Consider the following 72,089-nt stretch of genomic DNA (forward strand, 5'->3'; position numbering starts at 1 on the left):
CCCTCTCCCTTGGCCCTATATATAGTGGGGGGAAGGGAGGGAAACCATACCTAAGCCCTGGCGCCTCCCTCTCCCTCCCATGACACATCTCCCTCCTCCCGCAGCGCTTGGCGAAGCCCTGTTGGAATCCCGCTACTTCCACCACCACGCCGTCGTGCTGCTGGATCTCCATCAACCTCTCCTCCCCCCTTGCTGGATCAAGAAGGAGGAGACGTCGCTGCTCCGTACGTGTGTTGAACGCGGAGGTGCCATCCGTTCGACGCTAGGATCATCGGTGATTTGGATCACGACGAGTACGACTCCATCAACCCCGTTCTCTTGAACGCTTCCGCGCGCGATCTACGAGGGTATGTAGATCCACTCCTCCCTCGTTGCTAGATGACTCCATAGATAGATCTTGGTGACACGTAGGAAAATTTTGAATTTATGCTACGTTCCCCAACAGTGGCATCATGAGCTAGGTTTATGCGTAGTTTCTATGCACGAGTAGAACACAAAGTAGTTGTGGGCGTTGATTTTGTTCAATATGCTTACCGTTACTAGTACAATCTTGATTCGGTGGCATTGTGGGATGAAGCGGCCCGGACCGACCTTACACGTACTCTTACGTGAAACTGGTTCCACCGACTGACATGCACTAGTTGCATAAGGTGGCTAGCAGGTGTCTGTCTCTCCCACTTTAGTCGGATCGGATTCGATGAAAAGGGTCCTTATGAAGGGTAAATAGCAATTGGCATATCACGTTGTGGTTTTTGCGTAGGTAAGAAACATTCTTGCTAGAAACCCATAGCAGCCACGTAAAACATGCAAACAACAATTAGAGGACGTCTAACTTGTTTTTGCAGGGTATGCTATGTGATGTGATATGGCCAAAAGGATGTGATGAATGATATATGTGATGTATGAGATTGATCATGTTCTTGTAATAGGAATCACGACTTGCATGTCGATGAGTATGACAACCGGCAGGAGCCATAGGAGTTGTCTTAATTTATTTATGACCTACGTGTCAACATAAACGTCATGTAATTACTTTACTTTATTGCTAACCGTTAGCTGTAGTAGTAGAAGTAATAGTTGACGAGACAACTTCATGAAGACACGGTGATAGAGATCATGATGATGGAGATCATGGTGTCATGCCGGTGACGATGATGATCATGGAGCCCCGAAGATGGAGATCAAGAGGATCAAAGTGATGATGGCCATATCATGTCACTATTTGATTGCATGTGATGTTTATCATGTTTATGCATCTTGTTTACTTAGAACGATGGTAGTAAATAAGATGATCCCTCATAATAATTTCAAGAAAGTGTTCCCCCTAACTGTGCACCATTGCGACAGTTCGTTGTTTCGAAGCACCATGTGATGATCGGGTGTTAGATTCTAACGTTCACATACAACGGGTGTAAGACAGATTTACACACGCGAAACACTTAGGTTGACTTGACGAGCCTAGCATGTACAGACATGGCCTCGGAACACAAGAGACCGAAAGGTCGAGCATGAGTCGTATGATAGATACGATCAACATGAAGATGTTCACCGATGTTTACTAGTCCGTCTCACGTGATGATCGGACACGGCCTAGTTGACTCGGATCATGTAATCACTTAGATGACTGGAGGGATGTCTATCTGAGTGGGAGTTCATAAAATGAACTTAATTATCCTGAACATAGTCAAAAGGATTTTGCAAATTATGTCGTAGCTCGCGCTTTAGTTCTACTGTTTAGATATGTTCCTAGAGAAAATTTAGTTGAAAGTTGATAGTAGCAATTATGCGGACTAGGTCCGTATACTGAGGATTGTCCTCATTGCTTCATAGAAGGCTTATGTCCTTAATGCACCGCTCAGTATGCTGAACCTCGAACGTTGTCTGTAGATGTTGGGAACATCTGACATACAAATTTTGATAACTACGTGATAGTTCAGTTAAACGGTTTAGAGTTGAGGCACCGAAGACGTTTTGAAACATCGTGAAACATATGAGATGTTTCGAGGGCCGAAATTGGGATTTCAGGCTCGTGCCCATGTCAAGAGGTATAAGACCTCCGACGATTCTCTTAGCCTGCAAACTAAGGGAGAAAAGCTCAATTGTTGAACTTGTGCTCAGATTGTCTGAGTACAACAATCGCTTGAATCGAGTGGGAGTTGATCTTCCAGATGAAATAAGTGATGGTTCTCCGAAGTCATTACCACCAAGCTGCTTGAGCTTCGTGATGAACTATAATATATCAGGGACATATATGATGATCCTTGAGATATTCGCGATGTTTGACACCACAAAAGTAGAGATCAAGAAGGAGCATCAATTGTTGATGGTTGGTGAAACCACTAGTTTCAAGAAGGGCAAGGGCAAAAAGGGATGCTTCATGAAACGGCAAATCAGCTGCTGCTCTAGTGAAGAAACCCAAGGTTGAACCCAAACCCGAGACTAAGTGCTTCTATAATAAGGGGAACAGCCACTGGAGCAGAATTACCCTAGATACTTGGTAGATGAGAAGGCTGGCAAGGTCGATAGAAGTATATTGGATATACATTGTGTTGATGTGTACTTTACTAGTACTCCTAGTAGCACCAGTGTATTAGATACCGGTTCGGTTGCTAAGTGTTAGTAACTCGAAATAAAAGCTACGGAATAAACGGAGACTAGCTAAAGGTGAGCTGACGATATGTGTTGGAAGTGTTTCCAATGTTGAGATGATCAAGCATCGCACGCTCCCTCTACCATCGAGATTGGTGTTTGCGTTGAGCATAGACATGATTGGATTATGTCTATCGCAATACGGTTATTCATTTAAAGAGAATAATGGTTACTCTGTTTATTTGAATAATACCTTCAATGGTCTTACACCTGAAATGAATGGTTTATTGAATCTCGATCGTAGTGATACACATGTTCATGCCAAAAGATAGTAATGATAGTACCACCTACTTGTGGCACTGCCACGTAAGTCATATCGGTATAAAACGCATGAAGAAGCTCCATGTTGATGGATCTTTGGGCTCACTTGTTTTGAAAGGTTTGAGACATGCGAACCATGTCTATTGGTGTATATGCATGAAGAAACTCCATGCAAATGGACCGTTTGGACTCACTTGATTTTGAATCACTTGAGACATGCAAATCATACCACATGGGCAAGATGACTGAAAGCCTCGTTTTTCAGTAAAATGGAACTAGAAAGCAACTTGTTGGAAGTAATACATTTTGATGTGTGCAGTCCAATGAGTGCTGAGGCATGTAGTGGATATCGTTATGTTCTTGCTTCACAGATGATTTGAGTAGATGTTGAGTATATTTACTTGATGAATCATGAGTCTGAATTATTGAAAGGTTCAAGTAATTTCAGGGTGAAGTTGAAAGATCGTCGTGCCAAGAGGATAATATATCTATGATATGATCATAGAGATGAATATCTGAATTACGAGTTTGGCACAGAATTAAGACATTGTGGAAATTGTTTCACAACTAATACATCCTGGAACACCATAGTGTGATGGTGTGTCCGAACATCATAACTGCACCCTATTGGATATGATGCATACCATGATGTCTCTTATCGAATTACCACGATAGTTTATGGGTTAGGCATTAGAGACAACCACATTCACTTTAAATAGGGCACCACGTAATTCTGATGAGATGACACCGTGGTTTAAAGAAACCTAAGCTGTCATTTCTTAAAAGTTTGGGGCTGCGACGCTTTTGTGAAAAAGTTTCAGGCTGATAAGCTCGAACCCAAAGCAGATAAATGCATCTTCATAGGACACCCAAAACAGTTGGGTATACCTCCTGTCTCAGATCCGAAAGCAATAAGGGATTGTTTCTAAAATCGGGTCCTTTCTTGAGGAAAAGTTTCTCTCGAAAGAATTGAGTGGGAGGATGGTGGAGACTTGATGAGGTTATTGAACCGTCTCTTCAACTAGTGTGTGGCAGGGCACAAGAGTTGTTCCTGTGGCACCTACACCAATTGAAGTGGTAGCTTATGATAGTGATCATGAAACTTCAGATCAAGTCACTACCAAACCTCGTGGGATGACAAGGATGCGTACTACTTTAGAGTGGTACGTAATCCTGTCTTGGAAGTCATGTTGCTAGACAACAATGAACCTAGGAGCTATGGAGAAGCGATGGTGGGCCCGGATTCCGATAAATGGCTCGAGGCCATAAAATCCGAGAGAGGATCCATGTATGAAAACAAAGTGTAGACTTTGGCGGAACGGCTCGATGGTCGTAAGGCTGTTGAGTACGGATGGATTTTTTTTAAAAAGGAAGACGGACAATGATGGTAGGTATCACCATTAAGAAAGCTCGACTTGTCGTTAAGAAGTTTCCGACAAGTTCAAGGAGTTGACTACGGTGAGACTTTCTCACTCGTAGCGATGCTAAGAGTCTATTGGAATTATATTAGCGATTACTGCATTATTTATGAAATCTTGTAGATAGGATGTCAAAACATTGTTTCCTCGACGACTTTTGAGGAAAGGTTGTATGTGATACAACCGGAAGGTTTTGTTAATCCTGAAAGATGCTGATAAGTATGCAAAGCTCCAGCAATCCTTCTAAGGACTGGAGTAAGCATCTCGGAGTTGGAATGTATGCTTTGATAAGATGATCAAAGATTTTGGGTTTATACAAAGTTTATGAGAAACTTGTATTTCCAAAGAAGTGAGTGGGAGCACTATAGAATTTCTGATGAATATATGATTGTTGATCGGAAATGATGTAGAATTTCTGGAAAGCATGCAGAGTTATTTGAAAAGTGTTTTTCAATGGAAAACCTGGATTAGGCTACTTGAGTATTGAGCATTAATATCTATAAGGATAGATCAAAACGCTTAATAGTACTTTCAAATGAATACAAACCGTGACAAAATTTTGAAGGAGTTCAAAATTGATCGGCAAAGAAGGAGTTCTTGGCTGTGTTATAAGGTGTGAACATTGAGTAAGACTCGAAACCTGACCGCGGCAGAATAGAGAGAAAGGACGAAGGTCGTCCCCTATGCTTAAGACGTAGGCTCTACAGTATGCCATGCTGAGTACCGCACCTGATGTGTGCCTTGCCACATATCTGGCAAGAGGGTACAAAGGTAATCTAGGAGTAGATCACCAGATAGCGGTCTAAATTATCCTTAGAGGAATAAGGATATGTTTCTCGGTTATGGAGGTGATAAAGAGTTCGACGTAAAGAGTTACGTCGATGCAAGCTTAACACCTATCCGGATAGCTCTGAGTAGAGATACCGGATACGTATAATGGAGCAACAATTTAGAATAGCTCCAAGTAGAACAGTTATTTGAAATGGCTCCAAATATAGCGTAGTAGCTGCATCTACAAGATGACATAGAGATTTGCGAAGTACATACGGATCTGAAAGATTCAGACCCGTTGACTATAACATCTCTCACAAGCATAACATGTTCAAACCCAGAACTCATCGAGTGTTAATCACATGGTAATATGAACTAGATTATTGACTCTAGTAAACTCTTTGGGTGTTAGTCACATGGGGATGTGACCTTGAGTGTTAATCACATATCGATGTGAACTGGATTATTGACTCTAGTGCAAGTGGGAGACTGTTGGAAATATGCCCTAGAGGCAATAATAAATTAGTTATTATTATATTTCCTTGTTCATGATAATCGTTTATTATCCATGCTAGAATTGTATTGATAGGAAACTCAGATACATGTGTGGATACATAGACAACACCAAGTCCCTGGTAAGCCTCTAGTTGACTAGCTCGTTGATCAATAGATGGTTACGGTTTCCTGACCATGGACATTGGATGTCATTGATAACGGGATCACATCATTAGGAGAATGATGTGATGGACAAAGACCCAATCCTAAGCCTAGCACAAGATCATGTAGTTCGTATGCTAAAGCTTTTCTAATGTCAAGTATCATTTCCTTAGACCATGAGATTGTGCAACTCCCGGATGCCGTAGGAGTGCTTTGGGTGCGCCAAACGTCACAACGTAACTGGGTGGCTATAAAGGTACATTACAGGTATCTCCGAAAGTGTCTGTTGGGTTGGCACGAATCGAGACTGGGATTTGTCACTCCGTGTAAACGGAGAGGTATCTCTGGGCCCACTCGGTAGGACATCATCATAATGTGCACAATGTGATCAAGGAGTTGATCACGGGATGATGTGTTACGAAACGAGTAAAGAGACTTGCCGGTAACGAGATTGAACAAGGTATCGGGATACCGACGATCGAATCTCGGGGAAGTATCGTACCGCTAGACAAAGGGAATTGTATACGGGATTGATTAAGTCCTCGACATCGTGGTTCATCCGATGAGATCATCGTGGAACATGTGGGAGCCAACATGGGTATCCAGATCCCGCTGTTGGTTATTGACCGGAGAACGTCTCGGTCATGTCTGCATGTCTCCCGAACCCGTAGGGTCTACACACTTAAGGTTCGGTGACGCTAGGGTTATAGAGATATTAGTATGCGGTAACCCGAAAGTTGTTCGGAGTCCCGGATGAGATCCCGGACGTCACGAGGAGTTCCGGAATGGTCCAGAGGTAAAGAATTATATATAGGAAGTGCTATTTCGGCCATCAGGACAAGTTTCGGGGTCACCGGTATTGTACCGGGACCACCGGAAGGGTCCCGGGGGTCCACCGGGTGGGGCCACCTGCCCCGGGGGGGCACATGGGCTGTAGGGGTGTGAGCCTTGGCCTGTATGGGCCAAGGGCACCAGCCCCAAGAGGCCCATGCGCCAAGAGATAAGGAAAGGAAGAGTCCTAAAGGGGGAAGGCACCTCCGAGGTGCCTTGGGGAGGATGGACTCCTCCCTGGCCGCACCCTTCCTTGGAGGAAGGGCCAAGGCTGCGCCCCCCCCCCTCTCCCTTGGCCCTATATATAGTGGGGGGAAGGGAGGGAAACCATACCTAAGCCCTGGCGCCTCCCTCTCCCTCCCATGACACATCTCCCTCCTCCCGCAGCGCTTGGCGAAGCCCTGTTGGAATCCCGCTACTTCCACCACCACGCCGTCGTGCTGCTGAATCTCCATCAACCTCTCCTCCCCCCTTGCTGGATCAAGAAGGAGGAGACGTCGCTGCTCCGTACGTGTGTTGAACGCGGAGGTGCCGTCCGTTCGGCGCTAGGATCATCGGTGATTTGGATCACGACGAGTACGACTCCATCAACCCCGTTCTCTTGAACGCTTCCGCGCGCGATCTACAAGGGTATGTAGACCCACTCCTCCCTCGTTGCTAGATGACTCCATAGATAGATCTTGGTGACACGTAGGAAAATTTTGAATTTATGCTACGTTCCCCAACACCTACCTCATCAACTACTTCCCAATACCCACATGTTATTAATCCTACTCATGCAATGTTTAAGGGTGAAACTAATGCATAAAAACTGGGTATGAAAGGGATATGATCAAAATGTGAACTTGCCTGCAATGTTGATGAAGATGATTCGCACTCAAAACTCCTGATAGTTCTACTCGTCACACTCCGGTCAATCTATCGTAAGCAAGCAATAGTAACCACAAATAAGCAATCACTCAAAGATCGAAGAGAACAAAGAAAACAATTCAGAAAACATTAAAACCAAGCAAATAACTCTTGCATCATAAAACAATTTCTGACAGTACAAAATTAAGTGAATTTGGCCTTATCGGAAAGTTTAGGTCAAGGGCTTCGATTTGCAAAAAGAATCAACTAAATCGGAGTTACGAAACTCAAGTTATGTTCAAAAAAAGTTTGAATATGAATCTGAACAAAATTCGAAATTTGAAAATTTCAAAAAGTTGATGTGACAGGTTCACTGGATAGGTGAAAACAAGACGAAGCTATAGGCGCTGGTTTTATCTAATTTGGATAAACGAGTGAAAAGTTATGGCTATTTGAAAAATCAGAGCCAAGCTGTTTTACGAAAGAAAAATAGCTACGGTTAAGGTCTAACGTATAAATACGTAGAGTAATTTATAATCTAATTATTCTATTTTCAGAAGTCGCGCCGAAGAGGAGAAATATATTTTCTTTAAATGAATCTAGTCAAACCAAAATATTGATTTAACCCGAATCGGATGATTTTTTTGGAGGAGTCTATATTTTTGGTGGAAAAGAGTCTTAAAGGTCAAAGGCTAGGCAATGTGGGACTAAACGTAGACGAAAATATACGAAATAGAGATGAAAAGAGGTGAGGGGCTCGCATGGGCTAGGCCTTCGGCCGGCCGAGTTCACGCTGCGGCCGCAGTTTTTTTTTACAAAATTCGGCCTAAGAAAAAAATAAAAAAAATGAAAACGCTGGCTGGGCCTGGCCTATTTAAGAGAGAAAAAAACAATGGGCCGCCAGAAGCTACTATACTGCGCATGTAGGCGGTAAATAAATATAGGTCGCACATACAGTTTTTTTAGTAGAAACAGAAGGAAAACCGTATAACAAAAATAAAATAAAATTTTATATAGGAATATCATATATCAACATTTTCAGAAAAAGATTTTCTACGACATGAACATTTTTCTAGCATTAAATAAAATACACACAAATTCTAATAATTCCAACAGTGCTCCTGCTCTAATAAGATCCAACAAAATCATTTTAAAATACCAAAATGAAGTCAAATTTATTTCTCTCCAATTTTCTGTTGTAGGGAATCATGTTACCCTATTTTCCATGTATTTTATTTTTGAAGAAAAATAATTTGAATAAAATCCAAATAACTCCAAATTGAAAAAATAGTTTCAAAAATACTTTGAATTTGATCCTTTGAAACTCCCAACTCATATTTCATATAATTTGAAGAAGTCATTTTATCTCCTCTCGTGAAAATCATTGAGTTGCATAAAGTTTCAGAATTGGAAATATTTTCCAAATGAAATTCAAATATTTTCAACACCCCTTGTCATTTAAATAAATGGAAGAAGTTATATCATCTTCTCTCCAGGGTTTCGTGGTGAAAAGAATTTGAATTCAGGGAGATCATGAATGCAAAATGAAAGTTTGGGAAAGTCCTTTTATTCCCTCTCATTTAACTTTCAAAAAGGTTTCAAATTCCACTCAATTTCACACAATCAATCAATCAAATCTATCTATTTATTATAACATTCCAAAATTTAGAATTTTGGGATGTTACATTACGCCAAGTAAAATGCCCCCAGATCGACCTCTAGGTGGTCGTGAAACCCAAGTAAAGTCCATCCCGCCTGAAAGACGGTTAAGTAGACTCACTGAGAAATCACGTCTTCCCGTTTTAGAGATAGCCAAAAAGTCTAAATTGTGTTCCCTATTACATTCCGCAATGAATAGATGTTTAGCCAAGTCACGAAGACATCTACTATTAAAAAACATTCCATTCATGAGGAAATAATGGGAGATTTAGAACACTTTGCCCTCTTATGGGTCTTACTATCTTTTTTCGAATGTGCGATCTTTGATTTACGTCCAGATGCTGTAAGTTCAATCAATGAACTAAGCTCGGGTTCATCTAGACCCACGTCTGAAACCGCTCCTACTAAATGAGAGAGTAGCTGACCATCTGATGTGGCATGCAGCTCCTCCTCATCGGTATGAGAGGTATATGACTTGCTAGAAAGACGTGGAGTAACTTTTAATCGGTCATATTCCAAATGTTTCAAAGCGTCGTCAAAATTGAAATATCCTTCTCGTTCTTTCCAAGACTAACACCCACATTATTTAACTTAGAAAATATGGCAGTATTGGGAAAGGCTAAAAAGGATTTGGGAGACGATGTAATACCTTGATTGTCGAGGTTCTGCACTGCCTTACGCCGCATAGCCTTGGCCATGGAGTCCTCATCTGTGTCCATAGAACTGTCGCCGGCAATCGTATGCCGACTACTCCGTCGTGTAGGTGTCATCCCCAGCAAAGGTCGTGGCGCCCGCTCTACTGCCGGTGGAGGGGGTGATGATGGAGTAGCAACCCCCTCCCCTACAGTCTCAACCGCAGGCTCGAGCGATGAGGTCGCTGTCTGAAGGGTGTCAGGGACCGCACCAGTCATACCAGCGAAAGCGGTAGTGATGGACGTGGACGGCTCCACGAGGGACTGAAGGGTGTCCAACATCATAGACCCATCCGCCGTTGGAGACGTGACAGCAGGTGTTTGCATGGCTGGGACGGACAAGTCCGTCATCACCTGGGGCCTAAAATCAGCCACTGGTGTATGCATGCATGGCCGCACACCCGAGGATGGCCGTTTAGCACCATGCCCATCCTGTGCATGCATGCATGCTTGTACTCCCGAGGCCGGCCTTTGAGTTTCACGCCCAGCCAATGTATGCTTGCAAGGCTGTGAAGCCGGTCCTTCAGTGCCACGCCCAGCCGGGGCCAGCTTACTCGTCCCGAGCAGCTGGAGGTTGTAGCTTCGAAGCCCGTTCCGTCGCTCATCCGTGACCTCGCTGTCCTGCACCACGATGGAAGCAACCGGCTGCGTCGCTACTGTCAGTGTTGGCGACGATGGTTGCAACGCCACCTTACCCGTCGGCTGTCGGTGCACCAATGAAGAGTCCGGGTGCGCCCTCCCCCCCCCCCCCCCCCCCCCCCCCCCGAGCTGTCAGTGGCATGCACGGACTTGAGAACCACGGGATGCGACACTGCCGAATGAGTTGGCGACACCGGCTGCGGTCCAGGCACGCCCTGCGGCGGGGAACATGATGATGACACCTGCCGGTGTAACCGCGGGGATCCACCTCCCGGTGCATCACCAAGACCAAGGCTCACGAGTTCCCGTCGTTGCACCTGAGGCACCTGATTGACATTCGCTGGAGCAGAACTAGAGGATGAATTAATGGATGGGTTGCCAATGTGCTCCGAGGTGTCCATATGGTCGCCCTTCTCCTTCGCACCACTATTATCACCCGCATCATCATGCTTGCGTCTCCAAATGAACGAAACAAAGTCAGGATCCGGACTATATCCCTCTGGCTCCCTCCTGAACGTGAATGCATAGCCCTTGAGCTTGACCACCACATCCGTCGCGACAAAAGTTCCAGCATCATCCTTGTCCTTTGCCAAAATCCGAGTGTTGGTCACAGCGACGAGAATACGGACAATTCCACAGCGTCGGAGAGTAAAAAGATCCACATCCAATGTCTTACCCATAAGAGTACCAACGGCCCATAATCCCAAAAAATGGCGAACCGTATGAGGAACGCCCTCGACATGAAGCCAAATCTGCTGAAGTTCAATCTTATGTGGAACCTCCTGTGATCTCCATGCGGTAATAGTCATCTGGGCATTAGCTGATGGCACGTTCATCTGGATTCCATCCACCCTGTCCAAATCCTCAAAAGACGGAAAGCTAACAAGGTAAGCATCGGACCCATGTTGAATAGCCTCCGACTTCCATTTTATCATGGACCCATGCTAACAGGGTAAGCATCTGGATTTCATCCAGCCTGTCGAAATCCTCAAAAGACGGAAAGCTAGCAAGGTAAGTCTCCTCAGCACCAATTCCAGAGACAGAAGCGTTGGGCTTAGCGAGTTTAAGAACCAGGCACTGCAACGTCGGATGAGCTATATTGTCACAAATATAACAGTAATGTTGCACGGTGCAATCTTTCGCGGCATGCGTATCAACCGCGCACTTCCAGCATCGTACCCCCTTCTTAGCCTTGGTCTTGGGCACTGAAACAACCTACACATCAGACCCTGGAGCCGTCAAAGGCGAGGCATCGACATGCGTAGGCATCATTGGTTGAGGTTGCACAACCTGCTGATAATGTCCTTGCTGATACGTCTGAACGAGCTATTGTGTGGGTTGTTGCGGAAAGTGTTGCTGAACCGGCACTTGCTGTGGAGTAGTGTGAACACCATGCTGCAAAGCTTCACCAGCGAACTGTTGATGTTGCAGCTTCTTCTTCTTTTTACGTTTCTGAACCGGTTGTGCCACAACCCCCCCCCCCCCTGGATGGATCTGCGGAGGGGTGGACACCCCGGTTAGTGGAACCCCATACATGGGAGGTTGTCCTCCGGCGGCGGCCATACCGTACGGCGAGATGAATTGCCCACCATGGCCATAACCAAAGGGTTGCTGCTGTGGAAGACCGTAGTTGTATACCGGCGCCGGTACCCATTGCCGATGCGTTGGACCGGAGTATCCCGACGCCAAAGCCGGAGGACGCGAAGGAGAAGGGGTCGCCCCTGCGACCGGAGGGGCGCGAGGGCTTGGCCCTCCCGTGGCTGCAGCGCCATGAGCTGTCGGAGGAACGCCGGCCATGGGGTGTGGAAACGTCGTCGCGACTGCCGCGTAGGAGCGAGCAACCCCGGCGAATGAAGGTACCGCCGGAGTTGTAGACGGCGTCCGCGAGGTGTGCAGAGGTTGGGCGGCGATCAGGTGTTGTGTTGTAGCATATGAGGACGGCGGCGAATTGATCGATGGAATCGTTGCGATCATGGTCTGCTGTTTAGGAAAACCTGCCCAGATCGATCACATCCGCGTCTTGAGAAAGGCCCACAAAAACACAGATTGGTCCGTCTCCATATTTGCATGCATGGGCCCAAAGCCTGAGGTCGCCGGATTTTGAACTCCCCGTGATCTCGACACTAAAACCTCCCGACCGAGGTCAGATCCCGGCGAGGCAGCCGTCGCCGGCGGCCATTGACGACCAGCTAAGGAAGGGCTCTGCCTAGCCGTGTCAAAGAACTGCCCCAGCACCGGTGGGGGTGTCACCCGGCGCGGCGGCAGGGGTCCGCGCCAAGCCCCCATGTGCGGCGGCCTGGCCACCCTCAATCCGGCCAGCGACGACAGCGGCTTGCGCCAGGAAGGTTCCGCGGTCACCGGCACCGGTGGCGACTCCAAACCAATGGGCTTCGAGCTCTCCGAAACGGCGGTCCCCGCCAGCTCCCTTCAAGACAGCATACCCGATCCATCGGGATTCAGAGACTCCGCAGGTGATGCCGGCGATCGGTGCTCCCAGAAACGAGATGCTGGCGTCGGGAAGCCCGCATCATTCCAGAACTCCTGGACTATTTCGGCCTTCGTCTTCTTCCTCCGGCGATCCATCGTGCTCCACTCTCCGCCTCCAACATCATCCCCAAGCACCTCTAGTGCTAGCCGCACGCCGACAGTCGGCGCATCCTCCTCGTCGGAGGACCCAGATTCCGATCCCAGGCATGAGAACCTCGAACCAGACGATCCGGCCGCCGTCGGCGACTTGGCCGGCCCTGCAGAGGCCGGCAAGGGCGCCAGGGTCAGCCGCCTGCCCCGGTACATGCCTAAGCATTTCTTAAAATGGGGGAGAATTTCGCTTGCCCGGCCTCTGCACCAACTAGGGATGCATACGTCCATTTTTAGTATGAGTACCAAGATAAACATGGTCCTCATATTTTTTTTAATGAGTATCAAGATATTTTTTGATGAGTGGTTCCACCATCCACCAAACTTGATCCTCAATAAATGGGAGAAAACCCATGTGCATCACCTGTCAATTCTAGGAATTGAACTCGTGTCGTTAGGCTGCACAACCGCATGCCCAACCACTGAGCCAAGGCTCTCTTTGCTTAAAAATGGGGGAGAATTTCACTTCCCCGGCCTCTGCACCAACTAGGGATACATACAGCCATTTTAGTATGAGTACCAAGATAAACATGGTGCTCATAATTTTCATCTACTGCTAACCAAAGTAGAATAGCAACGAGGAGATTTAGGTATTTTACTAACCTATGACCAGGTCGGGGCAATGGAGGCCGCCCTAAGACAAATGACGGATTGACGGTAATCGGTGCCCGCCTGAAGAGATTTAGGTCTTTTACTAACTTGCGACCAGGCCAGGGCAATGGAGGCCGGCGGCCGATCAAGAGCGCTGACTGGAGGCGGCGTTGGTGCCTAGCTGTGAGCGCGTTGGGGGGGGGGGGGGGGGGGGGATGGCGAAGTGACATGGAGGCGAGACATGTCGCTGGGCTACTGGCCTGTCGGGGTGGGACAAGGAGAAGGTCCCGACTCCCGGCCTGTGTAGACGGCAACTCTCAATGCGAACGCTATACCTCGCCTTCAGCGAGTGTAACACCCAACTCACCGAAGGGGGCGAGCAAGATAGGCTGGCCCATGCGCGCGAGAGGCCCCAACATGGGTTTCTGTTTCTTTTTTACGTTTTCTGTTTTCGTTTTTTGGTTTATTTTCATGATTTTTTAGTCTTTCAGTTTTTTAACTTTTGTTTATACTTTCAAATATGCTAAAGATATGCCAATGCAAACACCGAAAGAAATGCTAACTTTTGTTTATATTTTAAACCGAAAGAAATGAAAAACCAAATAAATCAATGCAAAAATAACATATCATTTTCTTTTTTACTTTTGTTTATACTATGCTCGCGTTGCCCCTTCGGGTCGTGCATTATTGCAAGTAAAGCCTCAACATATCTGCAAAGCCAACCTATTCCCCGCACCCTAAAAAAACAAAGGCAATGCGCACATTGGCCTGTGAGTGCTGTCAGCTCAGCCACGATGAGGTTGGGTGCTACCTTGGAGATTTGGTCCATGTCCTCCACAAGGTATTTCTGGCTCAAATAAGCCTTGGCGCTAGCGGCTGATTAACTCGCATGAAGATCACCTCCGACTGTCTGGAGGTTGCGAACTATACACACCTACAGCTATAGCACAATTTGTTTCTACCATACCTAGTACAGTAGAAAGACTAGGGAATTTAGTGAACCTCTTCACTTTACAAATTTGCCTTATCTTGTGTATCTGAACCTTGATTACAACGACCTAAACGGATTTGTCCCAACATCCCTAGGTAACTCTACTAAACTAACCTACAGTGATCTCTTACTATAATTTGTTTTCCCCTAAAAAACAATTTGTTTCTACCATGCCTAGTACAGTAGGAAGACTAAGGAATTTGATGAGCCTCTCCACTCTGCAGACTTGCCTCGTCTTGTCTATCTGAACCTCGGTCACAACTCTCTCTCGGACCTAACCCCATCAAGCATTGGAGCTCTTGCCAAGCTCGCATCATTAAATCTATCTACAGTTCAATTTTGTTGATGGACCTATTCCACCGTCCATAAGTAATTGTACTAAACTAACCTCTCTCGGTCTATCACACATTTTTTTTTCCAAATCCATTGGAAGCATAGGAAATTTGATGAGTTTATGATACTTAGATCTTTTCAACAATTAAATAAATGGTTCCTTCCCTTCAACCATTTTGAAATTAGCCTCTCTAACATTGCCAGAACTTGGATCCAATCAGCTTAACGGCATGTTACCACCACAATTTTGATCTCTTATAAATCTATCACATCTGGATCTTTCCAACAATCAGATCACAAGTTCCATTGTTACCACCAGCTTCTTCTTGGGAGCCATGCTCGGACTTGGCGATGACGGAGTCGATGAAGACGAAGGCAGAGATGAGCTTGAAGCAGATCGAACCGCTCGTGCCCCCATACCAGGCGTGCCAGATGTCGTGTTCTAGATTCACGAACAGCGGGAGTTGGGAACCCCCTTTGTAGATTCGGTGATTAACATAAAATTAACGGATATAAAGCGGTGACGTATGGAGAACTATGAAAACTTCCTCCCTTTATTTTTAGGTAAAGATAAAGATAAAGATGTGGGGTATAGCCGACTTACGGATAGATAATGATCAAATAGACTACGAGTACTTTTTATTCTTGCTAATGACATTTAGGTCATCTCTGCTTGTACGTAGTTTGTTGTTAATATTCTATGCATTGTCGGCCATCTTCACGCCGAACATGAGGTCGGCGTAGGGAAGAAAGTGGCACACGGGCGAACCGCCGGGGTGGGTGCCCAGGATCTTGAAGGCTGGGTGAGCTGGGATCCAATTAGAGGTGTCGAAGTGGCACACCGCCGCCATGTCCACGGTAGGGAGGCCGCTGCCGCCGCGGATGGAGACGACGTACGCCTCCTCGGACGAGCCCTCCATCATGTGGCACTCGTACACAGCGTACGGGTAAGCCCTGCTGTGGCATGCCACGTAGCCGCCGCCTCCTCCGCCTAGTGGCTTGATAGCCTGCACAGTGTACGTGCGGCGCGGCAGGCCGGAGTTGGGAAGTGCGGACGCCGCCGCGACCAAGGGCCGGCTCGTCGCCAGCATACGCGTGGCGCTCAGCACGACCCCCTCCAGCGACGTGGCGCACGCCTTCCGTTCGCCGGCGAGAGGCGCCTCGCGGCAGGCGCTCAGTGTCTCGCCTACCCGGGCCGCCTCTTGGGAGCCCGGCGTGATGCCGAACCTATCGAGGGCATCCGCGAGGTTGCCGAAGGGAATCCTCTCGGCAGCTTTGCGCGGGAGGAACGGCGCCGGGTCGAACGCCGGCAGGGCAACCGTCATGGTGCGCCCCACACGCATGTCGGACTCGCGGAAGAAGAGGCCTTCCACAGACGACGCCTGTTGGGCAGGACTATTGCATATGATCCTGTAGGAGTAGCCGAGGCACGCGTTGGGCAGGATCATGGCGGCAGAATGGTGCTGCTGGAGCGGCGAGTGATCGGTGCCCTTCTGCACGAGGTGGGCGATGGACTCGGGCATCGGCGAGTCCGGGAGGGCCGCCTCCCAGAACAGTGCCGCCGGAGTGCCTCCAGGGGTATGGGTGTGGCCATGCACCGTCGCGGCCACAACCATCAGAATAAGTAGCAGGACGGCTGAAGAAGCCATGGCTTGCTTTTCTTTCTTACTTCAAACTGAGCTTAGCTTGGAGTGGTAGATGGGTGAGCTACCCAATAGGTGCACTATAAATAGCGTTCGACCTGCATGTTCGACCCTACCCAACGACTACGTGGCTCCACACACGCGGCGCATGCAAAGGGCAACTCGATGCAGACATCGTTGAATTTCCAACGACCATATATCATACTTAGACAGGGGTGCAAGCAACTTGTAATCAAATTCAGTGAACATAGACTAGAGTCATCGTGAAGCCAAACAACTTGATCTCGCTCTCGACAAAAAACAAAAAAGAGAGCTTGATCACGGGTTCACCCTTCACTCCGGCTGTTTTCGGCAAGTTGACGAGCACCACGTGGAGTGAGCCAGAAAGGAGTCATCGTGAGCAAGTTGACGAGCACGGGTTTTTGGTGGCCGCGGTCTGGGGGAGGTCCGGTGCATTCACTAGCTAGCTATTATCGGCACGTGTGTGTTGTCTGTAGCTATAGCCTACTACCTCCGTCGTGGTTTATTGGTTCCTTTTTATCATGTATTTAACTAATAAAATATTAATGCATGTCACCAAAAATAATATCACTGGATTCTTTTTTTTCTGAGGGTCATTGGATTCATATTTAAACATAGTTGCAATGGTATAATTTTTTATGACATGCATTGACAATTTATTAGTTAAAATCCACAGTCAAAATTTGATATTAAATATAAAGGGGGCCAATAAACCAAGACGAAAGTATATAGTACATGCATGCATGCAGGATTAATGAACCACTTACAATAACCAAAACAACGGCGAATTCAAGAATCCTCAGAGAAGGAAAGCACCGCAAAAAAGCAGCTCAAAAAGAAAAGAAAGAAAAAGGACCCATCAGCAGACAAACCCAAACTCTACCATCAAACGTGAACACCATTGGATCCATCGTCAGGATCTTCAAGGTGACGCCCCAAGGAGGAAAACGATGTTGAGGGTACCGCCATCACCCGATCTGGCACAACCATATCTTAGGTTTTCACCCGTAGATCTCACGCGATTGGATAGGAAGGGAAAGCGGCTCCACAATGATACCTCCAAGGAGGATGACGATATCCGTGGATGCCGTTACCGCCGGCAACGACAAGGTCAATGCATGATTTTCATCCGGAGCCGAGCCTTCCACCAACAATCCCAAGATCCGAGACCACCAGCGCCACGTAGCATCACAACCCCAAGCAGACACTAGCAACAATGAATTTGTCGAAGTCCGCATGGAGGAACTTGGCGAGCACACGCCAACCTGGCCGGTCTGCACCGCCGCTCGCAAGCCCTGGGCGAGCCAAGCCAGATCTGGCCATTCTCTACCTCCGTGCGCAGACCAGGCGATCCTTCGCACCGCAGCGCACAAGAAAGGCCGGGGGGAGCCGGACATAGCCGGCACGCACCGCCACACGCAGAACTGGGCGGGTTCCAAACCAAATAGCGCCGTCCGCACCGCCGCGCCCAAGAGCAAGAGTGTTCGTGTTGGATCTGGTCTGCGCGAGCCTCGTGAAGCACCAGGCAAACTAGACGGCGCCACCACTCGAGGGAGCCGGGCGTGTACGCGCTTGAACGAGAATGACCACCAGCAACCCCGACTCCACTGCTACTGCCTCCACACGCCAAAATGCAGCCGACCCAAGCGTGAAACGCAGCCATCTGATGAGCTGGCCCGCGGCGCCAAACCATTCCCACCATGAGCGGGCTAATGACCAGATCTGCCGGCCGACCCCGCTCCTATGGCGCCAGAGACCTCGTGCAAACGGCGCGCGCGCTGGCACCACCCACCTCACCCTCAAGCCACAAGCCGGCAGAGGTCAGATCTGCCCCGACCGACCGCAGCAACCCCGCACCTATGGGGCCCGCGAACTCCTTGCGCCGGCGCCGCGCGCAGGCTGCCACTCGCCGCCATGGTGCGCCGGGTAGCGCTAGCCCACGCCCAGACACACGCTGCAACGCCCCTTTCCTTCGCTTAGCGCAACAGCCCCACGCATCTCACCTTACATGTAGGGGAAGAGAAAACCCGTCGCCGACGCCACACGGGCTTTGCTTGGGGGCGTTCACCGGCGGCGGCGAGGAGAGGAAGCCTAGAGGTGCGGCGGCGCCCGGCGGCTAGGGTTAGCACCTGGGTTGTTCGCGAGGAGCGACACGGGGCTCTTTGCGTCTTACTTTAAGAGTTGATTCTTCTGATCAATGAATTGGCAGTCCTCCTGCCAACATTAAAAAAATGGTGGCGGATTCTAAGGGAATATCTAACAGTAACCCATAAAAAACCTCCTGCATCCGTCTGCGGATGGGGGGGCCAGTCAGCGGACACGAATGCGGGAGGCAGTCATCTAACCATAGCCGCATATATTTTCACAACAACTCAAACTAACTGGACGAAATTCGATCAAACACAGCCGGATTACATATAAACATGATCGGGTTTTATATAAACATGAGGGATTTCATTACATTTACATTAACTAAACAAAGCACGTCCGGCTAGGTATAATTAATCTAAATAGTCGTCGGCGCCCGTTCCCCGTGTCCGGCCATGAACCAACAGAACTGAAGCTTTCACCGTCTCCAGCTCCGCCTCGGCGCTATCCAGCTCTATCTCCGTGACCTCCTTCTCCAGAGGCCCAGGAAGTGAAGTTGTCCTGCTCCACATCGCTGCCAAGCAACTAATCGGCCGAAGGTGGTGAGCCCACCAAGCTTGGCGTCGACGAGAGGGGAGGAACAGTGGCCATCCTGCGACACAAGCGGCGGCGACCTACCGTGCACTACTCTTCCTCGCTGTCGGCGGTGCCCGCGAACGTGCCGGCTTCTTCTTGGTCGTGCCTCCGGGGCGCGGCCTCCTCGTCGGCGGTGTCGCCGAACAGCACCTCACTCGCCTCATCGTCACACTTGTTGCCGGCGGCCGTCACCCACTGCAGGAACCGCCAGCCAGCGAGGCGGACCTCGCGGGCGGAGCGGTAGTACTCGAGGAGCGCCTCCTGCTCCGCCAGGTCCGCATCTGGCGTGACCGACCTGCCGAGGGCTACCAGCTCCTCCGCATGCAGATATGCTCCTAGAGGAGGTTGTGGTTGTGGTTGGCATCGGCCTACGCCTCCTGGAACTGCTCATCCCGCTCCTTCGGCACCATGTCCATATAATGGGCATGGGCCACCTCAATGGTCATGGTGCACTACACCAGCAAGGCTGCAACGAAGGAAGAGGAGGGTGGCGCTGGCACGTCGAAGGAGGCGTCCTCCATTTGCACGTCCTCCGGCTGCCTGTCGGCCTGCTAGTTGGTAGCAATGGCGGCCATGGCCTTCTTCTGCTCCGACGTAAGCCCGCCCTAGAGAGCTTTGGCCGCGGAGGGATCCATCGCTGGAGTGATGTGGAGAGGGATTACTGTGGCTATATGGCTAGGGCAGTGGTTTATATAGCACCGGTGGGCGCCAGAGGGACGGATGGGTGGCACAAGAGGAGACGCCTCGGCTACCGTGTGCCATCAATGTGGGCGGCAGACGGACGGGCGGCCGTCGTGTCGTTTGAACGAGCGGTGGTCGCCTGCACCAGGAAGCGACGCAGTCGGCGCTCTCTCAGCCGACACACCGCTTCAATGCTGGCGCCAGTGAGCGGACTGAAAACGTGCGGGAGGGGAAGGGGTTTTTGGTTGTCCAGGGCGGTCAGAAACGGGCTTGGGATTGGTCCGGACTCCCATAAACCTCCCCCACTTTTGTCTCTGGTTTGCAGGAAAAATCGCGTCCGGACCGCGTCGTGGACTGATACAGGCCCGCGTCGGATGGCTTCCACGGTCCGGACAACGCTTTCCGGACCGTTGCGGGAGGTTTGTGGGTCAACGTTGGAGATGCCCTAACGGTTATTCTATTCCACTTCTAGATAGAGGAAAAAATTAAAGCAAAATTAATGAAACAAAACATAGTTTGAAAATTAGACCTTTTTATAGGACTCAATTTCAATTTCAAAAAAGAGGACATTTGAAACTTTTAACAGGCAACAAGTGACTCAAACTGTGTGTAAAAATAAGCATTTTTTTCAAAATACTAGAACTAGATAATGAAGTTTTTATAACCTCGAGAAAAAGGATAAAAATGTATAAGGTTGCTAGCCAATTTGGCTCGAGGAGGCTTTCCCGATTTCGTTTCATTTTAGCCGTTGAATGGTGGCCAAACCAGTCTCAAAACTCTTTTGGGACGTTGGATCTGTTTTTACCTCTCTGTAGTTTCAAAACCCAATGACTGGTGGGCTCGCGCTTGTTGCCGATTGGCTGGGTGAGCTGTTCTGGGATGCGCATAGGCCCTATCCTGATGCGCCGCGTGCGCGGAGCACGATTCTCAGCGAGGAGGCGTTGATGCTCTTGTTGCTATTCCCTCGTTTGGTCCTTGTGTGTAATCGCTGCATGTGCGAAAGTACCTTTCTACACCTGAGCTCATATGCTCCTGATGTGAACAGTACACTAAATAAAATATAAAAACATTTCAAAAAATTCTGAATTTTTTTTATGGCATACTTTAAGAAGTGTTTGTTGTGCATGCAAATTTCATCATGAAATCACATTCGGAAGTCGTGGAAAAAAACAAAATCAGAGCTCCAAAATGTGTTTGAAAGTAACATTTACAGAGTATTAATTTTGTTTTTTTACCATGCCTTCCACCAATGTCATTTCATGATGAAATTTTGCATGCACAACAAACATTTCTTAAAGCATGCCACAAATTGTTTTCAGAATTTTTTGAAATGTTTTTCTATTTTATTTATTTTACTGTTCATGGCAGAAGCATATGAGCTCAGGTGTAGAAACTCCACGTCCATGCATGTGGCCCTATTTTCGTTCTAGCCCCATCTGATGATCTTTTGTTCGTCCTTGTACACGGTGTGACGGTTGAATAAAGCTTTGCAAGATTGTCTCAAAAAATTAAATATAGGTATATTTATTATTTTATTACCCCAAGTATGCTTATTTTAAGAGTAAAGTGCACTATAGGTCCTTAAACTATTTAAAGGGTGTCACATAGGTCCTCAAACTATGAAAATCATCATTCAGGTCCTAAAAGTACAGTGAGTGCGTCATGCTAGGCGAAATATAGATCATCAGACTACTTCAGTGTTGGAACTGATTTTGGACCTGAATGACACGCTTATTGCACTTTGAGGACCTGAATGATGGTCATCATAGTTCGAGGACCTTGGTGACACCCCTGAAATAGTTCAGAGACCTACAATGCACTTCCTTCTTATTTTAATTGAAAAATGTAACCGTTCGTGTGTTTTGGGCCGGGCTGAGCCCAGCCTTGGGATTTTTGCTGCGGGCTTTGACAAGCCTAGCCCGGTGAATGATCAGGTTTAGGTGGGATAGGGGGACGGTCCCGACTCCCGGGCGTGTAGACGGGAGCTCTCAATGCGAACGTACGCTCTCGGGTGAGCGAGACATAGGGAACTCTCGCGTGAAGAAGGTAAGCGCAAGATGGGCCAGCCCAGGCGCCCGAGAGCTAATACCTCGTTTTTCTTTTAGCTTTTTTTTACTTTTTTTTATACTTCCAAATATGATAATAAATAGACCACAAAAAAACTTTACATAACATATTTAAGAAAATGTTAACCAAGCGTTCAAAAAAATGTTTAAAATGTTAACCAAGCATTTGAAAAAAAATGTTAAATATGTTAACCAAGCGTTTGAAAAAAATGTTAAATATGTTAACCAAGCGTATAAAAAAATGTATCTCATGCATTCAAAATATATACAATGTGTGTGAAAAAAGATGATCAGGTATTTAAAAAATGGTAATCAAGCATTTGAGAAAATATTGATCATGTATTCAAAAATTATTAATCTTCTATTTCAAAAAAATTAATCAAGCATTTGAAAACTGTTAAATCTGTATAGAAAAATATTAACCATGTATTAAAAATTGTTAATCTTGTACCTGGAAAATGTTAGTCAAGCATTCAAAAAAATGTCAAACTTATATTTGAAAGATTTTAAACATGTATTACATATATACCCAAAATGTATAATGTGTAGGAAAAATAGTTGTAAAAATATAATTTTTCAAATAATGTTAATCATGTATTTCAAAATGCTAAACATCTACATACAAATATTTCTGATGTATACAAGAATTTGAACGTGTACCAAAAAAGTTAACACATGCTGAACAAAAAAGAAACCGGTAAAAATCAACAAAAACACAAAGAGAAAAAAGAAACCCAATAAGAACCAAAAATAAACACAGAAAACAAAACGAAAGAAATGAAAAAACAAAGACACCAAAGAAACCAAGAAACCCGAGAAAGAAACGAAAAAAGCTGATGAAAACCAAGAAAGAGACGAAGAAAGAAAATAAAAACAATGAAGATCAAGAAAGAAACAAAAAAATTAAGAAAAAAATCGGTGAAAACCGAGAAAGAAACGAAAAAAAACTGATGAAAACCAAGAAAGAAAGGAAAAACAATGAAAACCAAGAGAGAAACAGAAAAAATGAAGAAAACAAATCAATGAAAACCGAGAAAGAAATTAAGAAAACCAATTAAAATGCAAAGGAAACAGAAAATTCACATAAAGCAGGGAATACAACCGGTGAAAAAAACAAAGGAAAACAAAAAAGCAGAGAAAAACCGAGAAGAAACAAAAAACTAAAGAGGAGAACAATGGATTTGAACTAGTGAAGCGATCGCTCGCGTGCCAGTGATCGAAAAAAAAGAAAGATAAACAGGCCGGCCCAGTTGCTATGCAAGATAAGAAGTCCTTCGTGCGAGAGAAGCTACCGTCTCGCTATAAGCGATAAATAGCTCTCGCGGACGTTACATAGGCAGCCGGAGAGCGCACGTGATTTTTTATGTTTTATTTATTTTGGTTGGTTTTATCTTTAGTTTTAAAAATAACAAGATATGAAAACAGTAGGCAGAATTGTGAAAGTGGATGCAGGCATCAATTTTTTTTTAAATGGGAATTGATACATTCTGTTTTATTGGAAGCTGATACAGCAGGCCGGATGTTTAACCGACAAAACTTGAAGCAACCGAAGTTTTTCAGCCTATAACTTTCAACTGTGACGAGCCCGTGTACATATGCGCATTATTTGTTTTTTTTTTTACTGATCAAGTATACATTGAGGAGTACAGTACAGTGGAAGTGCGCTTCGTGAACTCAAAATCACTCTGTGTGGCTTCGGTTTGGAGCTGAATTGCGCTATAGCTGCAGGTGTGTATAGTTCACAACCTACATACAGTCAAAGGCGACCTTCATGCGAGTAAATCAGCCGCTAGCACCAAGGCTTCTTTGAGCCAGAAATACATTCTGGAGGACATGGACCAAATCTCCAAGGTAGTAGCACCCAGGTCACTCACAGGCCAATGTGCGCATTGTCTTTGTTGTTTTAGGATGCGGGGAGCAGGTCGGCTTGCTGATATACTGAGGCTTTACTTGCAATAATGTTATCAGTACCAGATAATAGTTCAACCTGTTTTATCCTCCGTCTTTTCTTGTAACTTTTTCTATTTCACATTGGCCAGTTAATGACTTGGACCTGAATCTCTCACACTCCAGACATGACTCCAGGAGCAACATACTGAAACCAAAGTCTGTTTGGTTGAGAAGAAACCTCTTTACGCCAGACCGTGCTGAAGCTGCTGCCTCAACTCTGAACGTAGTTGTCAACATGGAAGGAAGAATATTTGCTTTGCACAAACATGTTCTGCAATCTTTTTTATGGCCTACAATGACAGTTAGGATCTAAAGTCCAAATGGTTTTAAAGTTTTCAGCAACGATGGCTGCATGGTGGGAATGTGGTTGCATGCATTGGGTAAGTGTTTATGCTTGGTTTTTGTTCTACATATTGGATTTGTTCTACATATGTTTATGGCCTACAGAGGATTTGATCGTATGCCCTTGCATCATCATTTCGAATTTCCGAGCCTGATATTGGCATGTGAAATGAAGATCTTACCATTTGGCAAACTTGCAATTTCTCCAAACTCTCCATATAGCTCACAGAACCAGCCAACACAGCCTGTTCGTCCCGTTTGTACAGGAAGATGAACATGAATTTGGACATCAAGTGTAGTGGGACTCTTACGTTGATAAGAGTGACAGGTAAGAAAGTGATTTTGCATTGATTTAGTACTTCAGTCCAACTTCTCCGGAATGCAACACGCATGCCAATAAGCAACATGCTGCATTACTAACATTTGCATTAGGAGGCAACATCCCATTGTAATCGAATGATCGGCTCACGCTTAATTTGTGCTCTCTAAATGAAAATAGTATGCCCAAAGAGAATGGCTACAAACTATATATATGCTGTGACTGCATGGCAGGAGATGGAGTAGCATAAGGTGCTTGGAATTATTATGATATGCATCTGCTGTCGGGAATCATTTTCTTAGAAGATTTAGATAAACAACTGTTTTACGACCTGAGGTTTTATTTTGAGATATTGGAGTCCACCAAATCCAGTGAAATATCTTGTTGGCAGGCACTTCTTATTCCGTAAAGCAATTCCTGGTTATAGTCTAGGTTCCTTGTCCACCTTCTTCACCAGTTGTGACCACATTCTGTACGACTTTATTACTGATTGGTAGGAGCTTCGAAACAGAGTGCATCAGTCTATGACCACACTCCATACCACTTGATTCTGCAGAAGCTTGGGATACTTGGAGTATAGCAAAGGGCGGCATGTGTATAAAATTTAGTTTTGTGTCCTTCAGACACAGAACAGTCGGTTTCCTGACATTGCTCCGAGCTCGCTACTTCTCTTTCCCCATCCCTTGTTCTTCCCAACAAAACAGACTTTGTATTTCCGTTATGCAAGTAATGGAAAGGGGGTAGCCCGGTTCAAAAAAAAATTGTACAAATATAGGAAAGTTTGTAAGTACCAAATTTGGTACCCCGAAATGAATATAAACCTCGGTTTCTTCTAGTCAAATGATTGATCTCAACTAGTACTCCAACATGAGTAAAAAGGTGTACTGCGGCTACCTCAAAAAACTCTGAAGTACCTCAACTTTACCATGCAGTCACTTCCTTTTGAAGAGTTAACAAGGTCAACAGACTATATATGCACGTATGTCATACTGTCGTGCCTCGTACCCGTGGCAATCTTTGCCGCCAAGCTCTTCCACTCGGTGGAAGAATGCATCAATGAGGGAGCATTTCATGCCGAGATTAAAATCCTGACAAAAATCAAGCACCGATGTGTCGTCAAGCTATATGGCTTCTGTTCCGGCTTCCGATGCATATTCCTGGTGTAGGATCTTATCAAGAGGGGGAGCTTACGCGTCCATTCTGTGTGAGCAAGAGCTAGTGAAGGAGCTGGATTGGTCCAGGAGAGTTGTTGTGGTGAGGAATGTAGCTCAAGCTTTGCCGTACTTGCACCGTGATTGTGATGATCCGATCGTGCATTGCGACATAAAAAGCAGCAACATTCTCCTGGACCATAAAGAGTATATGAAGCTGCATAGCTAATCTCCTGTGTTAGCAGTTATATATTTGGCATGTGTTTGTTTGAGATAACTGATCTATCCTGTCATGTTTCAACTTTGAAGTGTCCTGTAACAAGAGATGATATATGAAGGGATTTATGTGGATTTTGTTGATAGATGAAGCAACATTTCGATTTGACAACAAGAGTGGTTTTTCTACACCCAGCTCGATTTTGTTGATACATGAAGCGACATTGTTAAATAGCTTGCTTATGTTTGCCTAAGTTCCTGGCAGTGCTTGGATGATAATTATGTGGTTGCTGTTGTCTATTTTGCCTCTGAGTTTATGTTTGCCCAAAGCCATATGGGAGAAAGACATAACCGCGACAAGTCAGCCTCCAGGAAAATTTGATCATACTATCCATATCAGCCGTTCATCATATGCCCTAATTTGGTTCATACAGGAAGGTGATCACAATTCATTACACAGAAATTCTATTTCACTAGTAGTATCACTGTCAACACTAGAAGAATGATGAAAAGGAAATACGTTAAAAACCGAAACTTTGCAATCTGGGCGGCCACCTCACCAAGTCGTTCATTCAATGCTGCAGACTTGGCATCAAATTCAGCTCTCATGGCATCAAATTCAGCTCTCATGGCATCAAGTCCAGCCGTTATGGCATCAAGTTCAGCTCTCATGTCATCGTGGCGTCGCTGCATTTCTCGCGACATGCTAAGAGCTCCCGCGTTTCTCATCCAAATTTCCGCGACCATGTCCAAGTACCTGTCCAACCACATGAAGAAACGCCAGTCTTTCACCTGTCCAGGTATACATACAAAGTTCAGCAACATGCTTGAACCAAACATCAGGAAAACCATACGATGTACTACTACTTGACACTTGACTCTGAACATCATGGAACAGAGGAATAACCTGCTGCAAGATGTCACTCCTTGGGCATTTCACTGAATTTTTGCCTGGGTTCAGAGAGGTCAACGACAACTGCTGCAAGATCAACTTTTCAGGTCCACATCCTGCCCATTCAGTCGGATGGAGCCTCATCATTCCTTGGTGCACACCGTCCAGGGCCGAGGGCTTGCTTGTGAGACGGGCAGCAGGGCCGATCCTATCCTTCCAGAGGCCCATGGGCAAACTGAAAAAAAAGAGAAGACCCCATCTACTGTTAGTGGAGTTAAAACAATTTGTCTGCTTGCATACATGGGTACTTCAAAACAACTAGTACAGTTCAATTTAATCATGGAACGAAACATGAATAGATTTTTTTTCACAGGCTAATGATATTGTTTCGCGAAAAAAAAAACATCCCCCGGGCAGGGGTATTTCCTAATGCGTAACGGCGATAAAGTAAAATGCGGGGCGTGCTAGTATACATTAGTATACAAATAAATAAAAGAGACAATCACATAGGGAAATACTGCTTTATTAATCCTCATGAGAATTACAAAGTGCGGTTTCTCACATGATTACGTATGTTGCGCCATGGACAAGTACATCTGACTAATATCCAGCGATTGAGGGTTCTGATTTCTGGAGCCTCGTAAGACCATCCGGTTAATTACATCTGCAGGTAAATCCCACAGAACACCTCCGATTAAGCTGCGTTGATGGTCGTCGTCTTGAACCTGAAATGTTCTCATAATATACTGAGGAGTAAAAGTGGCATGTAATGATATCCCAAAGCCTCATCGGCCTTTGTTATGAAACATCCGGCCTTGTCGGCAACGGGTTCATAGTGAAGTCTCAAAAAAGTGTTCAGCCTCATCGGTCACGAACAAAGTGAGTCCGGCTTCGTCGGCTAGGACAAAAGGGCTCCGGCCTTGTCGGTCACGAAAAAGGGGTAATGTCTCCCAGCCTCGTCGGTCAAGGAGATAGTGTGTCCAACCTCACCGGTCAGCACTTCATGAATCCTTCTAATTGTCTCCCCACCTCGTCGGTCAAGGAGAAAATGTCTAGCCTCGTTGGCTTAGACCAATGAGCGGTTCCGGCCTTGTTGGTCACGGAAGAAAAGGATCGTGTCATGAGACTTTGCAACGGGTACCTAGCTGTGCGGTCCGTGAATGAAATATCAGAATTACCATAGGGCATGTCATGATGTCGACTAGCCACGTTGTTCATAAAATACATTCAGATGTAAATGTTTAATGTTATATGCGGGCTAAATTGATTAGCCCGATATACTTCGTTGCATTATTTGGAGGACCTCAAATGAACTGGTCTTTTTGCATGCCATTGAGGAGAGACTCTGCCATGCCTCCATAAAAGATTCATGCATATGCTCCTTTTAGTTTGTCCTAAGAAATTTGATGTGTACAAGTATAGCACTGCCGGATCTCTGATTATCTTTGTATGGACACGGACGCCTGTGACGAATAACACGTGTATGCTATACATCTACAAAAGGACCAAGGGTCCAAGGCACAAAACGTGCATGCGTGAGAGGGCGGCCTACTATGTACGTGGCCAGCCTTACGTGTGTGCACGCCCACTCGGTGCCGACTGTGCCCTGGCGGTCCGGTGGCCCCGCCCGACTCTGCATGTGGGCTGCTGGCTCCATCCTCCTCTAGACCCATGTATATCAACTAAACCTTGGCATCTACTACTAATTTATCGCATTGTCATCTGCTAAACATGTAGGGTTCTAACTCACAACGGTTTGCCAGCGACAAATTTTGACGTGTAGCCCTGCCGGCTCTAAACATCAGGCTAATTGACCTTGATCTCAAATTTTCAGAGGGCTCTCCCGTGCGCCAAACGGGCTAAAAACATTTACAAGTCCTTCCCTGGCATGTCTTCTATCTCTCATAAAATTTGCAGCTGAAAACTACATGCTTGCTGTCCGGAATAAATCTCGGACTGAGCTTCTGTTATTAAAATTATCATGCACAAGAGCTGCCAACCTTCCTGCCTGTATTTTCTGTCTCAAACATCATGCACGTGCATGCGAAATTTCATCTTCTTTAGCATAACAACTATTTCTACTTGCTTGTTCTTTGGGCACAAGCATCAAGCTAAAACCTGAATGGAAACGATCTGCTACGAGAGCGATCCGAATCCCAAGTCATCCGGCCACTTGATTGCCAAATCAGTCTGCAATTCCGGGAAAAAAATTCCATGCATACCGGTTGCAAACCTTATCCTTTACAACCTGGACATCATCTGCTGCCACGTGTACAGCTGGACAATCGCACGGCGTCCTCAATTTTGTCCAAGTGATACGCAGCTTGGCTCCAATCGGCATACCAGCGCCGCCCTCGACTCGCGCGGCTCGGCTCCTTCCCTCTACAGCGGCTCGATTCGCACAGAACAGAGCATTCGATCCCGACTCCTAGACTCTGCGCACATAGCCGATCCGCCGCCGCCGCCGCCGCCGGGATTCGCTTCCGCACCCGCCACTGGGAATCGCATCGCCGCTGCCGGGAGTTGTCTTGACTCCGGGCCACCGCTGGGAGTTGCCCCCGCCGGTCCCTGGAGTCGCATCCGCCAAGGCCGCCCGTGGCCCAAACTCGCGTACGCAAGATGTAATTTTTCCGGCCAGCTCTCCTCCTTCCGTGCAGTGCTTTGGTACATCTTTATGCCAAGCAACCTAGTAGTAGTAGACGTAGATTCCCTTAGATGAACTTTGTTCCAAAAATTATAGCTGATGCTTTGTAGTTTGATTCTAATCCCGATTAATGATCAATAAATCTCTTCAAGTCTGAAAAGAAAAGAGATAGAGTACCTAATTAGCCATTCAATTTAGAATTGTGAACCATTCATAATTTGTAGGCATGATTTTGTCCATCATCCTACACATGTGTCGTATGGATTGTTGATTTACCGGCTGATGCCATATCAATTGATAGTGTAATCATGTGCCTCCTTTTTGACATGATGATTTACATGTACTGAATTGTTTTGTCAGCCTTGTATGGATAATTGCTAATGCAGGGTCTTGGACTTGTGATTAATCCAAGTAGTTGTATCTCTTTGCTACAATCCAAAGAAGTGGAGGGCAAGGAAATTGAATCTTATTTACTGTCTGTACAAGACTAGGGTCAATTGGACTGCTGCTGGGAGAGCTCCAGTCAAGATGGCGTTGCACAACATTGGTGCTTCGAACAAGGATGATGCCTTGTACAGGTGCAAGATGCCCAGAATCTTAACCGAAATGCAAAGTTGTGTTAGGCATCAACATGAGGGAACGAAGAGCGAACAGGAGGCCACCTACTCACGCAACAGCCACACTCCACCGTCGTTCTTCTATCCGAAGACCCTCAAGTATACTGCTAGAACAACACAGCTGCTGAGAAAACTGTTGAAGAAGACGCAATGGTTGCTGATGGAGTATACTTAGACTAGGAATGTCAAATCTTGCAAATTTGATGTTGAATTCATGACAACTATTGTACCAACCTATAGCTGATTGCTCTCCCTAACAATGTACTAATTAGTATACAATGTATCTTTTCCTATCAAATTCACATGGATAATATAAAATCTTTATTTTGCTGGATGTGTTTAAAAAAATCTGAATATTTCTCCATGTTTTTTTGATTTGCTATATACTGTAGCGAAGGTGCTATTTTTTTCTACTGTCCTTGAGTAGGCCTAAACTTCAGTGTGAGATTCATTTTTTAGTATGAAATCTGACAACCATTTAGACAGGCAATTGGAAAGTACTTGTATTCTAATACACCAGTTCATAAATTCTATAACTTCTTTAGAAAATAGGCGTACAAACTCATCAAACCTTGCAACTGGCACAATACTCAAACATTGTAAATGAAGACAAAATCCAGTGTGCTGCAGTACATCAATTAAAATTCATGGTACACCAGATTACATAAAAAAGATCATACTCCTTATATGTTGCGCTAAATACTATTCATCAAAATGTAACTTTTTAGCAGACGAGGACAGTGTGGCATCCTGATGAACTCCAAGCAAAATACTTGTGAATTCGCCTTGGATGAAAGGAGCGTACATAGCTGAAGGTTGCCCGTACGCATCATTTGCAAAGGTTGGAATTGCGGCATTAGTAAATCCACTTTGGATCAACGGAGCAGCCATGGACGAAGACTGCCCATACACATCATTTCGAAAGTTTGGCACTGTACTAGAAACGTCAATGCTACCAGTCCCAACATCCTGTGTCATATAATTTAAAATTGTTCATATAAATATGTAAGGAAAATATGAAAAGTGAATACTGAGTCCAAGTCATATGTTTTACCATCAATTCCTGTGGATGAATGCCATCATCCCTATTTCGTACTGCATTTTTTGGATCTTCTCCTATTTTCAGACAAGAGTTGAAAGATAAATTAAACACTAACTATAAAAGTATATAATAGAAAAGGCTTGCTAGAATGTGTAGGATCAGTACCTTTCTTTTTAGTACTATTCTTTTTCTTCCCTTTCTTCTTCTCAAAGGAGAGTTTTGACCGTTTAGTCTTTGCACCTTTTACCACCGGAGGAATTCTAATTGATATTGTACCTTTTAGTGTGTCGGTAGAAAGGTCAGTCGAAACTAGCGGAACCTTATTTGATTTTTCCTCCATCTTGCTGAGAGAGTTAACTGCTTGTACGTCAAACTTATCTATAACTTTCTCGAAATCAATAAGAAGTTCCTTTGATCGGGTACACTTCAATGCAACGGACGTGGCCTTCCGTGAGACACGTGCAGCATGCGTTTTCAAACTTTCCTCCTCAGTTCCTAGTTTTTCAACATAATATCCTCTCTTTGCATATTTTGTCCATCTTTTTAGTATATATTGTGATGGCAAAATGAAAACATCATTCACACTGAAAACTTTAAAAGCATGCTTGCACAATATACCTGTAAAATACGGATACCATATTTCATCAATTTGTATTAGAAACTAGTATATTGGAAATTAAATAAAGCATACATACCTATGGATTCATACTTTCTGCAACAACATGTAATGGTAGTATCCGCAGTATTGAATATAACTTTTGTTCCATACTCACTATTCATATGTGTAACCATGTATGTCAACACTGACCCATCAGTTTGTAACAATTTACAAGACATCGAAAATTGTCCTGTAAATTCTTCCTCGAACTCTGAATACATCCTCCTTGTATATGATTCGGATGCGGTCTTCAGCAAAGGTAACTTAGATGAGTAAGTAATCGGGTTCTTTCGACGCGAACTAAAATCTGCATCCAACTCATTTTCCCGAAGACTATGAGAAACCTTCTCACATTCTACAAGGAGTTCGGAGAGACCAAGTCTCCTACGAAATCTTTGCTTGAAGACATTATTCATACCTTCACTCCTTTGAGTCGAGTTCATATCAGCTGTAAACGAGTCACGATAGACAGCAGCCCACTTTTCCCTCAACTCATATAACTTTGCCATCCATTCGTTGTCCTGGAGGTTGTACCAATCCAACAATTCATGCCACTTCTTGTTGAACTTATACTCTGATCTATCTTCATAGACACATCTCTTAAAATCAGGTAGAAACTTCTCAGGATGCTCATGAATTACATGTCCAAGATGTTTAGCAGCATTAAGATAAATGTGCCATAGACAAAGTCGATGACTTGTATTTCGAAACACATATGCAACTGCTCCTGCCATGGCCGCATCCTGATCAGTGAAAATTGTGCTTGGATGCTTACCTGACATTGCTGTTAGAAAGGTTTCAAACAACCAAACAAATGACTCAATGGTCTCATTATATAACAACCCTGCCCCAAAAATTATAGTCTGCTTGTGATGGTTGGTTCCCAGGATTGGAGCAAAAGGCATTTCAAACTTATTAGTTTGAAACGTAGTGTCAAATGATATAGCATCTCCGAAACATGCGTAATCCATGATAGACTGTCCGTCTGCCCAAAAGAAATTAGCAATCCGACCATCTTTCTCATCTACTTGAATGGCATAAAAAAATGTTGGATCCTCTCTCTGCTTATTTTTCAAGTATTCTAGAAGTGTTTGTGAATCATTTGATTCTAAGTACTTTTTGCGCTCACGACCAATCTTGTTATTGCAGTCCATCTTTGCGAATGGCACTTTGTCTGGTCCTCCGTAAAACGCTACCATGAAGTCATACACCTGGGATGGCTTCATTCTGGCTTCCCGTATCTGGCCAATTAGATGTCTGTCTGCTTCTATAACACGTCGTTGGGACCTCAGTTTGTGCAGCTTATTGGGACTAGCAAGATAATGATTATGATCGGTTACAACCTTTTGCACCGTCCAAATCCCCTCTCTGCTAACACTGAACTGAATACGGGCATTGCAATCCGTCCTTGTAGTGTCCTTCGACGACTCGGTTTCTCGATGGCCTTGGTTACTTCAAACAATTCTTTTTTGATATATAGTACCATCATGTCGACGCTTTGTCTGGTTCTTTCTAATACTAAATTCAACTTTGCCAGCATATGTGTTATACATGTCATAGGCGTCTTTCTCTGACTCAAACGTTTTCCCAACTTCAGGAACCTGCAGTACACATAGTTCAAAGTTAAATTTTCTATTACCACAATGCGATGTGAAAAGATAAATTTCGCTTGAATTTGAGCCGAGAGACCGCCGTACCTGAATTGTTTGCTCTCCATTTTCTCCACGACCATCCGTAACTGCGTCATCTTGCTGGCCTCCTCCTGGCATGACTTGTGGCGGCGGCAAGTCCATGGTGCATGTCGTGGCTTCTGACATCGTATACAACGGACGGTACAATTTGGAGCAGCGACTGTTGTCATCAACGAGGTTTACATGGTGCAAGCCAGAGGTAGAACCACCATGGTTGTCGTTCCAGGCGACGGTGTGAGATTCCGGCATGGCCACTCCCGACCTTCTCGACGACAGCTCTGCTTCAGATTGCGGCAGCACGGCCAGTGGCGGCCGTGGCTGTCCTTCCAGCCCGATCCCGTCATGCAAGGGAGAGGGCGTGTTTCGACGGCCGGCGGACATGGCTATCGTTCCTCGTGCTGCAGTGAGCGTCGGGCCAGGGAACTGGCGGCTAGTCGCATTACCTGGAGGACACCGTTCCGGTCGCTCAGCCATCAGAAATTCTCGATTGGATTGATGGAGGATTGGAGGCGGACAAGGCTGCAGCTACGCATCTGATCGGGGCTATGATCTGATCGGAAGCAATCACGTAACTATGGGAGCCAATATCGCACATACAGGTTCAGTTTTGGAGCCGAGCCATACGCATGCGTGCAGCGATTGGAGCCGAGCTGCGTATCGCTTGGACAAAATTGAAGACGCCGTGCGATTGTTCAACTGTACACGTGGTAGCAGATGACGTCCGGGTTGCAAAGGATGAGGTTTGCAACCGGTATGTACGGAATTTTTTTTCCCAATTCCGAGGCACAAAATCGATCGGTGTGAACCGATCAATGATCTGGACATCAAGAGAAAAGGACGATGTGAGATCTCACCATCTCTTACCATACGGACGAGTCAACGGGCCACCGGTCGAAACTAACATGCGCATGCTAGGCATCCGGTGGTGGACTGAGGCAAGACCTGATGTGATCTATATTATCTAGCGTGGTAACAGCCTCACGGCTTTCTTGCGGCGGCGGCCGCGTGCGCGTGTATGTGAGCGGCCTGACGGCCGGATCAGTGTGCGTGAGACGTGAGGGCGGCCTGACGGCCAGCCCTTGAGTGTGCGCCCTCCCTCTGCGTGAAGATTGATGGCCTTTATATAGGCAGGCGCTAGGGTAACGGAGGGAGCGACGTGCAGCCCACCGGCGCCGCCAATTTTCTGTTTGCATGACCGTATTGTTGGCGAGAGAATCGGAGCAGTCCATGCTTATCTTATCAATACCAGTGAATTTGAAACAAAGGAAGCTTCGGGTGCATCTTATCCAGCCGCGTACAGCTGATGTACTTTTGACCAAGGCCCTTGTGGCTGTCCCGCCGACTCAAGTGCGTGGCCGGAATATTTAAATGACATTTGTGACATTTGTGAACTATGGCCACCGTACGTGGAGAAAGCTTTTCTTTGTACGTGTGCATATCAAATACTACCAAAATCATTCTTCCTTTGATTCTATGAAAAAAAAACATTATGATATATACTCGTGCTCATAGATACTTCGGCGTGACAAATTCTCGTCAAACAGATATCATGGAAATATCTTAGATGGTAAGAGTTTCAGCTAGAGATTCTTGATTCCAAATCAAGGAAAACAGGAGTTCTAATGACAACAACAAAAAGGGGGAACTAATAACATGCTAACTAAGCCCTAAAAAGACGCATCCTGATTGGTATTATTTTCCACATCTATGATTAACCAGATTGCTGTTTTCCGTTATTGTAAACATCTAATTCCTCAGGATTCTAAGCAGTGAGCACCAAAATTCCTAAACATGAAACTATCTATCTTTTCTGTTTCATCTCTCAGTTTTCTTCACAACCAGAAGATTGAGAGATGCAGAGGCCCGGGGTATTCCTCCTTTTCGAAAAAAAAGGAAGAAGATTCAAAGATACCTATTATGAAAGCTGTGAGAGGGATAGAAATCCAACCATGACAGCATCCGGCTATGATCCTCACTCATGTACCATGGACTCATCGTCTCCTCAAAGCAGCAACTGCACAAGGGCACATCGCACAAGTAGGAAAAATATCAGTGATTCAGTGGAAAGACAAGAATAGACGACAGTACAATTGCCAAAGAGAGAAGGGTTTGAAAATTAGTACACAAATTCTTTGAAACACGGAACCAGCAGCCTAGAATTCGCTTTGGGGTAAATCTGCAGCTCTTGCCCCGCTCATACTCGGGTGGTACGTATTTATAGGAGGAAAGAAATCCATAAGAAAATGAAGAAATTAGCAGAAAAAAATGGTCAACAGAATTATTAGCCATTAATTAGCATGCTGCTTTGGGAGTTGGATCCAGTGCTTTGGGAGTTGGAGTTGAAAAGCCAGCCGCGCCGGCGTGCGTGGTGATTGAAGCAGTGCCCTCACATTTATTTTAATTTTTTGATATATATTGCTCAGGGAAAAGCCCGCTCATTAGGCCAACTCCAACACCGCGATTCATTTCATCTGTCCATGTTTGTTTGGATTCACGCTGACAAAAAAACGCGACCCAACGCACTGAATCAAACAGACAAGTGTCCATTTTCTGTCCGCCGTGACCCATTTTCGGTCCAAATTTAAGTTGGTTTTGCATCCGTGTGGACACGACGCGGACGAGCATGACGCCCTCTTTTGTCCTCCCCCCGGCCAACCCGTCGATGGCACTTCGGCCATTCTTTTCCCATCCTCCTCCATACTCTACACGCCGGCCTCACCACCCTCACCGCCGGTACCCAATCCCAGCCGCGACGACCCCACCCAGGCACCGCCGTCGCTTCCACCAACTTCTCCATTGCGTTCACCAACATCCCCACTGCCACCCCACCCACTGAGGCCAACTCTTCCTAGCGTCTGTGGCCGCTACTCGCCACCATCGGAGCACAAGAAGGCACGCCTTCCAAGGGTTGACGGTACTGCTCTCGCCTCCACGGTCATTGTCGGGGTGCGCGGACTTCACCGGCCGTGACTCAGCCATGGCCTCCTTCGTTGCCACCCGCAAGGTGTTCGCCCTTTTGCCCACGAGATATCTTGGTCGATAGATCAGATGAGTTCTTTTACAATAACATCATATATTCATCGGACGGTGAGGATTTTGTGGTTGCTACTATGGTCGTCAATGAGCACATTTCTAGGATGCAGCTAATGTTTAGGGGGTCGATCCCGGACCATGCTCCGGCGTTGAATCATAACAGAGAGAGCGATCATTGACTACTCTATAGCGATTATTTCCGGTGCACATCCCCACTCTTTCAATGCCAAGCTTTTCTGACGCCGCTTTCGGATGGCGAGACATGTGTTCAGGAGAGAGTGGTGGAGTATGATTATTATTTTGGATGAGAGGATGATTCCCTTGGTAGGGTTGGCTTATCCTTTTATCAGAAATGTACTGCAACTATTCGGATGCTTGCATGCAAATTTTTCGATGACCTTGTTGATGAGTATTTCCACATGAGTGAGTCCACATGCCTTGCATCATTGTACAAGTTATACAAAGCTATGATTGTAGTGTGTTGGTCCGAAGTACTTGAGTGAACCAAATGATGCAGTTACAACCAAGTTGTTGGCGATCATCGAATCAAGAGGCTTTTCGGGAATGCTTGGTAGCATAGATTGTATCGCCCTCTAAGTGAAAGAACTGTCCATTTGTTTGGCAGGTGCAATATAAGGGGCATGTTAAAGGTTGTACGGTCATACTTGGAGTTGTGGCATCACAAGATCTCTGGATTTGACACTTTTTTCGGCATAGCGGGTTCTCACAATGACATCAACGTGCTTCAGCGGTCTCTGGTATTCGCACGGCTTGCAGAAGGCAACTCTCGAAAGTTCAACTTTGAGGTCAATAGCCACCACTACAACAAGGGATACCACCTTTTTTTGAAAGTACAAGCGATACCATCTAGCAGATGGTATCTATCTTCAATGGTCAACTCTTGTGAAGACAATCTCCAAACCAATAGGAGAGAAGAGGGCTAGGTTTGCCCAAGCACAAGAGAGTGCTAGGAAGGATATGGAATGTGCTTTCGGTGTGCTCCAATCTCGATGGGCTATTGTTCGGCACCCTGCTAGAACATGGAGCCAGCGAAAGATGTGGGAGGTGATGGCTGCTTGTGTGCTCATGCACAACATGAACGTAGAGAATGAGCGTGATGACAATATCTTCGACCAAGGGTTTGATTTTTAAGGCAAAAATGTGAACTTGAGCCTGGACCGGCAACGTTTGGAGAGTTCACCTAGCTAATTTTATCAAGAAATGCATGATTGAACAACTCACGTTCAACTTCAAATGATTTGGTTGAGCATATGTGAACTCACCTAGGCAGCCAATAGATGCATCAGCCCTTTTTCTTTCTATGTATTTGTGACAATTACAAATTCATTTGGTTGTAAATGATGAGATTTTTATTTGGTTGCAACCTATTTATTGTGATGTAAAAACTATGCGATTTTGTATTTGTATTCATACGAGTAGAATGTAAAATGTGAAAAATTGAAGAAAGAAAAAACGGCTGGACAGACCTGGCAGAGAAAACACGGAAGAGGGTAGACACTGCCCATACAACCAACCCAAACAAATAAAAAACGAATCAAAACAGGATCCATTTGCGTCGGTCGGTTGGAATTGACCTGCGCATGGAGCCGATCAGGAACCCCAAGACCAATCACTACATCATCATTAGACCTTTGCTAAAGCCGCCAATTCATAGGCCAGAACGTCGCATTTTCTGCTCACTTTCCTAATATGCCGTGCATCAAACTTCCGGAGTGTAGACTTCACATCCGCAATGATAGGGAAAGCCGCTGATCGATTCGAGCTGGCAGGGAGCAATTCATTACATTACTAAAGGCTGAACAGTCAAACTTCAAGAACGACTGGGCCACTGTACCTCTCGGCTCATCACCTCCTTCAACGTAGGTATAGTGACGATCGTATTTGACTCTACTGGTGCTGATGTGTTAACTTCTTATCTTCTTTCAGACTATTTGTGTCTGGCTGTGTGCATCATAACTATGTAGGTGTTGTTTATCATGTTTGTGTTTGACTGTGCATCTTACTCCCCGTTCCGAATTACTTGTCACAGGTATGGATGTATGTAAATGTATTTTAGTTCTAGATACATCCATTTCTGCCACGAGTAATTTGGAACGGAGGGAGTAACTATGTAGGTGTTGTTTATCATGATTTGTATCTACCTGATGCTATATTCTAAATTAATAAAAGCACCGTTTATGGGAAAGAATGGTTCCTAATCGTCGCACTCACCAGCATATTGGTACGCTTTGTTTTGCTTAAGCAACTTGGCAGAACACAGTGACGCTCACACACGCGCATACACTCACCACCCATGCTAAACATCTGAGCTACACTCACCACTCAACTTGACAGAACACAGTGACTTGAACGCAGGTAGACTGTCAGACAGGTTCCAGCACTTCCAGCACAAGAAACCTGACCATCTGAGCTACGCTCAATTCACATCGCTCAAGATTTCTACAACACCATATAATCTGAGAAATTGGAAGTTACATTGACATGGTCAATCAGATTGGACGCCTATGATTTCTTACATGAATCATCCAGGGACATTTGTCTGTTAATGCAAATCTTGCAGCAACATTCTTCTCCTTCACCTTCAAATCTTACAGGAAGAAGTTCTTCGCCTTCGTTTGCGCCATGGCTATTCTGTTCATTGTAAGAACATGCCAGTGACAAAAGGCAAGACCTTGGAAGAGATTCAGGCTTCAATAAACTGCGGCACCTGAGTGGTTTGGAGAAAGTTAGATTACACATTTTTCTTTGCCCGTGCAATTGTATGCAATGTGTATCAAATCTGTAGCGAAGATGTGATCAGGGCAGCTAAGAAGTGCAGAGGATTTCCATGTTGGTGACTTGATGTATCCTTCAAGAAGACTTGCAACTGCCTCCTCTTCTATTAGATTTACCAAAACCGTATGATATAATAATCCAACTAAACCGTATGATATAATAATCCAACTAAAGTGAGTTCATTTGCGTCTGCTGATGCCATCAGCTGAGAGCAAACAATTACAAAGCAGTAAAGCCGCAGTGCTAAGCATCAGATAGGGTAATGTAAAGCAGCAGGCAGAATATGTGGTATTGTGAAGTTGTGACTGATCAGATTAAAAAAAACTGTTTCACAGTGCCAGATATACAAAAAAATATATCAGAAACACCCGAGTTACTTTCAGGTGACACACCTGATAATTTAAACATGAGTGGCTTAGCCATCAGCAGGCCTCTGCTCTTCCTCAAGCTCCATTTTACATATGAAGCACTCCCTCTCAAAAATCAGGAACTCCTGAGTAAGAAATTTAAGACACTTGCTGATATTAGGAAAGCTCTGCGCTGCAGTAATTAGATGAACAAACTAAAGAACGTTAAGTAACCTGTAACTGCTGCTGGCTGAACAAGTGCATCATCCCAGAATCTGATGAAGCAACTAACTCGATGAGTTTATCACAACGATCTAGAGAATCGCCAGCTTCGGAAAGGGAGATGGATGCCTACAAAATATTAGCATCTGATATTAATATACCATATGTACTGAAACAGCAAAACAGCAACCATTTCGCCTATATTCAATGTAGCAGGCAGATACTTGTAGAATCTGTTTACAAGATCACCTGCATGGAGCGTAGAATTGTTTCCGGCAGGCAGCATCTTCGGCAAAGCCCTCGAATGATATAAGCAGCAGTACTTTCAACCGAACCATTACAATCAGAATACCAAGCATCAAGTCGTGAAATTTCCATTGAAACTCCAGGTTGAAACCGATTGAGTTCACCTACAAAAATAAATTATCGATATAACTATTGCACAAAATATTATTTGCATTCAAGAAAAACTGAAGCATACTATTGTTCTAAATTTTAGATACCTTTAAAGCCAGCGGCCATAATTGCAGCAAGAAGACCTCCATCATTGGCTTCATGAAGCCCAAACCCATCACCTTCTGTTGCTAAGCAACGGAGCGCAACTTCAATACAGCAAGGATCTTTAGACGAGACCTTAACTTCCACCTGTCCATGAATTACACAGTCAGAAGTTGCAGAAGCAACCGTGACAAACAATAACTAGAAATTGAAATGTAAGAAATTGAAGTGTAAGCTTTAATAATCCTTAATAAACACCAAGGCATGGTCTGTAATGTACAACACTTCATATTATATCTTGAAGCATAATATCCATATGGCCTTCAGGAGAAGAGAGATGGACTCAACCTTCAGCTGACGATGCAGCATATCCTCTTCGCTGACAGTTGAATAAAGTGCACTAGTCAGAGCCGTGCATGATGTTGCATCTGGTATCATGCATTCCCCAGAAGGTAGACAGAGTATTGCCGTTGCATGCAACTCAAGGAAAACAAGCTCTGATGACTCAAATGAGCTTGTCTCGACAGCATTTAACCATGGTCTCTCTTCCCCTGATTACAGAAAACCAGAAAATATAAAATAATGGCAACAAGTTCACCACCGTATACTTTCACATGTTTGGCGGTTTAAAAAGCATATTTGTAGGCTAAAGGGCCATATTGATATAAACATTTATTTGTTTTCGAGAAAAGAGGTTTGTGTTTCGATGAAAGTTTACTACTTACTTTCTAATAACAAGAATGCTAACTCCAGTGTTTGTGTTGCTGCAGCAACAGCTTGATCCTTTTCTTCTGCCGAAAGCATTTCAGGGGGAACAGAAGAATTCTCCATCTCGCATCTAAGCCAACCCCGGTATGTTGCATCCAGGGAGTAATATTCGTGCTGTCTCACCACAAGAGCAATTACTTTGTCAAGAATACCAAGGTACTGACTAAACTCTAAAGTGGAAATACCAGTACTGGAAGCATCAAGAGAAGAAGCACAATACATTAGGACAGGAAATGAGATCTTACCCAATCTTCAAACTCTTCTAAGTTATCAGACACCTCTTGATCTTCCAGCGAAAATAAATTTTCCTTTTGTTTCAATGGTTCGGCAAGGATGGCAAGCAACTTATGTGGTCCTACTGGTAGTTCAGGGACTCTCCTCATTGATATTAAGGAAAACTCTCTGAATAGTGTGTTGCTGATGAAAAAGAAATTGATGGTAAGTTGCAATGCTACGAAGTATAAAGGAGGATAAATATCTTGTTTCATCAACCAAAAATAAGTTCCACTCTCACAAAGTGAGAAAAATAAATGAGTACTGTTTACAGATATATTTCAGCAACAAACATACAGACGCAATGCAATAAGAGAATAAATGTTTCCAAGACCATGCAGGAGGGCTGCATGTATGACTAGCAAAGTTTTCTCTGGCACAAGAACAAATTAGATATAGTTACCTATGCATCAATGCCCGTATCAGAAGTTTCCCTGTGATCATCTCAAAGCCTGGAATTGAGGATGGTGGTGTGAAGCAAAGCCACTGAATGATCATTGCCTTCTGAAGTGCTTGCAGGTGATGCTGTTCCACAACATCAGAAAAATCTTCACTGTACTGATGGGGTTTTGTTTCTCGAGACCTTGAAAGAACTCTGCACTAAATTAAAATCTTGTCAGAACATGTCCACAAATAAAGATAAGTTAAATATGTGAAATTTGGTATATTCCATTGTTATATGTATCCCCACAATCACCGAACCTCTCAATTATCTCTTCAAAACAAGCCTTGGATGCATCTCCAGATGAGAATGGCAGATACTCCACAGCAGAGAGGAAAAGCTTGTACATGGTATGCAAGCTGTTGCAGGAAAAAAAAAAGGTGTGATGCCAGCCAATTGAAGTCTTGGAAGCAAAATAAACCATCAGCAATAACACATTTGAGAACATTTCAGTGTGAAAGAACAACAACATTCCCAGCACAATTTTTATGGGTAAACATAAGCAGTTGAACATGCAAGTATTGTGCCTATTATACTTTCTATGGAATTGTCATAAATCTAAGGCTAAAGGGAGCTGCACCGAAGACACATAGCTCACAAACTAAAATCTACTGGTAAATATTAGAACAAACATGAACAGCAAATGACAGGTACATCATGCACTAATATGTCACAAAAGATTACAGAATACTAATATATGTAACAATTCCCGGATTGCAAAAACATAAAAAGGTATAATCACATGAAGTAATACCTGCTATTTAACCTTAGTTCCATCATGTCCACAAACAAATCAATGCAAACATCACGTTCAAGCTGAGAGGCATATACTCCAACCAACTCTTCCTGCCCCTCTGAAAACAAGTATCTCACGTACCTGGAATTAATCATTAGTTTTTCCTGCTGTGAAGATTAAGAAACAGGCAATGTACCAACATAATATGGACAAAATAGGAATAAAAGATTCATCTGAAGATCAATGACCAAGCTTAACCTTTAGTTAAGAGAACAGTAGAAATAATGGAGTAAGCCCTTGACCCAACAAAAAGAAAGAAAACTACTTATGCAACTGAATACTATTAATAAAATTATATTAACCGCCACCAGAAAGACCTTTTTTTTAACCAAACAGATGCCATTTTAACATGACATTGCTCCAAAAGGCTAAAAAGGCTCAAAGCCACACAAAGATTAGTAAACAATACGTACATGTTGATGATGAGATCACCAACAGTAACCAGCTTTTCCTCAAACTCGTCTTCCATTTCATTGCTGAGAAGGTATCTTAAAACAAGAACAATATGTGCCCCAAAACGTATCATGTCGGAATCATCACGGGACCTAATTGGACCAAGAAGTTACTCAAAAGTTAAATAATAAAGCAAAATTAAATATTGGGGTTATCTAAACTAAAATCATAAAAGGCAGGTACCTCAAGACGTTTTTACCCTCTTCGATGGAAGACAACCATGACCATAGAAGGTCAAGAAGATGAGCTAAATTTCCACTCATTAGATTCATCTACCAAATAAGTAAACATGAAATGGTTAGGCAAGTGAACGATCATAAATTCAATTGTACAGCTATTGGAGAACTCCATTTACATGGAAAGTGGTTCAAGTATTTGTGTTTATTCCAGTTAATAGCATGAGTCACCAGAATGTTTGATTGAGTCACAATTTTTTTGCAAAATACAGATTTAGTAGAACGTTAACTAAGATAATGTTTAAATACTTGGTTTTCAGATTAATCATCTACAAAATCAGAAAACATGTCTAAACTAGTCATCAAACTGGCAAATTGTACAGCAACTGTAAATTACTGCCAGTTTCCACTTATCTAATGTCAAGTAAACGAGTAAATTGCAGAAAACCACCAGTGTGAGGGCTAGGTTAGCAGAAATCACTACGTTACAGTTTCTTGGCAAAAAACACCAACTCTCTCGTAAACAATTTGCAAATACCACTGATCCGCGGATCGGGCACCGATAAGTGGATTTATGACAGGTGGGGCCCGGTTTTTGCCGACGTGGCGCTGTCAGCTGGTCCGACAGCCGTTAGACGCCGTTAGACGGCGCCGTTCGTTCTGTTTCCTCTTATCCCCCGTTTCCCCCGTCTTCTTCCCCCGTTTCCCCCGTCTTCTTCCCCCGTTTCCCCCTTCTTCTCCCCTGTTCCCGGTCGTGCGGCGCACCGTCCCCGCCCCCCATCGCAGCCATGAGTCCGGCGAAGTCGAGAGATGCTGGCAGCGGCGCCCAGCCGTCCACTGGCGAGATGTGCGGGAGCTCGAACCCTACGAAGGCGACGGCAGAAGAAGAGGAGGAGGAGGACCCGCAGTATTCGGTGGAATTCAGGGCGGCCAGATCTTTCGCCGCGGCGGTGAAGGCAAATCCAGTTGGAAGCCAGCACATTGCTTCAGCTTTCGGCGGCGTCTAGTGAGATCCCAGTCCCAATCCCCTCCCCAATCACATTCCCCTTCTGTTGCTAGGGTTAGGGTTAATGTAGTTCTAGGGTTTGTGTGTGTTATAGTTCTGTAATTAGAATGATATAGTTCTTTAATTAGATGCTTACAACTAGGGTTTCTGTAAATAAAAGGATATGAATTGTTGCACTCAAATGATGTTCTGCTCTGGTCTGCACTAGCTTGCTTCAGTTTCCCTTAAGTACTTATAGTGCACTATTGTATTATTATTTGCAGTCTTGAAGATGAGGTTTGGGAATTGAGGATGCATTTTCATGATAGAGATAATATTGAAAGGAGTATGATGATGTCAGACATCACATATTACAATTTGGTAGCACTGATGGAGACAGAAGGGTATGGTTTTAGAGATTATATGTATTATGTGAGGGACCCTGGGCTAGGGATTGAAGGAATGGAAGAAATAGATGATGATGATAAGTGTGCTCGCTGCATTCTGCCGTCGTCAGAATCAGAGCTGATGTACTGCCTAGTGTGCTCGCTGCTGTCGTCGCTTTCACTCCAGGACACCATGACGATGCGGCGGCGGCGGCGCGACGCGGAGCGGCCGGCGAGCAAGAACAGAGCGAGAGCGAGAGCGTGCGAGAGCAAAGTGAGAGTGAGAGTGAGAGACAGAGGAGTGAATCACTTAAGTTCACGTGCAAGAGCGCCGTCTAACGGCGTCTAACGGCTGTCCGACCAGCCGACAGCGCCACGTCGGCAAAAAACGGGCCCCACCTGTCATAAATCCACTTATCGGTGTCCAATCTGCCGATCAGTGGTATTTGCAAATTGTTTACGGGAGAGTTGGTGTTTTTTGCCAAGAAACTGTAACGTAGTGATTTCTGCTAACCTAGCCCTCAAACTGGTGGTTTTCTGCAATTTACTCCAAGTAAACTATCCAGCTATACTAGAAAACATTAAATGAACTTAGTAGAGAAATTCCACATTCTTCACTCTTGGAAATGTATCTTACCTCAATTTGTCGATGCTGCTCCCGACATGCTCGAGAAACAGTTTCATGAACAAGGTCACTGCATTGCAAGTGAATAATAAGCAGGCAAATAGTGTGTGGAAGTACTAAACAATGTTAGTACAGCAGTACCTTGAGTGGAGTTTCTGCAGAAGTGCAGCTATATCACGAGGTTGCTGATCAAGAACATGATATGGCCAATTTTCTGGGCCAAGCTGGGTTCCATTCATATCATCATCAAACTCTTTCTCTTCTGGTCTGCTGGTTTGATATTGAGATAATTCTATATCCACTTTAACATCTAGCCAGGATTTAGCCATTGCCCAGCAAGCTGACTAAGAGATGGAAGGAAAAAGATGCATCACATGGAGGTAAGAAACCAGCATCAGAGTGAATAACATTGGATCAGATTAGAAAGGCAGGCTTAGAAATGAATTGAATAATATACATACCTCCCAGTCAGTACAGATTGGCAAGGTACGCTTCAAGTTACTGCACTGTAAAGCATATACAGCCATCTCATACTGGCCACCATCGTGTTCAGCAATTTTCTGCAATAGTATTATTAATTTAGAGTTGAGTTTAACAAAGTATTAAGTATTGGCAACATATACACACATAACTATTTTGAAGACAAAACCATTGTAACATTTACAGAACCACATTAATATAACAGCAAAGCGCAAAGCAGCATAGTTCAACATGAGTACAGCACGGGAGTTTACCTCTGAAGCACAATAGGATGCCCATTTCCAAAGACGCCACTGCCGTCCAATACCACTTTCCAGTTCAATTGCTTGTAGTGTTCTAGAATTTCCATTCTTGAGCATGGCCTCCAGGGAAGGAAACAGATCTATGCCACCAAAGGGGCAAAGAGTGGCAGCTCTCCATGACTGAATATACTGGAGGCGTTAGCATCATACATCATAAGAAATACATATGCCTATACAAGCTGACCAACCTGTCCAGCAGATCGGCACAATTCACATGCCTCTTCTAATCTTCCAGCTCTTAAGAGAGTCCAGATATCTTCTAAAAGCAATTCGTCTTGCTTCTGCTTACACATAAAGGAAAGGTGAGTTCTGATTTTACTAGAGGCGAATTCTAGTTACTTCACCAGAGATGATTAATGAGAAGAGATCTTTAACAACTGAAAGAGATTTGTCTTCTTTGTAGTGCTGTTAGTCCAGTAATTACTGCTTTAACATAGTAAATAATTAAATTTGAAGGTTAAGTACTAGACAGTTATCCAAGGCATCCTCTTAAAGTGAGATTATGAGGTGAAAGATGGCCTATCTCACATTAAAGAGTATCAAAAATATTCTGGAAAGGTCAAGTAGAACCAATTATAATGCATACTTGCAGCATTTTAAATATCATAATAAATTATTAGCAGCTTTATGAAAGGATCTTTACACTGTATTCGAAATAGATACCAAATAGCCTACCTTGTCATCAGGAAGAAGTTGGGCTACTTCACGAGTTGGAGCATCAAAATCCACATGCTTCACTATATTAGAATCATTATTCCTTCTCTTTAGGTACCTCTGTGTACGATGCCAAACGCCAGAACTTGGTAGATATGAACCAACATGAGATCCTCTCACCTACAGAACAGAAATATAACACCACAAGAAATGTGTGTACCTCTATCATCAATTTGCTCATGAATAGCAAGTTAAATACTCTGTTACTCCATAGCTCATTGTGTGATCAAAACAAAAGCAAGGTCATTCAAGGAAGAAAAATAACTACTGAAATTTAGATGATCAGGATAGATCTTTATGAAAGAGCGATGTACACATGAGATTTACTGCCTCCATCCAGTTTTATTAAGCGTCTTCCATTTGGCTTTTGTCCACAATTACAAGGCCCACACTTTCTTCCATATACTTTTCTTCAATTTTCCTCTGTTATGCACCGGTTGCATGCCATTAATGTTTGTTTGCATGAAAAAGTCGGAATGACGCTTGTATGCACTTACTGCCCCTGCTCTGGCTGCCTGCATTCTGATTTCAGTGCCCCAAATGCAGCGCCTGGAGGCAGAGTGACATTTCACATGCATGCATGCATTTCCTTTCACAGTTTATTTGATGCTGCTGGTGTTATTAGGTGATGGAACAGAGAGCAGTTGCATTGAATGTATTGACAAATATTAATTAGGGGTAATTTAGACAATTCTAGTACCGTGTTGATCATTGTTCCTTCTATATTCTTGTTCAGAGGGAGTACATTGTAGCTTAATACCTTTCAACTCAAATATTTAAGTTAACATATCGTGGAGAGATGTATATGCTTACTTTGCTAATTCTTTTATTGATGGAACTTCGAGAATCTATATTACCTAAGGCGAGTTGTTCCATTCAATCAATCATGTTCCACCACAGGGCTCCCACGTATCAAACAGGAAATAGAAAAGACTAAAGTCTTAGTAAAAAACATAGCATGGTTATCTTACCTTTCTCTCCAAATCAAGACTTTCAGAAGCAAGTCCTTCAAGCCAAAGTACAATCCGCAGACACAATTGTGCTGTAAGATCTGTTGCAACATAGCGGCAAGCCTCCTGATGGGATGTAGTTGGTGACTGTCAACAACATAAAAAATATCCTTTAGATAAATTCACAGATACAAGCACATGAACAGAAGGAAAAGACTTTTAAGACATTCACAATTAGAAATGTAGCTTACCATGAATAGTCCTTCAGGAAGCTCTTCATTTGCTGCAATGTAGCACATGGAATTTCATGCACGGTGTAGCAAACAGTTTACTTAGAAGAACGTTGATTTATAAGCCACTGCTACTTCAACTGACTTATCATAAAAGTTATTACCTTTCCCATAGAGGTACCAAAGAAGTGACCAAGAAGCAGCTTCATCCAGTAATAGCTGTGATTTTTGCTGCATAAGTTTATCCTCCACCATCCGAACCTTTCCTGTGGTGGCATACCTGAAAATTAAAAAGCATTCCCACATTAGCATCCACAAGCTACAGCACAGGCATCTATTACCTTGGAAAATAAAGTACTTGGAGCATAATAATTATTCATCTTCACATGATGAAAAAATAATGATTGTAGTGTATATCAGTAAAGTGTAATGTGGCAAAGAGTTGCATCCAAGAATTGGTCAGCAGTAGAATATGCCAATCATACAAAGTCATACAATGGAGCATTATTACTAGTGTAAGGCAATATAAAACCTTAGTGACTCTGAAGCGTTTCTACATGTCCTCTCAAATTGTAAAATCACGTCTGGGAAGGGCATCAATCCTGCAACAGAAGAACACATCAGTAAACACAAATAACCGCAAGGATATAGCTAGATAATATGTGTTCACAGATTTCTGGTAAGCAAACAAAAGTACAGGTTTCTCCATGCTATTAATCTAGTACTCCCTCCGTTCCATAATTCTTGTCGTGGTTTTGGTAATAGATATGTGTGCGCCAAGTCCTCTGCTCTCGGGAAAAAAAGAAGAAAAAGGCACATTTCCCTAAAGTTGAGAGCATGACTCAAGCATCTTTTACTTCACTATTCACTGCTACTTGAAGATTTGTGCAGCTTAGTTTGTGGGAAGCCTTTTTCACTAACTTATTGGTTAGAGAAAATTAAACAAAACAAAAGGGAACGCGATGACATGGATCATATACAAACAACGGCTGATAATAATAATAACTACAATGTGTAAATACAATATTCAAATTAAGAACTTTCAGCAACGGCAGAGCATGCTAGATTATAAGCATCACTGCCCATATGGCATTGCCAAACTGACCTTGTATCGCTGAATCAAGAAGGGATGCAAACGTTGTAAAAGTTGTTTCTCCTTCTCGTGGCATATCGTCCTCCAGCTTGACCAGATTCAATGCTGATCTTGCCACCTTCCTACCTGAACCACCATCCAGCAGTTTCGGTCCATTCAAGCCATCAATGTCGGAATAATCAGCAGCCTCCTGCTTGACTTCTTCAAGTAGTAGACCAGCATTGGGCCGCCTAGGTATGCTGCTTCCATCACGCAACGCCCTTGCTTCTGAGAATCTGGAGACTGAGGTCCCCAGCATTGGGGAGTCATTTGAAGAAGATAGTCTCTTTCTGAGTAAACCACAAGGGAAAACAACAAAATCAGCTAGGGCAGCAACTAGTCCCAGTAGAAATACTGAAGTGGCATGTTCTCACATTTCACAAAAGTAGGCTACATTAACCCTTCCAAGAATGTTTTTGCTACACTAGGTACTGGCACTGAATTGCACAGATCTTTACTAGAATACAACCTGCTCGGACATCGAGCACTTGCAAGCACCGAGGTGGGTGTTCCATGTGGTCACAAATACTAAACACTTAGTGTGCATTGCCAATATTGCAATATCAACCCACCAATAGGGTTGTCTGCTTGTCTGGTGTGTTCCGGCCACCAAATAACCGAGCCTTACCCAGGCACGCTCCACAAATCCATCCAATCATATGACCGCATCACGACAGGGCTGCTAAAATACTTGAGAAAATGACTAACACGCCGCGATTATCCAATCGCAGCGGATATTCTAAAAATGCTGCCAGGGTGGGATGAGCAGTGAGTAGCATATGGCCTGATTCAGCGAAGAATAAACCATTTGTACCGAACATCTGAGCGTCAACGACTGAACTCTATCGATTTCCCCACTCACTCTGACTCCATTTCGCCACTCGATTGGTGGCGCGCCACCACGCTCGCCTCGACTGCTCTACCGAACCACCCGGGCTAGCCAACGCCAGCATTCGAGCTCGAGAAGCGGAAGAGGAACCATTCATAAACAAAAACGAGGAAGAGGGGCGCGCATCTCTCACCTGTAGCGGCGGTACTCCTCCCGGAGGCGGGAGGACTCCGGGTCGAAGTAGCCCGGCGTCGACATTGGCGGCGGGGACGGAGACGGCGACGGGTCCACCTCCATGGACCGGCGCGGCGTGGATCCGGAGGGGTTAGGGTTTTAGGGCCCGCTCGGCGGCCCTCCGCTCCCCAGAATCCTCAACTCCACTGCACGGTTCGCAGTTTTGCTCGGAAGCCAACTCCGCTCTGGCGCCCGGGGTTTATGTCGTTTCTTCTGTTTTTTATGGAGTGGAGAGATGGCGGCCGGAGGCGGTGAGGATGGCCGGTGTTGGTGCGGGAGGTTGGGCGGCGCGGCGCAGGTTCGGGCAGGGGCTGGGAGGGGAGGTGAGGGGAGGAGGGGATTGCGGGCCGAGCGAGGAGACTGTTATGACACGGGCCACTCCTGGACGTCGGCCTAAGTCCACTAGACGGAACCGAATGATGGCCCGTGAATTCCAGGCCCAGAAGGCGACCCAAGACAGAATCGCTGCGGACAAAAGGGCCCGAATCGTATTTTTTTTCTGGCCGGTTCTTTTTCCTGTTTCGTTTCTGTCCGGTTTTTTATCACTTTGGTATTACTATTTTGCTTTTGTTTTTCGTGGATTTTTCCCAGATTCCTGACCTTTTTTAAAAATTCGTGAATATTTTTTAAAAAAATCGTGAACTTTTTCAAATTCATTATTTTTTTCTTAAATTCATGAAATTTTTAAAAATTCTTTTTTCCCCAAATTCGTGAACTCTTCCAAATTCATGAACTTTTCTAGTTCATGAGATTTTTTTAATTCCATTAATTTTTTTCAAACTCCTGAGCCTTTTTTAAAAGTCCAAAAACATTTTTCAAATTTGTGAACTTGTTTTCAATACACTTACTTTTTTCAAATTTCACATTTTTTTAATCTGTGAACATTTTTTTCTAATTCGTTAACTTCTTTTCAAATTCGTGTACATTGTTATGGGATTTCCTTTTTAAAAAATTTCACAAAAAAACTGTCAAAATCAACGGTCAATAACCCATGGCCAATGGTTAGCAGTCAGTGGTCAACAACGAACCCTCTCTCGCGTGAGCACCCACTCGCTCACCCGCGCGTGAGAGCCACTGCGTTGGCCGGCCCACGATTTCTCTGGTATGAGGGCCGGTTGCGTTACCCGGCCGGTGCAACGAGTGCCAAGGAGGAGGACTCATAAAAGTGTGAGGAGCTGGTTGTTAGCCTAAAAAAGAGGAGGAACTGGTTGTCAATGAACGCAGAGATGACCCTTTCTTCCTACCCAAAATGTATCCGTTCAATCGTGTGCATACATTTTTGTTTTCCTTGATGAGTACACCGTAGTGGCGCACATACTTTATCCGGTTCACGTATAAGATGTTTTGAAAATTTCAATGTGAACTAGCTACATATAGACTGAAATGAGTAAACGAGCACATTAAAGGAATGTTCGGTAGTCCTCACTAGCAGAAAACTCCTCAACACCGTCGGTCGTAGCTGGCTGCCAGCTTCTACAAGTGTTGGTCTCATATGAAAGTAATAGTGCACTTGCTTATTTGTTTTAGGTCCCCACGTGTAAGTAAAAGTATACTCCCTCCGTTCGGAAATACTTGTCCAAGAAATGAATATTTTATCCATTTCTTAGACAAGTATTAATATTCATTTCGTGGACAAGTATTTCCGGACGGATGAAGTATTTTTGCTTATTTATGTATCTTGAAGGATTACTAGTCCTACATGTGGGTAAGGGTGTATCTTTTGTTGATAAAGATTGTTGGTACCACAAATGAACTCATCACCAACTCCAACCTTTATCATTTATATTAATATAAAAAGACTCAAAGAGGCAGATCCAATTAATTTCGTATATCAAATCATGTCAATCCAACGACCTAGACTGCTTCAATGTCAAGCGCTCAACACGTTTAGCGTGCAGTTAATTTCATGCCAAATATAATGCTAATCACATAATAACACGCAAATAATATCCTACTTAATATCCGCATGCACTTAATATACTTTTAAATTAACGTGCATTGCACGTACACATTGACTAGTAACTAGGAAAGACAAGGATGGTTTAGTATGGCCAGTAAGTGAACAACCAAAAAATCCTGCACCTGCGAACCAACCTCTGGTTGAGATGGTTAGGTGGACAGTGGTATCCCTAACCCACCAGGGTTCAAATCCTGGTGCTCGCATTCATCCTGGATTTATTTCAGGAATTCCGGCGATACGCTTTCAGTGGGAGGAGACGTTCCCGTCGACTACGAGGCGCCTACGATGACTTCGTAAAATCTCAAGATGATATGCCGGCTCAATCTCTCGGAGGTGCTCATAGGGGTAGGGTGTGCGTGTGTGCGTTCATATGGGTGAGTGTATGCGCGTTTTATATGAACGCTTGCGTCTGTACTGTGTTCAAAAAAAAATTCCTGCACCTGAGAGAGTTTTTTTTTTTAAAAAAGAGAGCATTGTTGCTGGAGTATTTAGTTTCCGTTCACCGAAAGCAATTTTTTTAATTGCATTCATGAAGCTTCTTGGTAGGCCTGGGCATTCGGTTAAAACCAAAAATTCGGTTAATGCCAATCGGTTTATTTGTAATTTTGGTTAAAAAATGCTAACCGAAAATGGTAGCATAAAACAATAAAGCAAATTTTCGGTTAACCGACAAATTCAGTTCGGTTCACGGTTTACACCGAACGGCTATTGCATGGTTGCATGTCCTATCCCAGGCCCAGTTCTTTTCAGGCAAGATTCTACAGAATCAGGATTCTGAAAAATTCTCCCAGAATCTGTTGTCGAGTTCTTTTCAGAGATTGTAGTTTGAGATTCTAGAAGCTGTTGTGTGTTGAATTGTCTGTACTACCCTTAGACAGAATTTGTTTGATGAAATGTTAACACTTTGTTGTTTCTAACAGTAAAGAAAGTGATTTAAGAATGTCATAAAAAGTGCTAAATATTACAATCGATTTAAAGTTTTTTTCATTGCAGAAAGTCCATAAACTAAAAATATGAATAATCTCAAAATGTTCATCACGTAACTTGCTATCATGGATACGAGGGAGTTGGCACCCTCGCATGCTCATTTGTGACACAATTTGTATCAAAAACCTCTGACATTTTTTCCTTCTCCGCTAGTGGAGCATACCGGAACTTGGCAGCTTCTGGATGTGCCTGTAATCATAAGCCACCGCATTCTAATATCAAACTTAAGCATCTAACATTATAATTCAACATATTTCTGATAAAACTTAAGCATCTAATACCGGAACTTGGCAGCTTCTGGAGCATACCAGGTTCTTTTACTTTCTCCATCTAACATTATAATTCAACATTATCACATTAGCATTGACATCAACAAGCATCAAAAAAATTTAAGCATCAATCAAATCCATCCATCTAACAAACTCAAGCATCAATCCATCTACCTATTTTATCTATCAACAATAGCTAGCATCAATTCAAGCATTATTCAAGCATGAAGAAATAGAGAGATGCAAAAAGGAGGGCTCACCGTGAGTGTCAGCGTCGAACTTTGAGGGACGGGGCTGAGGGCCGGGGCGGACTGAGGGGCGAGGAGGAGCTGAGGAGGGAAGCTGGCCGGCGGGGGCGGGGGTGGCGTGGCCTGGCCGGCGGCGGCGCGGCAACCCTAGCCGCTGCCGCGAAGCTGGCGGGGCGGGGCGAACTGCCGGGCGGGGAGGGCGGGGCGGACCGGGCAAGGGAGGCTGGCCGGCGGGGGCGGGGCGGCTTGAAGCTCCGCTGCCCCGATGCGGTGCGGGAACTGGGAGACGAGCGAGTGGTCGGGTGCGTCCGCTCGTTTCGGGGTCCTGGGCTGGACTGCGGGGTGGCATTTTGACCATAAATACGTAGTACAATAGGGGTACAACTATACTTCGAAACGTTTTCTTTGGTGGGACTTGCCAGAATCCAGAGATTGTGAGAGAAACCAGATATTTTGGGATTTTGGGATTGCACTAGGATTCTGGAGAATCCGGTTGAGATTTTGGAAGTTCAATCGAGTTCTTTTGGCTTGGGATTTTCGAGACCAAGATTCTCCATAATCTGCTCAAAAAAACTGGGCCTAAATCAGTAGACTTGTGCTGCTCTCTGGCGCTGTACGGTCAATCAAGAAGACTATAAAAACAAGTACGTGTATATCTTGGGCTTTGGACTTTGCATGCAGCCGAGGAGGCCTACAAAAATCACGTCTCCTTTTGCACGTGGGCTGCTAGCTCGGTCCTTGACGATGCGAGGCCTACTTAGTAAAAAATTCAATGAGTCAGAGGCCTTTTTAGCATCGGGGACGTGGGGATTCCGGAATCGTGCGTGACGTGATGTGCGTGTGCGGCCGTCGTTAGGCTGTAATCCACGAGTATGGCGTATATTTCGGTTTCATTCGGTTTAACCGAGGTAAACACCAAACTGACCGAGTTTTATTCGGTTATTAAAACTAAAAAGCGAATTTGCATGTATCAATGGTAAAAACCGAAAATTCGGTTTTTTCAGTTTCGGCATCGGTTCGGTGTTCGGTTCATCGGTTTTTATGCCCACCCCTACTTCTTGGTGGTCGGTGCCGACGCGGTTTAATTTACCCTCTACAGTAATTTTACCCTATGAACATTGCACTAGCTCTTGTCTGGTTTGCTTTGTTCTCAGCTGGCTTGGATCAGGGCCATCACTATTGTGATGTTTGAACTTTGAAGTGTTCGGTATCAAGAGATACATATGAAAGTACTTGTTCATAAACTGAGCGACATGTCAATTTTTGGAGACTTGGACTAAGGAGCAGCTTGGTTCATGTCCTGAACTCCACGCCTGGAAAATTTTGCTGCCTGGCCAGGCGTGAGAATCTGAAAAAAAGTTGCCTGGTCAGGCTAGCATATGGAAGGAGTGTTTGGTTCATAGTCTGGCCTGGTGGATTCTCCCGTCGCTGTTTGCTCCCTGTTTGCCTCGTTTTCAGCACCACATCAATTAATATATGCAATTACTTCCATGCTGCTGCACCAGGCATGTCCAGGCATCCAAAAAAGGACGCCTGGGACCAGGCTAATCATCTTGCCTCGTTTTCCACCAGGCTAACTACGCCGTTTCGTTGTCCAGGCCAGGCGTACTTCCTCTTTTCGTGGACATCAACCAAACATGCTGCAGGAAATTCCAGGCAGCCTCCAGGCCAGGCGTCACCCGCTGTGGACACGAACCAAACTGCCCATAAGTACCAATCTACTTTATTTTCTTCGTTTGACATTTGGTGAGAGTGTTGCATGATAATTCGGTGCCCAAATTGTTGTTGAGAACATATAACCAATCAGTTTGTCGTGTATTCTGTCATTGTGTTTATCGTTGCCCAAAGGCCTGTGGGTGAAGGACACGGCGGATCGAGGCACTCTCCGGGGACATTTTAGCAAATGCCCCGTATGAGTTCAGCCATTGATCATATGTCCTAATTTGGTTCACCGTCGATCATATGTGGAGGAACCGCAAATTCCAAGTCCACACTGAGGAAATCGCACCATTTGGAGCATCGCCAGGACGTCTATAGCTTCGGTGAATGATATATTCACTTCGTCCAGAAATACTTGTTCTCAAAATACTTGTTTCTAAATTTATTTTAGTTAAAGCATCTCTAATAGGCGCGCAACGTGCGGCACGCTAAGATAACTTTTACAGCGTCGAAATAGCAATTTTTTGCACGCAGCAGAGCGCTGGCTCCAGCAACCGCTGCATAATATTGCGTGCGCAAGCAGCTCCAGCAGACGCGGTAATATATAACGCTCGCGCCAAGCAAAAAACAACATTTGGACACTCAAATAGAGCCAAAAAAATCAAACACATAAAAAATAAATCAATAATAAATAGTTCAATTTATTACAACTCAAATAAATAGTTTCTTTTCTAATAGAACAAACAAATAGTTCAACGATACAACATCAAACATAGAACATCACTAGTTTTGTCAGCCATTACATGCCCACCACTTCTCGTTAAATCTTTTTGAAGATCATCATGCGTTTCGGCACGTCGAATGGCATGATAGGAGGTAATAAATCGGGCCACCCTCGCAGCCCTCCGCCGCACTCGCACGGGACGATCCAAGAGCTCATACTGAGAATAGTCTAAATCTTGCCCACCCTCATTCTCAATGATCATATTATGCATGATCACACAAGCGTACATAATGTACCGAAGAATTTTTGATCCCGAAATCTAGCCGGTTCTCTCACAATAGTAAATTGGATTTGCAAAATTCCAAAAGCTCTTTGCACATCTTTTCTAAAGCCGTCGCCATTGTGGAAATCAAGATTTTTTTTACCTTCCAGTTTTTTCAACGGCTTCATAAATGTTTGCCACTTTGGATAGATGTCATCCACAAGATAGTAGCCATTCACTACTAGGGAAAACCTTATACATAGAATCTTATCAGCAGCGCGGTTTAAAATAAGGCACTACTGCTATTTAGAAGTAGCGCGCATAAAAAAACAGCGCTGCTACTACCCACGTAGTAGTAGGGTGTTAGCAAAAAAGAGCGCTACTACTACAAATGCCACGACGTTGTCGCCGGAGTAGGTTTAGTAGTGGCGCCTGTTTTCTAAAAGCGCTACTGCTATTGAACTTAGTAGCAGTGCTTTTCGCCCACCCTCGCTGCTGCTAAGTTTAGTCCACTCGTTGGAACTAATTTAGTCCCACCTCGCTTCGCGAACAGGGTGTTTACCACCTTAAATACGTTACTTCTCAAACCATCACAATCACTTGGCCTTCATTGAACTCTATGTGTAGGATCGGCCGCAATAGAAATCTTCGCCGATTCTTAAACCGGGGAAGATTCCTATTGACAATATAGATTCTACACAAAAAGATCATTGATGATCAATGTATTTTTGATTTTTTTTGCATGCTTAGCCTTAGCAGTAGCACGTTTTCCCACAGGGCGCTATTGCTACTGGGTTAGCAGTAGCGCTGCTCTGGTAAAAGGCGCTACTGCTATGGCGTTTAGCGGTAGCGCTTTATCCCAATGCGCGCTGCTGCTAAGCCCATCATATCTTCTCCAACCAGTCGCCCCTCACTCTCCCCTCTCCACTCCTATTCTCACTCTCCCGTACGTTTCGCCGCCACCGACGTTCGGCCCTCCCCCACCGTCGCATTGCCGTCGCCCCCAAGGTATCCTCTCTCTCTCCTCCTTCCTCCGGTCTCCCTCTGGCGGCCCTCCTCCCTCCTCCCACCACCACCTCCTCCTCCCTCTCTCCTTTCTCCGACGGCCCTTCTCCCTCCTCCCACCAACTCCTCCTCCCTCCCTCCCTCCTCCCCCTCCAGTAACTGCCTCACCTCCATACGCCACCCTCCTCCCTCCTTCCCCACTCCATCTCCCGCCATCTCGGCATCCTCCCTCCCTCCTCCCTCCCTCCCTCCTGCATCCCTCCCTCCCTCCCTCCCTCCTCCCTTCCTCTACAAGTTTGTAATTAGGTATATAAATAGTTTTTTTCTTTTTCGACAAAGGGTGGATTTTATTAACTCAAAATGAGCATCAAGAGGATACAACACTATGAGCACACACCCGGCCTCTACATAACTAGGATGCACACAGCCAACACCGACACACAAAAACACCGACAACTAGCAAAGTCATAATGACCAAAGCTATATGTAGGCGAGAAAAAAAAGGCAAAGCGATCAAATCCGCGATGACAAACTATAGCAAAAACCGTATCCGCACCAACCATCTCATGACTTCACACAGACCACAAAATTCTTCAACAGCAACGCCTTAAGGAAGGGAGCGACGCTAACGTAACCACCATCACTGAATCCAACCGTCAAGGCTAGAATCTAGGTTTTCACCCTGAAGAATCAATCCGAGGATATTCGAGCAATGCCTTCAACAAGGTAACAACGGAAAAAACGTCGCCATTGCCAGGTCAAACCTAGGTTTTCACCTCGAAACTCAAGACTGAGTGCATGTAGCACTAACATCAAAGTCACTAATGTGTTGTCGCCACCACTTTTGCACGATCCTAGCAGATTACTATAGGATCGAAAGTATGTCTAGAGGGGGGGGGTGATTAGACTACTTGACCAAATAAAAATCTAGCCTTTTCCCAATTTTAGTTCTTGGCAGATTTTAGCTATCTTAGCACAAGTCAAGCAATCTCCACACAATTCAAGCAAGCATGCAAAAGAGTATATGAGCAGCGGAAAGTAAAGCATGCAACTTGCAAGAATGTAAAGGGAAGGGTTTGGAGGATTCAAACACAATTGGAGACACAGATGTTTTGTCGTGGTTCCGATAGGTGGTGCTATCGTACATCCACGTTGATGGAGACTTCAACCCACGGAGGGTAACGGTTGCGCGAGTCCACGGAGGGCTCCACCCACGAAGGGTCCACGAAGAAGCAACCTTGTCTATTCCATCACGGCCGTCGCCCACGAAGGACTTGCCTCACTAGCGGTAGATCTTCACGAAGTAGGCGATCTCCTTGCCCTTACAAACTCCTTGGTTCAACTCCACAATCTTGTCGGAGGCTCCCAAGTGACACCTAGCCAATCTAGGAGACACCACTCTCCAAGAAGTAACAAATGGTGTGTTGATGATGAACTCCTTGCTCTTGTGCTTCAAATGATAGTCTCCCCAACACTCAACTCTCTCTCACAGGATTTGGATTTGGTGGAAAGAAGATTTGAGTGGAAAGCAACTTGGGGAAGGCTAGAGATCAAGATTCATATGGTTGGAATGGAATATCTTGACCTCAACACAAGTGTAGGTGGTTCTCTCTCAGAAAATGTGTATTGGAAGTGTAGGTATGTTCTGATGGCTCTCTCCACGGATGAAGAGTGGGTGGAGGGGTATATATAGCCTCCACACAAAATCTAACCGTTACACACAATTTGCCAAACTCGGTGGGACCGAATGGTTAAACTCGGTCAGACCGATTCAGCAAACCTAGTGACCGTTAGGATTTTCGGTGGGACTGAGATGCAACTCGGTAGGACCGATATGGTTAGGGTTAGGGCATAACGTAATCTCGGTGTGACCGATTACACAAACTCGGTGGGACCGATTTTGGTAATAAGCTAACCAGAGAGTTGGTCAGGCAAACTCGGTGGGACCGATTCGCTCATCCCGGTGAGACCAAAATGTTACAAAAGGGAAACAGAGAGTTTACATTGCAATCTCGGTGGGACCGATCGCTCATCTCGGTAAGACCGAAACGTTACGAAGGGAAACAGAGATATTACAATCCCATCTCGGTGAGACCGAGATCCCTATCGGTGAGACCGATTTGCCTAGGGTTTGTGGCAGTGGCTATGACATTTGAAACTCGGTGGCTCCGGATAGAAAGAATCGGTGGGGCCGAGTTTGACTTTTGGTTTAGGTCATATGTGGATGTGGGAAGGTAGTTGAGGATTTTGGAGCATATCACTAAGCATTTTGAGCAAGCAAGCCATTAAGCAACACCTCATCCCTCCTTGATAGTATTGGCTTTTCCTATAGACTCAATGTGATCTTGGATCACTAAAATATAAAATGTAGAGTCTTGAGCTTCAAGCTTGAGCCAAAATTTTTGTCCTTAGAATTTTGAGGGATCCACTTTCCTCATCCATGCCATGCCATTCATTGAGCTTTTCCTGAAATATTAATCTTGGAATAATGTTAGGTCAATGAGCTATATGTTGTTAGGAATTACCAAAACCACCCAGGGATAATTGCACTTTCAATCTCCCCCTTTTTGGTAATTGATGACAACATATAGATCAAAGCTTCGAAAAATGATAATAAGAGTGAAAGATATTGTCGCTTTGAGAAGTATGTGAAAAGCAAGAGCTCCCCCTAAATTTGTGCATATCTTAAGATTTGCTTTGGACTGCAAATGCACAATGAGTTAGGATCATGGGTTACTCTTCCATGTCACATACATCTTGGTGGAGCGCTCAAAATGATAAGAATTAAATACATGCACTCATCACCAAGCAAAGTGAATGATCATATAAGGATAAGTAAGATAATATCATCTAACAAGCATAAGTGTAGCTTAGGATCAACCACATGATCATCGATGTCTCACAGATAATAGGATAGTATTTCAGGCAATCAAAAGACAGACAAAGTTCAACCACCAAAGCAAGAGAGAATAAAAAGCAACGCTCTCTCTCGAAGCCTATGATCTATACATTTTTCTCCCCCTTTGGCAACAAGTTACCAAAAAGTTCATAGAAAATGCATAGCACTAGAACGTCTCTCAAGTTTGGTCTTCAGGTGGTGGTGTCCGGAGAACGCCAAGGACGAAGGCTTCAGTTGATGTGGATGGAGTTGATGGAGTTGGTGCTGGAGCTGGTTGCGCTGAAGCTGTAGCTGGTGCAGATGAAGTGACTCTAGTGTCTGGAACAGGCACTGCACCAGACCTTTGAGCTCTAGGCACTCTGGCAAATGCATCAGTGGTTGTCTTGCCCTTCCTCTCCTGCATATCATCTTGAAGTTGCTCCACAACAGCCTGAATCTCAGTTACCTTCACATCCAAGTCATAGAATTTTTGCTCCACGATTCTTTCCAAGCTCTCATGGTTTTGAGTCAGGGTGGCCAGTCCCTTCTCAATCCTCAGAGTGGATGCAATCAGGTAGCCAAGCTAATCTTGCTTGCTTTTCAAAAAGTACTTAGATGCCTCCCCTTGAGTTGGCATCTTGGCAGCCTTCTCTTTCTTTGCTTTCTCCTTCTTCTCTTGAGCTTGTACTGATGATGGTTCATTCTCATTCATCACAACTTGATTGTCCTCAAAGTCAGGATAGATAGGCAAGTATTCCTTATCCAACAAGTATGTGCCTGTGCCCATCTTTGAGTTTATCAACTCCTGGATCTGTGGGGCATATCCACAACTTCTTTTCTGGTCAGCTGCAGTCCTCTTGATAGTCTCAACTATAAGGCTCATGACCTTGAACTTCTGTGGCACATCAAATATATGTAGCAAGTTAATTGCATGGCCTCTGATCATTCTGTGATCACCAGACTTGGGCAAGAGAGTGTGCCTAAGGATCCAATTGATTATAGGCAGCCCTGACAGCAAGTGTTTTACTGACCCAAACTGGTGAGTCTCAAGATCATCTTCAAGAATCTCCTTGTACATGTTTGCCATAGAGTTGTGATCCATCTTCTTCTTGGCATAGACATCCAAGTCATCTTCTTCTTCCTTAGGAGCATTGATTAGATTTGCCCATTCCTCAATAGTTGAGTGGTACCTTGTACCTTCAGACATCCATACTATCCTGCCATCTGGATAGAAGTGTGTTGTGGAGTAGAATTGCATTATGAGCTCCTCATTCCACTTTGTGAGCTTCTGCCCAACAAAGTCTGCAACTCCACAAGCACTGAAGCTGTCAAACACACCAGAATAGTGTTCCTCATTTTCTTGATATACTTCCAGTCGACCCACCTCATTTCACACACTATAGGCTTCTTGTCCAACAACACTGTCTCATAGAAGTCCTGTTGTTCCTTTGTGTGGAACCTGTAATCAACAGAAGTCCTTCTCCTGGTAGCATATGGATATGTCTCTCTCCATAGCCTCAACCCTGAGTCTCTCCTGATCTTCATGTTCTCAGTCACAGGATGAGCATCATTGTGGTCTAGAATCTTGGGTTTGAGCTTCCTCAGGACTTGTCCTTCATCATCTTCATCAGCAGCAACTTCAGGCACTAGGGCCTTGTTCTTCTCAGCAGCTGGTATACTCCTGGTATTCCTCTTAGGTGCACTCTTGGGTTTGGAGGCTGCTTTGGGTGCTTCTTTGGGCTTTGATGTTGCAGCCCCTGACTTTATAGCATCACCCATTAGCTTTTGTGCCTTGGGTGCTGGTGCAGCAACCTCTTCTTCCTCTTCCTCTTCAGAATCTCTCATGATTGAGGATCTCCCAAGCACTCTAGCAGTGGTCTTTTTGATCCTCTCCTTCCTCTTCTTCCCTTCCGCAGAAGCCTCTTTGGGTAAGTTGCTGGGACTGCTCCTGCTACCATCATCTGAATTGCTAGAGGGACTAGTGCCCTCACTTAGGTGAACCTGCTCCTCTGACCTGTTGTGGCTGTCACTCTGATCAGACATATTGCAAACACTGACAGCAGACCCTGTGAATAGATATAGATGAGATAGAGTGTATGAGCATCACAAAATGCAGAGGTTTTCGCAAGAGAATGAGTCAAAAACTTAGTTTTAGTTTTCCACAGAAAGCATTTCGGATCAACCGATTTGTAAACTCGGTGATACCGAAGCAGCTGTTGGAACCTAAACTAGTGAACTCGGTCAGACCGAGTCACAGTTCGGTGGCACCGAGACTGCTAGGGTTTCACAAAGTCCTGAACTCGGTCACACCGATTTGCAATTCTCGGTCAGACCGAAAATTACATGTGCAATGGCCTGAGCCGAATCGGTGGTACCGAGTTCCACAACTCGGTGGGTCCGAGATGGTTTCGGCGGAAACCTAACCCTAAATTTTCAATTCAACTCTAATCTACGGAGTGTTTTGACTGGATAAGATCGTTTCAATCGTGGTAAGAATCATAATGAACACAATGTGCTAGGAATCGGACGGGGATAGCACTGTGATCGAGCCCATACCCTAGTTCGGCGATGAACTCGCTACGGCGGCAACGGGGGGGAAGAATTCCGTTGATGGCGGCGGAGATTAGCGACAGGAGGCGGCTGGCGACGAGGAGGACGATCCGGAGACCCAGGAGGCAGAGCGAGCTATGCGCGGGCGAAGGGGTTTCGGAGAAATTTCCAAAATTTTGCCCGTGAGTATATATAGCCCGACCCTGTCGGTGTGACCGAGTGGAATAACTCGGTGGCACCGAGATTCATAACTGCAAGCAGTTACTGGAACTCGGTGTGACCGAAAGGTTCAAATCGGTTGCACCGAGATTGAAAACCTAGATCGACTTAGTGATCTCGGTATGACCGAAATGGATGAATCGGTCAGACCGAAACGCACAAAGAAGTTTTGGAAGTTTAAGTCTATGACGAATCGGGGACTCCGAGTGCTCCTCACACAGAGTGGTTCGAATCTGACTTGATCAAATTTTGTGATGTAGCATGAATAGAGTTTGAGACGAGAAAAGCATAGATAGCTAGAGAGGGTTCTTAGGCATTCTTGTCCATCCACTTGGCAAAAGAAAAGAAAACCAATCAATCAAAACAACAAGTGGATGTCCTCGAATGAGTAAAATATGCAATCAACATGCTCACACAATAAAATGGCAATTGAAATATGTGGCAAAGCATGCACAACCAATTCTAGCATCTATCAAACAATTGGCGATGACTAGGTCATCTATATATGAGTATATTGACTTAGGAGTCAAATGAGAACATTTGATCATAGGTCATACTCATCGTTTAAGCACAAGTGGGGTTACCACTTTTACATAAAGCATTTGTTGTGTTCACACCATTAGAGTTGCTTTAGCTCAATTCTTAGAGTAAAGCTCCCCCTAGATGTGAGATCCCCCCTAAGAGGGATGAACTAACCTTGGGTTTTGTCGATGATGACTTCATGTAGATGTTGAAGATGTGGATGCTCAATGTTGATGTAGATCATTTGAAGCTATCCATTGGAGTGAGTTGCACTTTCAATACCTACACGGGTTAGTCCCACAAGGAACAAACAAGGATATCCATAGACATAGAGTGATGCACACACAAGATGATGTCTATGAAAGTTTTTAGGTTACCTTGTCCCTTGTCTTACCAACAAGAGGGTTTGTGACTCCTTGAACTAGTGCAAGATGTGGAAGTTGATTGCACTTGTTCTTGCCAAGATGATAAGAGTGAAGTATGTTGGCGGAGTCACCCTCAAGAACTCTCTAGTTCTTCTTCTTCGGGATCCACACCATCTTGATGGGAGTCCTCGGTGTTGTAGTTGTACTTGATGAAGCGGAACTTGAAGTAGTCTTGGGAACCCACTTGACCAAGGCCGTAGGAGCTTCTTCAAATGCATCAATTTCCTCTTGAAGCTTGTCCTTGCCTTTTTTGCTTGTGGTCTTGTGGTGGAAGATCATCTTGAGCTTGTGTCCCTTTGAGAGAAGTAGGATCATACTTCTCTTGTTGAGGAACAAACTTCGTCTTGGGGTATTGATCTTCTTCCCACTCAACTCCATTGGCATTGAACTTTCGTTCAAAACCAACACCTTTATTCTTCCGGTGCCTTCCTTGCTTGCGTACAATTTCCTCGAATTGCTTACTTCCGGCAAGGCTCTTGTAAACCCCTTTCTCTATAATTCCCTTCAATAAGCTATTTTCTTGCTCAAGTGTAACTTGGCTAAGAGAATCATTAGTGGAATCAAGAGAACTACTAGAAGCAACAATATTGGATTTAGCATGATTATTGTTACTACTAGAGGAAGAATCTTTCTTGTTCTTGTTACTAGACTTGACTTGAGGCATGTAAGTGGATAAGAGTAAACGCTTGGCAATGTAAGAAGAACTTTTCTTGCGAAGATCATCATTGATTGCTTTTAAGAACTCATGCTCTTGCTCAAGGTTGAGCTTTTCAAAGCGTAATTTCTCATGAGTCCTTAAAAGTTCTCGATGATCTCCTAAGATAGTTTCACGAGCTAACTTAAGAGTGTTTAGTTCTTTAGTTAGAGACTCAATCTTCTCCTTATCATTGTCATTCGTTTTATTTTGATTAGCATGATTAATTGACGTTTCATCATAGTATTCATCACTAGAGTTGTCAACAAGTAAATCATCATCACCTAACAAGTCATCTTCATCACTATTGAAATCAACATACTCGGGGTGTGATACCTTTGGGCCTTTAGCCATGAAGCATGTTCCAACTCCTTCATTTGGTGAGTCAAATATGTCGTAGGAGTTGGTTGTCACAAGTGCTAGACCGGCAACACCTTCATCTCGAGTATATTTGGAGTCGGAGTGATAGCTTCTCTCGGAGTGGTTGTCGGAGTCGGAGCCGGATACCCATTCACCAACATGAGCTTGATGTCTTCGTTTTGTGTAGCTCCTTGATGACTTGTCCTTTCTTTCCGAATCCTTGCTTCTCCGTGAGGGTCTTCGTTCATAACGATCATCTCTACTCCTTCTTTCTCTAGATGGTGATTCTTCTCTTCTACTTCTTCTCTTGGGAGAATCTTCTCTTCTCTTGTAGGGGGCTGTACACTCATTGGAATAGTGTCCGGGCCTTCCACAATTGTAGCAGTTTCGCTCTTGACTAGAAGATCTTTTGTCATTGTAGGACCTTGACTTGGAGCTTCTCTCTTTGCTTCTACTCTTGTAGAACTTGTTAAAGTTCTTCACCATTAAGCTCAATTCTTCATTGAAGGTTTGTTTCTCACTCGATGATATGGGGCTTCACATGAGGCTTTGTAAGCACCACTTGATTTGTTGTGAAGTTCCTCTTTATCCTTGAGTGACATCTCATGAGCAACAATTCTTCCGATGACTTCCGTTGGCTTGAGATCTTTGTAATTGGGCATCATTTGGATCAATGTGCACACGGTATCATATTTTCCATCCAAGGCTCTTAGGATCTTCTTGATGATGAATCTATCGGTCATCTCTTCACTCCCTAAGCCGGCAATCTCATTTGTGATAAGAGCAAGCCTAGAGTACATTTCAGCGCCACCTTCACCATCCTTCATTTTGAACTTGTCAAGTTGACTTTGAAGCACATCCAATTTGGATTCCTTGACGGAGTCGGTACCTTCGTGCATATCAATCAAAGTATCCCAAATTTCCTTTGCATTCTCAAGACGGCTGATTTTGTTGAATTTTTCGAGGCACAATCCGTTGAAGAGGATATCACAAGCTTGAGCGTTGTATTGCAGCATCTTCAACTCTTCCGTGGTAGCTTCACAGTTCGGTTCTTTCCCATCAAATAATTCACCTTGCAAGCCAATACACACAATAGCCCAAACGGCGGGGTTATGTCCAAGAATATGCATTTTCATCTTATGCTTCCAACTAGCAAAATTAGTGCCATCAAAGTAAGGACCTCTACGGTGATAATTTCCCTCGCTAGACGCCATACCCTCCTAGGTTGTGAAACCAAGGCTATGACCACCAAAAGCTATGGAAATCAAAGCAAATGGAGACCAAAGCTCTGATACCACTTGTAGGATCGGAAGTATGTCTAGAGGGGGGGGGTGATTAGACTACTTGACCAAATAAAAATCTAGCCTTTTCCCAATTTTAGTTCTTGGCAGATTTTAGCTATCTTAGCACAAGTCAAGCAATCTCCACACAATTGAAGCAAGCATGCAAAAGAGTATATGAGCAGCGGAAAGTAAAGCATGCAACTTGCAAGAATGTAAAGGGAAGGGTTTGGAGGATTCAAACACAATTGGAGACATGGATGTTTTGTCGTGGTTCCGATAGGTGGTGCTATCGTACATCCACGTTGATGGAGACTTCAACCCACGGAGGGTAATGGTTGCGTGAGTCCACGGAGGGCTCCACCCACGAAGGGTCCATGAAGAAGCAACCTTGTCTATTCCATCACGACCGTCGCCCACGAAGGACTTGCTTCACTAGCGGTAGATCTTCATGAAGTAGGCGATCTCCTTGCCCTTACAAACTCCTTGGTTCAACTCCACAATCTTGTCGGAGGCTCCCAAGTGACACCTAGCCAATCTAGGAGACACCACTCTCCAAGAAGTAACCAATGGTGTGTTGATGATGAACTCCTTGCTCTTGTGCTTCAAATGATAGTCTCCCCAACACTCAACTCTCTCTCACAGGATTTGGATTTGGTGGAAAGAAGATTTGAGTGGAAAGCAACTTGGGAAAGGCTAGAGATCAAGATTCATATGGTTGGAATGGAATATCTTGACCTCAACACAAGTGTAGGTGGTTCTCTCTCAGAAAATGTGTATTGGAAGTGTAGGTATGTTCTGATGGCTCTCTCCATGAATGAAGAGTGGGTGGAGGGGTATATATAGCCTCCACACAAAATCTAACCGTTACACACAATTTGCCAAACTCGGTGGGACCGAATGGTTAAACTCGGTCGGACCGATTCAGCAAACCTAGTGACCGTTAGGATTTTCGGTGGGACTGAGATGCAACTCGGTAGGACCGATATGGTTAGGGTTAGGGCATAACGTAATCTCGGTGTGACCGATTACACAAACTCGGTGGGACCGATTTTGGTAATAAGCAAACCAGAGAGTTGGTCAGGCAAACTCGGTGGGACCGATTCGCTCATCTCGGTGAGACCGAAATGTTACAAAAGGGAAACAAAGAGTTTACATTGCAATCTCGGTGGGACCGATCGCTCATCTCGGTAAGACCGAAACGTTATGAAGGGAAACAGAGAGATTACAATCCCATCTCAGTGAGACCGAGATCCCTATCAGTGAGACCGATTTGCCTAGGGTTTGTGGCAGTGGCTATGACATTTGAAACTCGGTGGCTCCGGATAGAAAGAATCGGTGGGGCCGAGTTTGACTTTTGGTTTAGGTCATATGTGGATGTGGGAAGGTAGTTGAGGATTTTGGAGCATATCACTAAGCATTTTGAGCAAGCAAGCCATTAAGCAACACCTCATCCCTCCTTGATAGTATTGGCTTTTCCTATAGACTCAATGTGATCTTGGATCACTAAAATATAAAATGTAGAGTCTTGAGCTTCAAGATTGAGCCAAACTTTTTGTCCTTAGAATTTTGAGGGATCCACTTTCCTCATCCATGCCATGCCATTCATTGAGCTTTTCCTGAAATATTAATCTTGGAATAATGTTAGGTCAATGAGCTATATGTTGTTAGGAATTACCAAAACCACCCAGGGATAGTTGCACTTTCAACTACGTACATCAATATGGACACCGCTGCACAACCATCCCTTTGCGTCAAGTCTTGGACCATAATTTCCATCTCACCGCTAAAGTGAACCATCGGATCTGGAGAGATGAATGCTCTCCGAAGATCTTTCGATAACCATCGTCGACATGGAGCCATAGGCGGTAGCTGTAGCCATCACCATCTATGATCACCACACCGCCATCCACATCCGCTAATGCACCAACATGGAGGCAAGTAGACCCGGCATGGAGGCCACAGCCGCCGAACCGAGGAAGCCAGATCTGACCGAGAACGACACGATCCAGCCATTCCACAGTTGTGCTGGTCATCGTAGGACAAGGAGCATGGTGAACGCCACCTGCATCGGCCGCATCCCGTTGCCAGTGTGTGAGGTAAGGTCGCCGCGGCCCACATGGCCAATGCATCCCGCGACGGATCTGGGCTGAAGCCCAAGCGGCAGATCCCCAGCCAACCGACGGAAGGGAGACAGCGCAGGCCTCTGGCCACAACCGGCACTCCACGACCATCTTGTGGCTTGAGGTGGAGGGAAGTTGACCGGCTTTGGAGCACTGAGATCAGGAAGTGCCTGGGCATGGATCCCTTGTGAGAGCAGCAGGAGAAGACGCCAGTCCCGCTGCCGCCGCACAACGCGTGAGCCTTTGCCCGACAGATCTGGCCGGCGGCGGCAGGGGGAAGGACCCGGGAGGGGAGGCCTAGTCGCCGGGGACGCGGGGGGCCTCTACGCGACGTCTACGCCCCAGGTATAGAAATAGTTTTAGTAATAGAGAATTTTAGTAATATAATTAGGTATAGAAATAGTTTGTAATTTTAGTAATAGAAAATTTTACTACACATAATCTTACTAAAATTTTAGTAATAGAAAACTAGTGAATAGGCATTTGATGATCTAATTAAAATTTTACTATAGAACTAGTTTATTTTTAGTAAGAAAATTAATAGAACTAGTTTATTTTTAGTAAGTGCTTAGTTGAATTAGTTGAATTAATAGAACTAGTTGAATTTATGTCATTATCACTTTGTCATCAAAGAATGCTATATGAGATTTGATGATCTAATTAAAATTTTACTCGGTGGAATATGCAGGCTTTGTAGAGTCGTGTCTCCTTGGAGCGATTGTTATCCGAGCTACCTCTACTTCCTCTACACACGAGTCGGTGAGCTAAAAGTCCACCTCCTCCTTCTCCACTCCTCGGTGCTGAATAGAGTAGAACTAGGGTATTTAGTTATGCTTCTTAACCAAATGAAATGTTCGAGTTATAAGATATATTGAAATGTTCGGGTGTGAATGTTTATGATAATTGATTCGGATATATGAGAGAAGGAACATCTTTGTATCTCAGGGAAAATCCGAGTGGCCTATATTTCAGGCGCTCAATATGTCTTATTTTAGCAAAGGTCATGCCGTATTTTTTCCGTGAATTTAAGCATGGCTTGTGCTAGAATATGTAGGAAATATCAAGTGCCCCGGATTTGCTAGAAAGAGAATTAAACGACATTTCGAGTTGACTTTAAGTCTGTTGGGGCTCCATACATGACAGTCAAAAAATCGGTGAGAGAGAGTCTCCACCATATATGAGAGAAGAAGAATGCCGACTGTTGTCGTGGGGGTCTCTTCTCCTTTTTCTCTTTGTGCTAAACCTTTGTTATGCACTAGTGGAAGAAGGAGTAGCGACCATCATCAACGGTCGAAAAATCGGTGAGCGAGTGTCCACCATATATGAGAGAATAAGAATGTGGACTGTTGTCGTGGGGGTCGCTTCTCTTTCTTTTTCTTGTGCTAGATATTTGTAATGCACCAGGGAAAGGAAGAGTAGCGACCATCACCGACGGTCACAATATCAGAGAGGGAGTGCCCACCATATATGTGAGATGAGAGTTTAGGAAGGAAGACTCTATAGACCTAAAGTCAACCTGTTGCATATTGAGTAATAGTGATCTGTGTGTTGAGTTTTCTGGTAGTTGCCTTCGATCCATTTTCAATTAATGTTTTAACTATGAATATAGGAAATGTCTGACGATGAAAAGGATTTCGGTATGTGCGAAGACGAGCGCGGTCTGTGCGACAGAAATTTCTTAGTTGGTGGTAGGCGCTTCAGCATCAAGATGGATGAAACCTTCGACGTGGATACAGTAAGTCACAACGACAAGTCTTTTTCGTAATTAAACATGACTTCTGCTTCTTTTTGCTTCAACTTATAATTTTAATATTTTTACTATTCTAGCAGCGTATCCCCTGCCATGCAAGAATTTTTGTCTTGGATAAGACTAGTTTCAGTCCTATGGAAACTATGGAGGTAAAGAGAGTTCACTTGAGGACCGAGCATGGTTATATTTTTGCCGCAAAGTTATACAATGCAAACACATACACCTATTTTTTTAAATTGGTTTGAATACACCTATTTTGAATGCAAAAATTGGAGATCACTATGCAAGGCTTATGCATTTGAGCCTGATATGCTTATCACCTTTGGTATTCGTTCGGAAGATGATATTAAAGGTAATATTGACATCTGGGTCGATGTGCAGACGCCTCCAGTTCTACCATTATGTGAGTTTCTTAATCATATTTATGTCTTGGATAATGTTTATTTAAAAATAGTTGACAACTAATTTTTATTGACAGCTTATTTGCATTCAAGCAAACATGTATGATGCTTGGTAGACATGACCTATTACTGTCCCAGGACTGAACTAAACTGTGAGGAGATAAGTCATTATGTTTCATGGCTTGAGGATCTTGATACTGTCAAGACAAATTATTTTTCTGGACTTCAAAATCTTAGTACTTAAAACGTGCGACCAGTAGCACACGGGAGCGGGCGTACGAAATAAGCGGCGTGCGATGTCGTTTACTCCGCCCGCTAAACCAACTATACCGCGCGCACGTAAAAAGGTGATTTTGTTGGGGAATGTAGCAGAAATTCAAAATTTTCTACGCATCACCAAGATCAATCTATGGAGTAATCTAGCAACGAGGGGAAGGAGAGTGCATCTACATACCCTTGTAGATCGCTAAGCGGAAGCGTTCAAGTGAACGGGGTTGATGGAGTCGTACTCGTCGTGATCCAAATCACCGATGATCCTAGTGCCGAACGGACGGCACCTCCGCGTTCAACACACGTACAGCCCGGTGACGTCTCCTATGCCTTGATCCAGCAAGGGGAGAAGGAGAGGTTGGGGAAGACTCCATCCAGCAGCAGCACGACGGCGTGGTGGTGGTGGAGGAGCGCGGGACTCCAGCAGGGCTTCGCCAAGCACTACGAGAGACGAGGAGGAAGAGGGGTAGGGCTGCGCCAACAGGGGAAGGACTTCATGTGTTGGGCTGCCCCTTTGCCTCCACTATATATAGGGGGAGAGGGAGGACTGTGCCCCCACCTAGGGTTTCCACCCTAGGGGTGGCGGCAGCCCCAATCCCCATCTGGGGTGGCGCCCAAGTGGGGGGGAGAGGGAGGCGCACCAGGCATGGGCCTTAGGGCCCATCTGCCCTTAGGGTTTGCCCCCCTCTTCTCTCTAGGCGCATGGGCCTTGGTGGGGAGGCGCCCCAGCCCACCTAGGGGCTGGTCCCTTCTCACACTTGGCCCATGTATGCCTCCGGGGCCCGTGGCCCCTCCCGGTGGACCCTCGGACCCCTCCGGTGGTCCCGGTACACTACCGGTGATGCCCGGAACACTTCCGGTGGCCAAAACCATACTTCCTATATATCATTTTTTACCTCCGGACCATTCCGGAACTCCTTGTGACGTCTGGGATCTCATCCGGGACTCCGAACAACATTCGGTAACCGCGTACATACTTTCCCTATAACCCTAGCGTCATCGAACCTTAAGTGTGTAGACCCTACGGGCTCGGGAGTCATGCAGACATGGCCGAGACAACTCTCCGGTCAATAACCAACAACGGGATCTGGATACCCATGTTGGCTCCCACATGTTCCACGATGATCTCATCGGATGAACCACGATGTCAAGGATTCAATCAATCTCGTATTCAATTCCCTTTGTCCAGCGGTACGA

At 44.7% G+C, this 72,089-nt stretch overlaps 2 protein-coding genes and 2 pseudogenes across 3 annotated transcripts; all 4 read right to left on the reverse strand.

Moving 5' to 3' along the window:
• Positions 1 to 11,752: 11,752 nt before the first annotated feature.
• On the reverse strand, positions 11,753 to 12,499 carry LOC147989794 (uncharacterized; annotated as a pseudogene).
• Positions 12,500 to 15,514: 3,015 nt separating this feature from the next.
• On the reverse strand, positions 15,515 to 16,689 carry LOC125547070 (protein RAFTIN 1B-like). The gene has a single exon (XM_048711115.2). The coding sequence runs from the start codon at positions 16,625 to 16,627 to the stop codon at positions 15,677 to 15,679; it is 951 nt and encodes a 316-aa protein (XP_048567072.2). The 5' UTR covers positions 16,628 to 16,689; the 3' UTR covers positions 15,515 to 15,676.
• A 2,725-nt stretch (positions 16,690 to 19,414) lies between these two features.
• On the reverse strand, positions 19,415 to 34,888 carry LOC147989795 (uncharacterized; annotated as a pseudogene). Its single transcript, XR_015611284.1, has 8 exons — positions 33,642 to 34,888; positions 31,982 to 33,545; positions 31,452 to 31,904; positions 31,299 to 31,360; positions 31,050 to 31,213; positions 26,999 to 27,218; positions 26,652 to 26,883; positions 19,415 to 19,701 (listed from the first exon to the last, which is right to left on the reverse strand). The product of XR_015611284.1 is annotated as an uncharacterized LOC147989795 (transcript).
• Positions 34,889 to 39,047: 4,159 nt separating this feature from the next.
• Positions 39,048 to 50,645, reverse strand: LOC125544816 (nuclear pore complex protein). Its single transcript, XM_048708583.2, has 25 exons — positions 50,266 to 50,645; positions 49,217 to 49,533; positions 48,644 to 48,713; positions 48,276 to 48,391; positions 48,133 to 48,164; positions 47,903 to 48,028; positions 46,893 to 47,051; positions 46,406 to 46,498; positions 46,170 to 46,337; positions 45,897 to 45,995; positions 45,577 to 45,779; positions 45,448 to 45,505; positions 43,447 to 43,535; positions 43,224 to 43,355; positions 42,769 to 42,891; positions 42,275 to 42,373; positions 41,976 to 42,167; positions 41,545 to 41,716; positions 41,257 to 41,413; positions 40,880 to 41,082; positions 40,537 to 40,678; positions 40,283 to 40,443; positions 40,046 to 40,162; positions 39,857 to 39,957; positions 39,048 to 39,396 (listed from the first exon to the last, which is right to left on the reverse strand). The coding sequence occupies exons 1-24, from the start codon at positions 50,367 to 50,369 to the stop codon at positions 39,880 to 39,882; spliced, it is 3,210 nt and encodes a 1,069-aa protein (XP_048564540.2). The 5' UTR covers positions 50,370 to 50,645; the 3' UTR covers positions 39,048 to 39,396; positions 39,857 to 39,879.
• Between the last annotated feature and the right edge of the window lie 21,444 nt (positions 50,646 to 72,089).

Source organism: Triticum urartu, chromosome 1A (assembly GCF_056163025.1).
Source record: "Triticum urartu cultivar PI428250 chromosome 1A, HENAU_Tu73, whole genome shotgun sequence".
NCBI lineage: Eukaryota > Viridiplantae > Streptophyta > Magnoliopsida > Poales > Poaceae > Triticum > Triticum urartu.

Bases quoted from the DNA above. Each gene is read 5' to 3' on its own strand.
- LOC125547070 (XM_048711115.2), bottom strand. From the start codon at position 16,627: ATGGCTTCTTCAGCCGTCCTGCTACTTATTCTGATGGTTGTGGCCGCG.
- LOC125544816 (XM_048708583.2), bottom strand. From the start codon at position 50,369: ATGGAGGTGGACCCGTCGCCGTCTCCGTCCCCGCCGCCAATGTCGACG. The intron at 45,506-45,576 runs GTACTGCTGTAC...CTTGCAATGCAG, and splicing joins CTGCAGAAACTCCACTCAAG to TGACCTTGTTCATGAAACTG. The intron at 41,717-41,975 runs GTAACTATATCT...CTTTTTCATCAG, and splicing joins ATACGGGCATTGATGCATAG to CAACACACTATTCAGAGAGT.